The 72,089-nt window shown below is 38.0% G+C and overlaps 2 protein-coding genes across 4 annotated transcripts; both read right to left on the bottom strand.

The window, feature by feature from the left end:
- Positions 1 to 10,534: 10,534 nt before the first annotated feature.
- LOC306867350 (protein jagunal homolog 1-B-like) lies at positions 10,535 to 13,490 on the bottom strand. 3 transcript variants are annotated; one of them, XM_079412953.1, is made up of 3 exons: positions 13,413 to 13,490; positions 12,216 to 12,311; positions 10,535 to 11,840 (listed from the first exon to the last, which is right to left on the bottom strand). In XM_079412953.1, exons 2-3 carry the CDS (start codon positions 12,302 to 12,304, stop codon positions 11,378 to 11,380), a joined length of 552 nt encoding a protein of 183 aa, XP_079269079.1. In that variant the 5' UTR covers positions 12,305 to 12,311; positions 13,413 to 13,490; the 3' UTR covers positions 10,535 to 11,377. The 3 variants fall into 3 exon arrangements, with proteins under 3 accessions (XP_079269079.1, XP_079269081.1, XP_079269080.1); XM_079412955.1 differs by having other exon boundaries at positions 13,409 to 13,490; XM_079412954.1 differs by having other exon boundaries at positions 12,216 to 12,343; positions 13,424 to 13,437.
- Positions 12,593 to 33,392, bottom strand: LOC306867349 (uncharacterized protein). Its single transcript, XM_079412952.1, has 3 exons — positions 33,299 to 33,392; positions 17,260 to 17,566; positions 12,593 to 16,525 (listed from the first exon to the last, which is right to left on the bottom strand). The coding sequence occupies exons 2-3, from the start codon at positions 17,561 to 17,563 to the stop codon at positions 14,616 to 14,618; spliced, it is 2,214 nt and encodes a 737-aa protein (XP_079269078.1). The 5' UTR covers positions 17,564 to 17,566; positions 33,299 to 33,392; the 3' UTR covers positions 12,593 to 14,615.
- Between the last annotated feature and the right edge of the window lie 38,697 nt (positions 33,393 to 72,089).

The raw sequence follows: 72,089 nt of genomic DNA on the forward strand, positions 1-72,089 counted from the left end.
ATGTGGGGCTGTGTTTGACTGAGCCGTTTTAGGGGGCGTGCCAGAGACTTAACTTTGATAAAGAATATCTCTTTGGTTTTGAGACTTTAGTCTTTTCAACTTCGGGGATCATATCTATGCACAATCAGCTTGCAACACTCCAAAGAGAAAGGAAAACTTGAAATCGCATCATATGACCCCTTTAAAGTGAGAGAATTACCTTGCGCTAATCTACATTTGTGCGACTGCTGTGCATACGTGGCGCTTCAGATCAATGCCTCAGTGGTCAAACCGCGCTTGTCACGAATCCGGTTCATGAACTTCCATCCAATTGCCACCAGAGGTCGCCCTTCCATTACATTGACTTGCACATTTCACAGACTGTTGCATATCACGCTGGACTGCATTTCCCATCATCCATTGCACTGATTACACACAGCTGTAACCAATCACACACACACACACTATATTACACCCACTCGGATCCTTCTCAAACTGCCAAGTTTTGTTAAGCATTTATAGCTGATAGCTACTTTACGGAGCCTGTCCTGGTTTTCATGGTCTAGTCATAGGCAAGAATCTGAACACGGGAAAGCAGGCAAGGCAAGACTGTGTTTTTCGGATTACCCTTTTGTCTTGCCGTTCGCACTCTCTTTACCCCTGCCTGGACTACTGCTGTGTACCTGGATTATCTGTCTCTTGTGCCTCTCTGTACAAACATTGAAGCTTAGTTTAATTACTTTAAAAGCAGTGATTTTAATGTAGCGATTCGGTATCGAAAAAAAGTCGCGGAGCAGCGCTGACAAGATTATAAGCTCCTACATGTTTCTGTTTGCACAGCGCAATCTCTAATCTTTGTGTGCCAGTGATGTGTGGCACTGGGGAACTGGAGCCCTCTCTGGGCTGGACGGGGGAACGGGAGCCCTCTCTAGGCTAGACGAGGGAACGGGATCCCTCTCTGGGCTCTGGTCAGGGGCTAGAGCCCTCTCTGGGCTATGGTCAGGGGCTAGAGCCATCTCTCGACTCTTTTCAGGGGGTAGAGCCATCTCTCGACTCTGGTCTGGTCTAGACCTTGGAGCGGCCAGCGGGCTTGGCTTCGGATCAGCTGGAGGTTCTGGATGGAGGACTGGGACGGATCATGGGACTAGAGATGGAGGGAATGACATGGATTTTAACGCTGTTCGAAGCCCATTTACTGGCACGGGGGAGTACAGGAGGAGATGGGTGGCCACAGCCATTGGCCAGGCTTGTGGAGGGTCCCGGCATGGGGTGAGCTGGTGAGGCCCTGTAGTTTTCAGGAGAGGCTGGATGAGAATAGCACTTAACCTCTTCGACCTCTAATTCGGACACATTTAAATAGAGGGAAAGATTAATCAGCTCGATCAAAGGGAAATCACACGTGGGGAGATTGCAGCAGATCGTGTATTCATCCAGCCCCAGCTGAAAACAATCAAAGATAACACAAGTAAACACAACATGCAGTTTTTGAATGAAGTTTTTTATTATGAGGGGAAAACAAAATCCAAACCCACATGGCCCTGTGTAAAAAAGTGCTTGCCCCCTAAACCTAATAACTGGTTGGGCCACCCTTAGCAGCAACAACTGCAATCAAGCGTTTGCGATAACTTGCAATGAGTCTGTTACAGCGCTGTGGAGGAAATATGGCCCACTCATCTTGGCAGAATTGTTGTAATTCAGCCACATTGGAGGGTTTTCGAGCATGAACCGCCTTTTTAAGGTCATGCCACAGCATCTCAATAGAATTCAGGTCAGGACTTTGTCTAGGCCACTCCAAAGTCTTCATTTTGTTTTTCTTCAGCCATTCAGTGGAGGATTTGCTGGTGTGTTTTGGATCATTGTCCTGCTGCAGAACCCAAGTTCGCTTCAGCTTGAGGTCACGAACAGATGGCCGGAAATTGTCCTTCAGGATTTTTTGGTAGACAGCTGAATTCATGGTTCCATTTATTACAGCAAGTCTTCCAGGTCCTGAAGCAGCAAAACAGCCCCAGACCATCACATTACCACCACCATATTTTACTGTTGAGGAGTGACGACAGTGGAAGACGAGAGAGGACCAGGCCTGGACTTTATTTTGTGTGCGGCAGTCGTCCGTGAGGGGCTGCCGCTTTACTTTTGTGTTTATTTTATTTATTAAAGTCCTTAAATATTTGCCAGTTCCCGACTCCTTCTTCCCGTTCTACGATCGGGCAGCAGGGAGTAGCGGAGACCGCCGGTGGCTGTCCGAGACGGCGGTGGTGCTGGAGCGATGGAAGAACGGGTGGGACGGAAGGCTCGCTGCCGTGCTCCTGGGTCGAGGAGGGGTGGCTGCCATCCGAGAGGGAGCGGAGGAGTCGGCGCCATTCGCCAGGAAGCCGTAGCCTGCTGCCATCCGCCATGTTGGGGTTGAGCAGGGAATGGGGGACTCGCTGCCGGCAGCCCTCGACCGGAGGAGCCATCGCCGTCCGCCAGGAGGCGGAGGAGCGTCAGGCTGTCCACCAAAGATATCCAGTACCATCGCATGGCACCGCGAGTGAGAGCCTCTCAGCTGGTTGAGTACCAAGCAGCAGTGTGTCCAGGAACCGGACCGAATTTTTTTGTTTCCTCTCTCGTCTCTGTCTCTCCTCTTCCTTCCGTCTCCTTTTCTCTCGCCTCGTCTGTCCTTACCCCCAGGTACGCCGCAGCCGCCCTGACGGGCCCCCCGTAAAGCTTGGTAAAATCACATCCAGCACTCGCACCATCAGCACTGGAGCGCCTCAGGGCTGCGTACTCTCCCCACTGCTCTTCTCCCTCTACACCAACGACTGCACTTCTAAAGACCCCTCTGTCAAGCTCCTGAAGTTTGCAGACAACACCACACTGATCGGCCTCATCCAGGACGGTGACGAGTCTGCTTACAGACAGGAGGTTAAGGAGCTGGCTGCCTGGTGCAGTCTTAACAACCTGGAGCTTAACACGCTCAAAATTGAGGAGATGATTGTGGAATTCAGGAGAAACCCCCCTGCTCTCCCCCCACTCACCATTATGAACAGCACTGTGACTGCAGTGGAGTCATTCAGATTCCTGGGCACCACCATCTCCCAGGGCCTGAAGTGGGATATTCACATAGACGCCATTGTCAGAAAGGCCCAGCAGAGGTTGTACTTTCTTCGCCAGCTGAGGAAGTTCAACCTGCCACAGGAGCTGCTGAAACAGTTCTTCTCCGCCATCATTGAATCCATCCTCTGCACTTCAATAACTGTCTGGTTCAGCTCAGCTACCAAATCTGACCTCAGAAGACTACGGAGAGTAGTCCAGACTGCTGAGGGAATCATTGGTACAACCCTCCCCACTCTCCAAGAGCTATACTTATCCAGAGTGAGCAAAAGGGCTGGTAAAATCACTCTGGACCCCTCACATCCAGCACACTCCCTCTTTGAACTGTTACCATCTGGACACAGGAACAGTTTCTTCCCTCAGGCAATCCATCTCATGAACACTCCACAATAAATGTGGAACACACAACTATAATACATTATCCATTCACCACACTCACTTATTTTATTTTTATTTTCACATTTCTAATTTGCACGTACTTGGCCTGTACATACAAACCCGATTCCAAAAAAGTTGGGACACTGTACAAATTGTGAATAAAAACAGAATGCAATGATGTGGAAGTTTCAAATTTCAATATTTTATTCAGAATACAACATAGATGACATATCAAATGTTTAAACTGAGAAAATTTATAATTTTAAGGGAAAAATAAGTTTATTTTAAATTTCATGGCATCAACACATCTCAAAAAAGTTGGGACAAGGCCATGTTTACCACTGTGTGGCATCCCCTCTTCTTTTTATAACAGTCTGCAAACGTCTGGGGACTGAGGAGACAAGTTGCTCAAGTTTAGGAATAGGAATGTTGTCCCATTCTTGTCTAATACAGGCTTCTAGTTGCTCAACTGTCTTCGGTCTTCTTTGTCGCATCTTCCTCTTTATGATGCGCCAAATGTTTTCTATGGGTGAAAGATCTGGACTGCAGGCTGGCCATTTCAGTACCCGGATCCTCCTTCTACGCAGCCATGATGTTGTAATTGATGCAGTATGTGGTCTGGCATTGTCATGTTGGAAAATTCAAGGTCTTCCCTGAAAGAGACAACGTCTGGATGGGAGCATATGTTGTTCTAGAACTTGGATATACCTTTCAGCATTGATGGTGCCTTTCCAGATGTGTAAGCTGCCCATGCCACACGCACTCATGCAACCCCATACCATCAGAGATGCAGGCTTCTGAACTGAGCGCTGATAACAACTTGGGTTGTCCTTGTCCTCTTTAGTCCGGATGACATGGCGTCCCAATTTTCCAAAAAGAACTTCAAATTTTGATTCGTCTGACCACAGAACAGTTTTCCAATTTGCCACAGTCCATTTTAAATAAGCCTTGGCCCAGAGAAAACACCTGCGCTTCTGGATCATGTTTAGATATGGCTTCTTTTTTGACCTATAGACCGGCAATGGCGAATGGCACGGTGGATTGTGTTCACCGACAATGTTTTCTGGAAGTATTCCTGAGCCCATGTTGTGATTTCCATTACAGTAGCATTCCTGTATGTGATCCAGATTCTCTGAATCTTTGGATGATATTATGCACTGTAATGATAACTTTGATGATAACTTCAAACTTTTTGCAATTTTTCTCTGAGAAACTCCTTTCTGATATTGCTCCACTATCTTTCGCCGCAGCATTGGGGGAATTGGTGATCCTCTTGCCATCTTGACTTCTGAGAGACACTGCCACTCTGAGAGGCTCTTTTTATACACAATCATGTTGCCAATTGACCTAATAAGTTGCAAATTGGTCCTCCAGCTGTCCCTTAACTTTTCCGGCCTCTTATTGCTACCTGTCCCAACTTTTTTGGAATGTGTAGCTCTCATGAAATCCAAAATGAGCCAATATTTGTCATGACATTTCAAAATGTCTCACTTTCAACATTTGATATGATATCTATATTCTATTGTGAATAAAATATAAGTTTATGAGATTTGTAAATTATTGCATTCCTTTTTTATTCGTAATTTGTACAGTGTCCCAACTTTTTTGGAATCGGGTTTGTACATAGTTGTCTATATTATATATTGTGTTTTTGCTGCTTTGTACATTGCCTATTTGGATATTTGTATATTATTCTTTTATCTGTGTCATGTCCTGTTGCTGTCTTTCTGTTGCACTGTGGAGCTTCTGTCACTACAACAAATTCCTTGTATGTGTAAACATACTTGGCCAATAAAGCTCATTCTGATTCTGATAAATAAATACTTTTATCATATATGTAAAAAAGGGTTACTATTAAACCGTAACCATGAACAAATTAGCCATGGATTTACTACACTAACCATAGCTTAACCATGGTATTTGTACAACTAGGGGTGTGCGATATGACGATTTTTGATCGTGGACGATAAAAATGTCTCCACGATCTGCTTTTGAAGAAATATCGTAGTATCGTGCTACAGCACACATTATGTCAAATACAGTTCTGGTGCCTACGTCTCTATGTACTGTACAACACAACATATAGCAGTAGAGTTACTCTGACAGGACACTGCACTTATTCGCGATCGCAAAAGTACATTATTTGCACACAAGCCTTGCTGGTTAAATGTTTCATTCGCGCGCTGGTCTGACGTGCGCTTTTTCTGAGCGCATACACCTCAAGCACAGACACTAAAAAGCCTGTCTTACGGCGCCTGATTACTCAACTAACTTATCTTTTGCGCTAATACTGTCAAAACACACAAGGTTTACATACAAACTCAGTTGGTTATCTCTAAAATAAAAGTAAATAGTTAAGAGAGAAACAGATGCGTGCCTGTATATTAGATGCATGCAGCTCTTAAAGGGACAGGACACTAAACATGCTGTCGACTGTCATTAAAGGGATAGTTCACCCTAAAATTTAATTTCTGTCATTATTTACTCACTCACATGTTGTCCCAAACCTCTATTAATTTATTGTGCTGAACCCAAAATAAGATATTTTGAAGAATGAGGGTAACCAAACAGTTGCTGGTCTACACTGACTTTGATAGAAGGAAAGAAAAATCCTATGGAAGTCACTGTGGACCAGCAACTGTTTGGTTTTCCACCTTCTTCAAAATAGCATTTATGTTCAGCAGAAGAAATAAACTCATTCAGGTTTAAAACAACTTTTGAGTAAATGATGGTATAAAAATAAAACATTATGACAGAATTGACAGACAGATGACTTAGTTTTGGGGGGAACTATTCATTTAACGTTAACAAAAAAACAAAACGCAAAGAGAAAAATCACTCGCTATTCTTGACTGAAAAACTTTAATACAGTTGCTTTAGGAATCAGTCTATCTAGTGTTTTATTTTTATATTTGTTCATTCAATTTCATTGACTGCTCCTGCTAAATACACCTATTGTACCTGAAAATAAAGCACTGTTTGTTTTATTTGTATATTATGTGTATTTGTAATGTGTATCTTTGTTCTTATTTTTTAATAAGAAAGATAAAATGATGACAAAGATTTTTATCTTCGCCCACTTTGGCCTAAATATCTGCCATGTCTTTTTTTTTTTTTTTTTTGTTACCTTGAAAGGCTTTGTCTTTCTAGTTTGGCTGTAATGCTCAGACAACTTGTAAAACCAAAACAGTAAAACCAACATGACAAAGAATCATGATAAAATCGTGAATCGTGATATTTCTAAAAAAAATTGAGATATATTTTTCCCATATCGCCCACCCCTATGTACAACTGTGGTTATACAAATGGTAATCAATACACCAAAAAAAAAAGGTTAATTTTCATTTTGTTGGGGTAATTTTGTTGTGATCTGTGCTACTTGCACATTTCTTTGTTTGTCTTGCGAACATTTGCAGCATCTTTCTGTTTTTGCAGCACATTTCTTTATTTGTTTGTGTTGTGAGTACTTGCAGCGAGTTTCTGTTTTTGAAGCACGTTTCTTTATTTGGTTGTGCTGTGAGTATTTGCAGTGTGTTTATTTGTTTGTGTTGTACCTTTTTTGCAGTGCGTGTCAGCCACATACCGGATACGCTGTTTTCATTTAAATCAAAGCATAAACAAACGTAGAAGACGTATCCGTGCGGTGCGGCTGACACAGAACAGTGTACGCTGCTTGATTCCAGCAGATATTCTCCAAAATGGTGCTACGCTGATGCAGAGGAGACAAATTGTTGAATAAAGTGTTCTCGTCACTTCATTAAATTCAGATTGAACCACTGATGACAGATGGACTATTCTGACTATGTCTTTCATACTTTTCTGGGCCTTGAGTGTCATATACTTGGCAGTCAATGGAACAGTCACAAACCTTCCGGGTTTCATCCAAAATATCTTAAATTGTGTTCCAAAGACGAACAAAGCTTTTACGGGTTTGGAACGACATGGGGGTAAGTGAATAATGACAAAATTTTCATTTTGGGGTGGAGTAAACCTTTAAAGTAATAGCAGCCAAATATCCTAATAACCCAGTTGCTGTGATGTCTGTTAATCAAAGAACAAAAAAGAGGAAATCAATAACTTTCATAGCTTTAAGGATTAGTCTATATTTAATTTAGAGTTTGATAACTTGTTTCTATTTCTGCATGTTTACTACTTGCTGAAGCCCTTCTGAAGAACTAAGTCTGAAGCCCTTCAGCAAGTAGTAAATATAGCTAAAAAGTAGCTAAATATGACATTATAATGGGTTTATGTGAAGATTGTTTTAAGTTCACTTAAATTACTTGTTATTTTTTAAAGTGTAATAAATGTTAAAAATGACAGCTCTCAATTATACTGTAATGCTGAATGGCTATAGTCAATGGTTAAATAATGGGGGGGTTATAGAGACATCAGTAGTATTGGTATCAGTGATACTAGACTTCAGTCATTAAAAAAAGATGCCTTTAAACAAATATTAAAAATATACGGTCTTTGTGTTTGTGCATTCAATTTGAAGATTGAATGTGAAATTATAACAATGTGAAAGTATATTTTAAAATTTTAATGTTAGGTGGGATTAAGCACAATTAATCACGATTAATTTCAGAAAACAAAAAAAGTGCAATAAATAAATTTTTAATCGATTGACAGCACTAATATAATGTATTAGTAATTAATAAAATTATAAATTCAAATAAATAGAGAGAGAGATTTTTGTTGTAGTGATAGAGACTGCTGAAGGTCTGGATAGGGGGGTCACTGTATAAAAGTATAGATTAAAAAAAAAAAAAAAAAAACACCTGCCCACATCTATTTTTCTGAAAGTTAATCTGTAATAATCTCTTACCTGAAAGAAATATGAGCAGCAGCATGAAGTGATCCATCATCATCCCATTAATGATCCAGATCTGGTTCTCAGTAATGTCTGGTTATGACTTATATATTATCTCAGATGTTGAGTTTGACATGATATATTTGCATTTTCAAGGGGAAAAGGAGTTATGGACATGGTAATGCACAATGTTTTGCAAAAACCAAAAATGACAAGAAACATGTTGGGTCAGGCAGGTCATATAATTTTCCTACTTGGCAGACCTGACAAATGCACGTCTAGGCTTTAGCAACTAGTTTAAATAAAAGTGTAGTCGTAATTATGAAAATATAAGCTTTTTTAAATGGATAGTCCACCCCAAAATTAAAATTAAAATAATTTACTCAAACTCATGCCATCCCAGATCTTAATTACTTTATTTATTTAGAAGAAAACACCCTCCTCCTAAGGTCAGTCTACATCTGGGGATGGCATGAGAGTAAATTATTTACATTTTTTAGTGTTCTATCCCTTTATTAATAAAATAATAATAATAAAGAAAATACTTCAAGTCCAAATAAACACTGCATTGTGTAAAAGATTGGCGTGTCACACATTTAAAGATAAATTACTTTTTGTCCAAACTTTATTTTGTTATTCAAAGTGAGCCTTTTATTAGATGCAAATCGCTGTCATTCACGCATTTCAGATACACCATTGTGCAACAGGCAAATTAATGGCGCATATCTACACTGGTAACTCAAACTAATGGCCAAAAACCCAAATCCTAAAAAGCAGAAAACCATTATGCTAAAGAAACGCTTCTGCCTTTAAAGTATATTAATAGTTCTATTTAGTAGCCTGTATGTAGCTGTGCATGTGTTGGACAGGGCCGCTGCTGGCCAAATGGGTGCCCTAAGCAGAATTGTATTGTTGTGCCCCCTCCCCCAAATGTTAGCGATGTAAAAAACAACAAAAACAGCAACAACAAAAAACACCCACTATAGGGGTCAAAATAGAACTTTAATAAAATATAAAAGTATTAAAATGACAGTATTACAACTGTAGCTCTAGACAGTTATGGCTATTATTGTATTTATACAATTGTTATAGTCTTAAGCATTCAGAAATCACACAAAAGAAAATTTAGCAGTTTTACTACGATAAAACCATGGTTAAGTTTTGTAAGGGTTGTGATGTCCACATGTTTTGAAGTTAGAGGCTGAAGCATTTCTATCACGAAAACGTGGCCAAAAATGAAAGATTAAGTGAATATTTGAATTAGCCTAAATGTTAGGTCAGTTTTAAAGGACTTGATCATTCTGTAAGTGTATTACCAGGCCTTTGGCTCCCTTTACAGGCATTTGTAACAATATGTAATGTAAATATCTAAATTGTTTATTTTGTATTACATTAAGTATTTTAACAGTGTTTTTCAATGAAACCATATAATTATAATTAACCAATCATTATTGCCTCATAGTTTTTATATAATGCATTTTAAGTAATTTTAAAGGCAGTTGTTGGCTTAGATCTGTTTTTATAACCACAAAAAAATATTATCTTAATACTTCTTTGTATTTGAAGTAACAAAACCATGGTTAATTTGTGGTTACCATCCATGGATACAAGAACCATGATTTTTGGTTTTATTCTTAATAAAACCATTTTATTCGTAGTAAAACCATTTTGTAAGGGAACATGGAAACTCAGAGAAGATGCGTTGTTGGTGGTTAAATTACTACCGACATTAAAACACGTTATTAATGTCAACAGCCAAAAAAGTTTCACAGGATTATAAATGTAGGCTACCTAAAAGTGGTCCACGGGCTTCATCTTTTTTTCTTTTCTCGGCGCCGGATTGCTTATGTCTTTTCACGTGCATAGCTGTCCATCAATTATGATGATTTGCTTTCAGCTGCAAACATGAGGTGCGAGCGGTCGCGAGCGCGTATTCGGGAATGCTGCGTCATGTGTGATTAGCCTACTGTATTGGTCTCAAACTCAATTCCTGGAGGGCCGCAGCTCTGCACAGTTTAGCTCCAACCCTAATCAAGCTCTTCAGGATCTCTACAAACTTCCAAGCAGGAGTGATTTGGAGCTGGTTGGAGCTAAACTGTGCAGAGCTGCGGCCCTCCAGGAATTGAGTTTGAGACCAGTGGCTTACTGCATCTGCGTTCACCGTAAAATGCATTTTTTATAATTATATATATGTTCATGTTTAGATTTTTCATTTATGTATATATACATGTTAATTTTAATACTAATATAGAACGAAAGGTTTTTTTTTTTTTTGAGCAACTGGTATGGTCAAAGGTTAATCTGTGTAAGCTAATAAAGCTTGGAACCCGTGCATCCTTGAGAGTATGGAGGATATGCACTTACCAAGAAATCTCCACATATACTCTACTGCCTTGTTGGCTACTCGTGTACTGGGCACTTGTCTACTGGCGAGACCTAAACAGTTTTGAACTACTGTGTAATACAGTTTTAATATCTTAAAACTCACATTTTTATGAGTTTCTTCTTTGCACTATTTTCTTGAAATGAATACACTACAATGTTAAGAAGTGTCTTAATGATTCTGCTAAATAACTGACAACATCTATACAGTTACAGATTGGCTTCTTATAAGATAACATCAAGCAAACACACATGGCAAAACCTGATGTCAGCCCTTAAAGGGAGTGCTACATGTTATTACAACCTCAAACAAAAGCATGTTGATTTCAGTCTATTTATTCAAAACGGACAAAAAATTATTTCTGATAATTTTATTGAAAGCTGATTAGTGGAAAAGAGCAGAATATCTGGCATACACTGTTTTAGTAAATGGACTTTTACTGTGGCTCGTCACACATTGTCTGGTTCCTCATCATTGAGGTTACATTTCCCAGATGTGCTTAGATCCCAATGAATCCCCTATGAATACAACTTGAGGCGTTAAACAGCATGTTGAATTGTGGTGGAAACAGAGAGAGATCCTTTAACGAATCTGATGTCCTCATGGGATCAAATGACTTAATCAGGTAAAATTACTTAAGTCATATAAAAACATGTGATCGAAGAGCCCTCAGGAAGACAAATAAGCAGTTGACAATCTATTATTCTCCAGCAGTCTCTTATTTCTTCTTCTTTTTATCTTGTGTGTTGGTGAACCATGTTGGTGAACCAGGCATCCAGCAGCTTTTTGCTATAGTAGATCTGCCAGCCATGCACTTGAAGTGAAATAATCAAAACTAAGTACATTATAGAGACAGCAGAAAAACCAAAGATGAACGTATAAGCTTTGCCGTGTCGATAAAGCTGCTGAGCCGCAGGGAACATCTCCATCCCTCCATAAATTATAGGACTGACACAAAAAAGGCCGACGCTGATCATTGAGATGACCAGGTAACTGATGTTATTTTTTGGCATAGCCATGAAACTGAAGACCGTAGGCATGATGCTCAGAAGATACGGGTATTCCCATCTGTACGGAGAGGCCACCACTTTATGGGATACCAAGTTCAGCTGACTGACCACCACCTGTGCTGCTACAAGCAACCAGACCACTGCATGAGCGATGTTCAACTTCTTGATCTCAGATTTCAGGGCCACACTGAGGGGATTGAGAAGGGACAATTCAACAGGATCAGAATTACTGAGTTTTTAAAAGTATTTTTAGGGGGTTGTTCCCCATGTATACCGCCCCCCCCCCCCCCCATCCTCTTACTGGATAACATGTTAATGATCATACTAGTTTACTTTAATTTATCATTGATTCTTTTTCATTTATTTTAAAGAATTTCACAACTTGGTTTTGTACTACAAGTGCATCGTCACATTTTTCAAATGATTTTCTTTGTATTCGTTTTTATCATTGAAAGTGTACGTACTGTACAACTGAAATAAGCGGTATTGCTCAAGGCACACTCTAAATACAAGACACAAATATTATGAATCATATTTTTTCCATTAAAATCAACACACATACCTCATCTGATAGTGTGATGCCACGTGCTCGCGGTGCTGATAGTCACTTCCGTCTGTTCCTGTAGCGCGCGGTCCTGATCGTGATGCCATGGCAACCCTCCACCGTAGACAACCAGAGGTAAAAGTAAGCTCAAATTTACCTCACTTCTTCAGTGTATAAGCTTATATGAGGCAAACACTCGCATTATGGTTTAACAAGCGTATAAGATACAAATTATCGAATACGTTATAGACCGTGGGAAGCAAGTAAATTTAAGTTAATTAACAAATACAAACAAAACATCAACAGATTACAAATAAATACAAATTAATAGAACCAACAATTCCCTGCTGAAAAAAAAAACAATAGAACTCTATAGAAAATGTAATAATGGGAATTGTATTGGTTTTAATGGAAACGATTCTGTATGGATTCTATTGGTGGGATGTTAAATCCTATTGGAAAAATGCCCAAAACACAATACAAAAAGGAATTTTGTAATGGTTTTACTTGAAAAAGCTAATGGTTTATAATGGAAACCATTGGAATTTTTTTTTTTAGCAGGAACAGTCACTGCCATGTAAAATAACAACTGTGATATCACAAAAAATTATTTAACAGAGCTATACTGGAGGATATAAAATATATTTGTGCACAAAGTAATTCACCACAGATTACAAATTATTTCCACCGTGATACTTTGCAATATATGTTGCTTTTGACCAAGTTGCACAAATTAATACATCTCAATAGCGTATAATAACAATGCATGCAAATAATGTCGAACAATCTTATAAGCTTCCGTAAATACTCCATTCTGTCTAAAATACTGACTTCATCAAAACTATACCAAGCTAAATTGTAAAGTCTCCATTTCGGAAATTGAAGTTGTCTACTGTTTATCCTCTTTTTTTTTTTTTTTTTTTATGTTTAACTGTAGTTTTTGTTTGTTCACGACCTTGTACTGAACTGTAAAACAGCTGGTTGATACTATATTCACCCAACTTTTAGTTAGTTAATTATTACTTTACAATAATATAAATATGACAATGCAATTTTTATTCTAATGTGCAATTAATTATCACAACTCAATGCTAACGCTTCCTACCGGTATAGTAACAATATGATTTCTACGTGCACGTTCATTATCGGTGTTACAAATAAGAAGACGTGCATCATTATATATCATACTTATTAACACCCATACTTTATACCTACCTTATTTCAACATGAACCAGCAAGCAACTTCACACACATACAGCAGAAACGTGAGCAAAAGTAGCTCTTCTTCTACATGTGCGTTCGCGTGGACATAATGCAATATTGCCCTCACTGGCGCGGAGTGGGAACAATAAATTAGAAAAGGATGTTTGGATGAACATACTTGGTTATTAAATTATGCATTATGTTAATAAAATAATTTTTAAATCATTATTAATCATTTGACATTGCTGAGGTTTCCAGAAATTACACACTATTTAAAAGCAGCAGCTCAGTGTCTGGCTAAGTGTAAAACATCCAAACCATAAAGATTGAAAGCAGGGGGTTGTGGAATTCCCTAATTACAAATCCACACAATTTTAGACGATTCAATTTATTAAAAAACAATAATTACATTAAATCTTTACTCCATATTTGTTTAACAGTTTAGCACCATTGCCAAAAATAACAAAGAATAAATTCCCCTTTTTTTGTGTCCAACCATCTCTTTGCACATATACAAATTTAGTCATTCAGTAGTAAAACTAAAAATAAATTACAGAGGTTCCTACGACTATTTGAATTTAACTTAGAGTGTCCATATGGCCTTATCAACTTGTATATACTGATATTGTACTTATTAACAATTATTCAGTACCCTTGAGTTTGTTTTGATAAACAATGATCTGATCTGCTCAAACCAGTTGGGTGTGAAAGAACCTAAATGTGAGGTTCAAGACATTTCAGATATGTATTTTACTGACGTTTTTAGTAAGATCACTGAAAAGCAAAATCTAAAAAACATAACACTTATGTGATCACACACTTTCTTGAAATTCATTGAGATGGCACAATGAGAATCTAAGACAGCAGAAAAATAGTGCATATCCAACAATTTGAACATTCTTCATTATGTCAATATCACATCATTTTGCATCGATATGTAGTCAGTGTGACCCCATCTATATACAATCAATATACTGTCAAACAATAGGAAATATGCTAATAAATAATGTCATAAGAGTTCTAACAAAGTGCTAACCATATGGATGAACATATCATGTCAGATGCTGTAAGACTGTTTCAAATTATGTGTATGCATAAAACACACAAACATACTTTTCTATTCAATCTTAACAAGTGCCTCTGTACTGACGGCACACACAGTTTACTTTAGAAAAATGTAGCACTAATTTTATATGAGTGACTTTTTTCACAAATTCACATAGGATATAACAAATATCCAGAGAATGATGAGTGGACATATGGACCTGCATAAAGTCCTGCAGCTTGGTCTGATGGTAACTGGATATGAACAGTGTCTCCAACTTGTAAGGGCAGCACTGCACTTCCTGATGCCTGATCCAGGTAACTTTTTTTGTATTCATCATATGTATACATAACTGGCTCATTGTTCCTGTACAATGCCACCCATACGTTGTTTCCTTTGCAATTAACATGGTAGACAAAGTAGTAAATTCCAGGTATTTTGCAAGTGAAGATGCCAGTTTGAGAGTTGTAATTCTGGTTGCCATTATATAAAATCTTGTTGAAGATAACAGGTTGCCCAACTGGAGGAAATGGTGTTGTCAGCTGAGCTGTAAAAGCAGGCATGTCTATGCCATTCCTACCAATAATGGCTCCTCCAGGCTTTTCTTTCTTATAACCACCTTTTGCCCCATCTAGCCCAGGACCTGTCTCAGGAAGGATTTGCCCAAAAAATTGAGATTGAGCAGGAGGTCCTGGTAGGCCAGGGGGGCCAGGAGGACCAGGTATTCCAGGTTGACCTGGGGGCCCACCAGGTCCAGGTATACCAGGTGGCCCTAATGGACCTGGAAACCCAGGTTTTCCCTCACCTGGCATTCCAGGTTTCCCTGGTGGTCCATATTCCCCTTTTGGGCCTGGTAGACCAGGTGGGCCTATTGGTCCTGTCGGACCCATTAATCCTGGGATTCCCATGGGCCCTGGATGACCTTTCTCTCCTGGGAATCCAACTTCTCCTTTTGCTCCAGGCTTTCCAGGGGCTCCAGGTAGGCCAGGTAAACCTTTATGTCCATTTTCACCTTTAGGTCCTATGGGACCTGGTAAGCCTCTAGGTCCTGGTTGCCCCAATTCTCCTGGGAATCCTGGCTTGCCTGGAAGTCCTGGAGGCCCGGGTTCACCGTTTGGACCAAGGTGGCCCTTAGGTCCTATTGCACCACCCTCTCCTTTTGGACCAGGGAAACCAATGCCTCCAGGTGGTCCCAAGTGACCTGGAGGGCCTGGAAGGCCACTTGTACCTGGTGGTCCAATCATTCCAGGAAGACCACCATGACCCTTTTCACCTTTTGGGCCTTGGGGGCCAGGCAAACCACCATGCCCTTTTTCACCTTTAGGGCCAAGATATCCAGGTTTGCCAAAACCAGGTAAGCCTGGGTTGCCAGGTAAACCAGAGGGACCTGGCTCACCCCTTCCACCTGGAAGACCTGGTTTCCCTGGCAAGCCATCCAAACCAGGTTTGCCAAAGCCTGGTAGTCCGTGTGACCCTGGTGGCCCTCTCTCCCCTGGGACTCCAGCCAATCCTGGTTCTCCAGGTGCACCAGGTTTACCTTGGCCTCCAGGAGCCCCAGGTAGTCCATTCAGTCCTGGTTTGCCAACTCCTGGAAGTCCTACTTGTCCTGGTGGTCCTGGAGGTCCAGGTGGTCCCTTTACTCCTGGCAGTCCTGGGAGGCCATTCCCATTCTCACCTTTTTGCCCTGAGACACCAGGGATCCCAGGGAAGCCCTTCTGTCCAGGTTCTCCACGAGGTCCAAGTTGTCCTGGAAGTCCTTGTGCACCTGGTTTTGACACACCTGGTAAGCCATGTGGCCCAGGAAGACCTGGAGGTCCTGGCATTCCTATTGGCCCTTCACCACCAATTGGTCCCAAATCACCCTTCGGTCCTGGTAAACCTATAACTCCAGGTTTTCCTGGTAAACCTGGCATTCCTGGCTTTCCAAATCCGGGGAGTCCTGGTGGACCCTGAGGACCAGGTCTACCTGTAGGTCCTGGCATACCATGACCAGGAAGTCCTGGAGGGCCCTGAGGCCCTGGAAGTCCCATTGGACCAGGCTCACCAGGAGGACCTTTCTCTCCTCTTGGAATGGTTTCACCTAAAAAATATGTGAGAGTCATGGTCACAGTAACGTCCACACTTGTTCATAAACTACACATTATTTGCATATCTAAAATGAATGGATAAAAAGCTAATTAATGTATTTCTAGATTCTTGGACAAAAATGTATTCGATATGAATCAATTGTATTAATTTAACCTATTGAGTGAATACAACAGAGCTAAAATGAGATTAAATAAAAATGAGCAAAGAATAAACCACACAAACACACAAAACACTCTCCCAAACCTCATTAAAATCTGGTGGCAGGTGTTTTCAAGAGTTTAACCTATCAGAAAGATTAAAAATGCATTCTATCAGCTAGCTTTTGTCAACATTGCAGCTTTATGCACAAAGTGTACTTCGGCCATCCACATTCTGCGACAGTCTGCGCACTGTCCATGTGATGCTATTTTCATTATCAGAAGTGTCTGAAGATATATGCACACACTGTCTATGTCCAGCCCAATTTTTGTGATCGTGTGAACGGTCCATGTACAGAAGCACAGGCGTGAACTGAATGTTGACATATAATGAGTCTACTAGGTGGTACTGCACGTGTCGAACTCGTCCATCCGCGCTCATCTGTGGTTGAGTATACTTTGAAAGCTGTGCGAAAGACGGAATGCGGAAAGTTAAGCACACCCAGGCATTTACCTTTCATTTTAAATGATCCTGTGGAGTGAATTTTGCAAGCAAAGTAATTATTAAGGAATTTGCTAAATAACAAACCTTTTCCTACAATTGGTTTACCCATGTGCATGGGTATCTGTGGACGTTCTTTTGCATACTGTGGAAGCAAAGGCATCTCATTTCCATACGGTAAGTGTGGCGTTTCCTTTCCATGGTAATGGTGTTGGATTATTTGTTGGGGTATCCCCTCATTGCCATGTGACAGAAGAGGTAAATGTGGCAGAGGCTGGTGCTGTTGGGGCAGTGGCTTGTGTCCATAAAATGCCCCTGCATGGATATGATGTAGCAGACAGAGGTGCTCCACCAGTACAAACAAGCGGGCGGAGAGGAGAGGCTCAGCCATGTCCTGTGAAATGAAACACAGGAAAGAAGGTTAGTTGTCTTGGAAAAAGACAGGAAACCTAGCAGTACCCTTACACCAAAGTGTAGTGAAAGTAGTTCTGTGCCTTACACATTGTTTTAGAGAAGACAGGGTAACGAGTTGACACCCATAAGGACATTGTCCATTCCTTGACTGACCAATCAACTATCGGTTCTCATTGCTAAATAATTTTATTGATTCTAGAGTGCTTAAAATGCCAATACACCCTATCGTCAATGCTTAATTCAGGAACATTTCTGTTAATACACGGCTGTATAATAGTGTTAAGAATAAAATAAAATAAAAATGCCTTTTCAGAAAATCATTGTTTGCAACAAAAAGAACCATGAATAAGGAATGTTACACCATTTTCTAATGCTAATAGCCTTCAAATCAACAAGGAACAGAGCAAGGTTTAGTGAACTTGTTTATACACTGAACAAAATTATAAACGCAACACTTTTGTTTCTTCCCCCATTTTTCATGAGCTGAAATCAAAGATCTAAGACTTTTTCTATGTACACAAAAGGCCTATTTCTCTCAAATATTGTTCACAAATCTGTCTAAATCTGTGTTAGTGAGCACTTCTCCTTTGCCGAGATAATCCATCCACCTCACAGGTGTGGCATATCAAGATGCTGATTAGACAGCATGATTATTGAACAGGTGTGCCTTAGGCTGGCCACAATAAAAGGCCACTCTAAAATGTGCAGTTTTACTGTATTGGGGGGGTCTGGGGGGGTCCGAAAACCAGTCAGTATCTGGTGTGACCACCATTTGCCTCACGCAGTGCAGCACATCTCCTTCGCATAGAGTTGATCAGGATGTTGATTGTGGCCTGTGGAATGTTGGTCCACTCCTCTTCAATGGCTGTGCGAAGTTGCTGGATATTGGCAGGAACTGGAACACACTGTCTTATACGCCAATCCAGAGCATCCCAAACATTCTCAATGGGTGACATGTCTGGTGAGTATGCTGGCCATGCAAGAACTGGGATGTTTTCAGCTTCCAGGAATTGTATACAGATCCTTGCAACATGGGGCCGTGCATTATCATGCTGCAACATGAGGTGATGGTCGTGGATAAATGGCAGAACAATGGGCCTCAGGATATCATCACGGTATCTCTGTGCATTCAAAATGCCATCAATAAAATGCACCTGTGTTCGTTGTCCATAACATACGCCTACCCATACCATAACCCCACCGCCACCATGGGTCACTTGATCCACAACGCTGACATCAGCAAACCGCTCACCCACACAACGCCATACACGCTGTCTGCCATCTGCTCTGTACAGTGAAAACCGGGGTTCATCTGTGAAGAGAACACCTCTCCAAAGTGCTAGACACCATCGAATGTGAGCATTTGCACCACTCAAGTCGGTTACGACGACGAACTGCAGTCAGGTCGAGACCCCGATGAGGACTACGAGCATGCAGATGAGCTTCCCTGAGACGGTTTCTGACAGTTTGTGCATAAATTCTTTGGTTATGCAAACCGATTGTTGCAGCAGCTGTCCAGGTTGCTGGTCTCAGACGATCTTGGAGGTGAAGATGCTGGATGTGGAGGTCCTGGGCTGGTGTGGTTACACGTGGTCTGCGGTTGTGAGGCCGGTTGGATGTACTGCCAAATTCTCTGAAATGCCTTTGGAGACGCCTTATGGTAGAGAAATGAACATTCAATTCACGGGCAACAGCTCTGGTGGACATGCCTGCAGTCAGCATGCCAATTGCACGCTCCCTCAAAACTTGTGACATCTGTGGCATTGTGCTGTGATAAAACTGTACATTTTAGAGTGGCCTTTTATTGTGGCCAGCCTAAGGCACATCTGTGCAATAATCATGCTGTCTAATCAGCCTCTTGATATTCCACACCTGTGAAGTGGATGGATTATCTCGGCAAAGGAGAAGTGCTCACTAACACAGATTTAGACAGATTTGTGAAAAATGTTTTGAGAGAAATAGGCCTTTAGTGTACATAGAAAAAGTCAGCTCATGAAAAATAGGAGCAAAAACAAAAGTGTTGTGTTTATAATTTTGGTCAGTGTATATATATATATATATATATATATATACACACATATATATATTATTATTATTACTTATAGCATCTATCCTACTTCTAGCTGCTATTGACTGGTCAGCAGACGTTTCCAAACAACTAGTAGGTGTTGTTAACGTAACAAAATTGGACAGTAATTTATTCATCTGTTTCAAATCAAGTTATGGAAGAACAAGCTTCTTTTTTTTTTGCAGCTGTTTTTGAATAAATGGTATTTTTGAACTGGCGTGGATATCTAAAGATATGTGTTTTTATAGTAAATAAAGTTTCATAACAATCGTTTATTTCTGAAAACAAGGAAAATTGTATTATTCATGACATGACCCCTTTACAATGGACTTCCAACTCAATCTTTTTCCTGAATCTTTTTCCAAGTTATTTTATTGTCATCTGCATTATACAGTATTTAATATGTTGCCCTTTCAAAGTCCGCATTGTCCCTTCAATTCACAGCAGAACAAGGAAAATCAAAAAAATTTGTAATCGAATAAATCATGAAAAAAACATCACCATGTACCAAAACATAATTTATAAATATTAGTTCTGATTGTTAAATTATTATTATTATTATTAAAAGGGATTGCCAAATGTTTATTAGTCTAGTCAGTGACAGAAGAAATTACCCCCAATATTCAAATCAGCATCAAATTAACCACGAGAACCTTCTAACAGTATATTCACTATATTACTTTTACTTAGAACAACGAGACATAAATATATTCATTTACTGATGACTTGAAATATCCATTTTCAGGTGTAGATAGCATCTTTTCATAATGACCAACTGATTGAACGTTATCCCATATTTTATGCAAAAAGCTCAGTGTAAAAAACAAAAAAAAATGCACATTGAAGTTAATAAATCAATTACGCATTAAAAATAGTGAGTTGTTTGCATTAACATAGACCTACTACACAAGTAATACATTTGTAATACTTAAACATGACCATTAGAGGTCAGTAACTGCTCACATATGAATACTGTTTGGAAGTTTGTGTGTGGATCAAGGGGTCGTAACTACACATACACCAAGTTGGTGTATGTGTAGTTACGACCCCTTGATCCACACAGTTGGTGTCACCAACTGACTGCAAATAATCCTGAGCAAACTGCCTTTGAAATCAATGGGAAAGCTAACAGTTTGCTTTCTCCAAAACAGAAGAAAAGGCAAGCTGTTAGCATTGTATTGTATATAGCATTGAATTCAGTGTTTTGTGGATCATACATAAACCTTAAAAATGATCACCAGATAATACCAAAATTTAGAATAAAAAAAATGTAGACTGACACCACGTGATCTTTACGAAACCTTACACTGCAAGTAACACAAATGCAAAAACAAGTTCAAACATTATCATGCCGTCTAATTTTGCTTATTCTCTCTTCTCTTGAGAGCCTCTCAGGTCTGTCCTGAAATTGTAACGAATGAGAAACCCAGCCACTCAGTTACAAAGTGTTGGCTTTTTAGCACCCAGCCGACAGCTGTGCTAAAATCCAAAATGTGAGCCTAAACCAAAGCCGACTCCAGAATGGAGGGGGCATCCTGCTTTGATTGAGCACGGAAAAATCTTAAAAGCTGGAATGCTTTTTAGGGAGTCAGTTTTTGATTCTAATACATGCAGACATATTGGGATCAGTGTGTGGGTGGGATGCCAGAGCTTTGATTTCCTTTTGTGAGCTACTGTAAACAGAGATCTTGACTGATCTAGCATGAATAGAACAAAAAGACAAAGTAGCACATGAACCATTTTTCTTGGGATGCTGCCAGCCAGGTTGACTGTGCCTCCAAAATACTTTCCACCTTTTTCACATCCCTAAACCTACTCCAGTATCATCTGTTCAAACCTTATTCTGTATTCAGTTCATCTAAGGGAGAGCGAAGACTTTTTTTAAGGTATTAATATATGCATTTAAATAATAATAACAATAATAATAATGATGAAAAAAATACATTATCATGAATGACCATTCACAGAAAGAAAGAAAAAACAGTGATTAGTGATTATTTACAATTTTTTTATTTTTATTAAAATTATAAATAATTTATTTATTCAATAGTTATTTTAAGGTGCATTCTTAGACTACATCACATCCCTTGACATTCAGTCATTCGTTAGTTCCCTCATTCATTGGGCGCTGAACACAAACCAAACATTTCATTCCTCAGGCCTCCCTAATTTATGACTCCACCCAGTGATTTGTTTTCAGAGGATCTTGTGTCATTCTTAGTGCTGACTATGTACAGTCTAGAACTCTCACGTTGGAAAAACAACTCTTTCTCTGTGTTCAACTAGACTGGCAAGCCAAAGTGAACGTCCAACCAATGTTCTATATCCAAAAATGTTGTGGACATCAAAACAGCCTCATTCCATTGGAACAATTCTTAATTACTGCTGGCCATGTCTGAAAAAATATTAAGTGATACAGAATACTATAATCAATAGTTCTTATTTACATGCATGGTACACACCCAGCATAAATCACCAAGGAGATGCCAAAACAATCTCAAGTGAAGCAGTTCAAGAGAGGTCATAGGGGAAAAAAACATGGCTCCTAAAAGCTTCCGTTCATTCTGAACCCAACAACTCACAACCTGGCCTGGTTGAATTTCCATTCTTCATTTATCAGATACACAAGGCTGATACAAGCTTCTCACGTTGTTCCCTCCAGCCTAAATTTGGATGTTCAAGCATGCCAGAAAAAAAAAAAAAAATCCTAGTACAGATTTTGGCGCTGAAGCTGAAGGTCAAACGAGAAATATGTTGACAGGCGAGGGTCAAAATCACAAGGACAAGCAACCAGCACAACAGCAACCCTACACATCCACTGCAATGAGCAGGAAGCAATGTTTTCCTCCGCTCTTTTGGCCAAAATTTATAACCGCAGCATTTGTCTGCTTGGTTTCATGCCACAGCTCTGTTTTCACCCTGCCCCGATTCTAATATAATCAAATTTCCATTCCTGCTTTTCTGACTGCTTCCAGATGTTTCACTTCAATTCACAATAAACAAATAAAGAAGAGCATGCGGGGTGTCAACCATATAATCACTGTTGGCATGATAAGGTTATATGCTCAGCCCTACTTTATTTTTGGAGCCTTTCTTTGATTTTTGCCAGTAGTGTCTATTTTTTTAAGCATTAATTATAATAATTTTATTTTTTTAAATAAAGCATAATTTGCCTAATTTGTTTCCAAATGCCATTTAGTTAGATTTGTCATGAAATTTAGACATTTTAAGTGTAACTTAAATTATTTGTGTCCAAAAATGTAACATAAATCGGGGGCTCGTCCGGGATCTGAACCCAGTACTTTTTGCATTGACACACTTTCATGGTTCCCATGTTTAAAAACAAAAAACAAAAAAAAACAGTGTAAACATAAATATATGAAAATATACCAGGTCTGGCAAATAAATGAATAATTTAATTAATAAAACTTTGTAAATCGTGAACATGTCTATAGTACATAACATTAATCTACTTGCCATGATCTACTGAATCGGCTTAAATATTGCTTATTGTAAAATATTGCTTATTGCTTAGTGTCTAACCCAAAAGCAAGCCAGCATGATCAAATTCATTGTTTGCAACTGCCGGTATGACTCACTGGGCAGTAAATGTTCCTAGCTAATACCGGAGGAGAAAAAAGCTGAACTGTCCATTAAGGCCCATTTCAATATCAAGATGGTTGACATATATTTGGAGAGAAAAGTATAAATAAGTTTAAACTGACATACGATTGGAAATCACTAATGATCCAGTAAATTACAAATGAATAGAAAGGCCATGGAAAAGTCATGTAAAATCATGGCAAAAGGGAACCCTGCACTTTTTCCCCAGGTTACTCAGGGGTTATAGTCAATGAAATTAAATTACCAGAAGAAACTTTGGATAAAAAACTTCTGCAACGTGCCAAGTGAAACCCAATGAGATGGAACGGAGACAAAAGAGGCTCCTTTTTTAAGTAGTACTGATAATTTTGCACAGATGCATTCCTGTAGTTCAAACTGTATATCATGGCAGAAGCAAAACAAAGGTCACGGGTTCGATTCCCAGGCAATGCATGAACTGATAAAATGTATACCCTGAATGCAATGTAAATTACTTTCGATAAAAGTGTCTCTAAATGAATAAATGGTTAAAAAAATAAGAAAGGGTCAGCTTATGGAATTGCTTTCCATAACGCTGACAAATGGATTCATGATGCAGTATTTTGGAGCTGCTGTTTCAGATTTGGCTACTGAATTTGAAGAACTTTACGGTTCTTTACAGTCAGCTTGACGGTGATAATGACGTGCCGACAGTAAACAGCATAACATGCCAAAAGACACACACCGCTCTGTGTTCCCACCCTACCAATTACTACAGCTCATGCTTTCTCTGGAAACGGGAAGAGTGAGAGAAAGTTTCAAGACATTTCTCCTATGAAACAGATGCCAGTACAATTCTCACACACAGATTCCAAGAACGTTTAACATCTATGGAACCTTTCAAATGCACAAAAGGTTCTACAGTTGGGCAAAAGTATTTAGTCAGCCACCAATTGTGCAAGTTCTCCCACTTAAAAAGATGAGAGAGGCCTGTAATTTTCATCAATTTTCATAGAATTTATTTGCAAATTATGGTGGAAAATAAGTATTTGGTCAATAACAAAAGTTAATCTCAATACTTTGTTATATACCCTTTGCTGGCAATGACAGAGGTCAAACGTTTTCTGTAAGTCTTCACAAGGTTTTCACACACTGTTGCTGGTATTTTGGCCCATTCCTCCATGCAGATCTCCTCTAGAGCAGTGATGTTTTGGGGCTATCGCTGGGCAACACGGACTTTCAACTCCCTCCAAAGATTTTCTATGGGGTTGAGATCTGGAGACTGGCTAGGCCACTCCAGGACCTTGAAATGCTTCTTACGAAGCCACTTCTTCATTGCCCAGGAGGTGTGTTTGGGATCATTGTCATGCTGAAAGACCCAGCCACGTTTCATCTTCAATGCCCTTGCTGATGGAAGGAGGTTTTCACTCAAAATCTCACGATACATGGCCCCATTCATTCTTTCCTTTACACGGATCAGTCGTCCTGGTCCCTTTGCAGAAAAACAGCCCCAAAGCATGATGTTTCCACCCCCATGCTTCACAGTAGGTATGGTGTTCTTTGGATGCAACTCAGCATTCTTTCTCCTCCAAACACGACGAGTTGAGTTTTTACCAAAAAGTTATATTTTGGTTTCATCTGACCATATGACATTCTCCCAATCCTCTTCTGGATCATCCAAATGCTCTCTAGCAAACTTCAGATTTGAGTCCCTGGCGGCGTAGTGCGTTACTGATGGTAGCCTTTGTTACTTTGGTCCCAGCTCTCTGCAGGTCATTCACTAGGTCCCCCCGTGTGGTTCTGGGATTTTTGCTCACCGTTCTTGTGATCATTTTGACCCCACGGGGTGAGATCTTGCGTGGAGCCAAAGATCGAGGGAGATTATCAGTGGTCTTGTATGTCTTCCATTTTCTAATAATTGCTCCCACAGTTGATTTCCTCACACCAAGCTGCTTGCCTATTGCAAATTCAGTCTTCCCAGCCTGGTGCAGGTCTACAATTTTGTTTCTGGTGTCCTTCGACAGCTCTTTGGTCTTGGCCATAGTGGAGTTTGGAGTGTGACTGTTTGAGGTTGTGGACAGGTGTCTTTTATATACTGATAACGAGTTCAAACAGGTGTCATTAATACAGGTAACGAGTGGAGGACAGAGGAGCCTCTTAAAGAAGAAGTTACTGGCTCTGTGAGAGCCAGAAATCTTGCTTGTTTGTAGGTGACCAAATACTTATTTTACAGAGGAATTTACCAATTAATTCATTAAAAATCCTACAATGTTATTTCCTGGATTCTTTCCCCCCATTCTGTCTCTCATAGTTGAAGTGTACCTATGATGAAAATTACAGGCCTCTCTCATCTTTTTAAGTGGGAGAACTTGCACAATTGGTGGCTGACTAAATACTTTTTTGCCCAACTGTATATAGTGGAACAAAGTTCTTTAGATTATTAAAATGTTCTTTAGACATAAAACTGGTTCTTTTAAGAACTGTTCACTGAACAGATCCTTAATGGCACAAAAAATGGTGCATCGCTGTGAAAAGCCCTTTCCAGAACCTTCACCCTCTCTTTTTCTTTCTGAGGAAATGAGCAGTCAGTCTCCACCTGAGACCATCTTTCAAAAAGCAGCTCAAGAAACACCTCTTCTGGAAGCAATTCATGACCAAAAAACACTCTGCATTTCTCCTCTTCTCTAGTTTGCTTCCTAGTTGTCAAATAAACCTTTGTCAAATTTTATAAGTCGCTTTGGATAAAAGCATCTGGTAAATGCACAAATGTAAATGTTTTGGAATTCAGTGTGGTGGCGTTCTTGCTGGTGTGATATTGCTGGAATACACTGAGGTTGAGCTGCAGTTATTCCACAGGACAGTGGAATGCAAAATCAGCTGACAGAACGGACCGTGAGCCAGACCTGCTGTAAAACACATTCTCTCACTCGCTCAGTAACTCACACACTCGCTTTTCTCTCTCAGGTTGAAGGGAAGTTTTTCATGTAACCATATGTTTTTGTCTATGGGGAATAAGATATTTTGGGCAGTATATAAACCATGATGAGGTAGCAGAAAGCCTTTCTGTCTCCTGTATAAAAATGGAATAGGTGTCATTTGTGCCTGAAAAGGTCAGGAAAAAATACTTAAATGTTTCAACTTTTTTATCATTTCATTTGGAAAGGTTATGGCTGACCTTTCAAGATAATCATCTCAGCCACTTGGTACTAAAACGTATTTTCATACAAGACGGACTCAGGTAGTATCTTTAAGAGTATTGTGTGCATTGTAATAAATAAAATATAAGATATATCTCCTATATATCAGTGATGTTTGGGTATCAATAATATGCTACTATAGGTTTTATTAATAACATGGTTAATAGGTGTTTGATTTTATATATTCCATTTTCATTTTAGCCTTTTAATGTCTATATAGTTATTATTAATTTTATTTACTTATTGGCATTTTATTATACAGTGGAGATCAAAATTAGAGAACAATCTACAATTTCCTAAATTTCAAGGTCACTGTTTAGTCTTATTTGAACTTATCTTAACAGGAGTAGAAGGGCAGTTTTTTTTACGCATATTTCATAAATGAATCGTATTCTGAAGCACAGTATAAAAAACTTAAATTAGATATTTGAAAAAGAACTTACAGACACCTCCAAGTTATTGATTATTGGTGTTACTCTGGCACCTGGTGCTAATTTCTTTAATAATAATAATAATAATAATTCATTACACTTATATAGTGCTTTTCTAGGCATTCAAAGCATTTTACATTGTGAGTGGGGGATCTCCTCATTCACCACCAGTGTGCAGCATCCAGCTGTTCGACGTGATGGCAGCCATAGTGCTCCAGAACGCCCACCACACACCAGCATATCGGTGGAGAGTGATGAAGCAAATCATGGTGGCCATGACAGTCAGAGGCCAATGGGCAAATTTGGCCAGGATGCTGAGGTCACACCTCTACTCTTTTCAAAAGACATTCTGGTATTTTTAATGACCACAGAGAATCAGGACCTCGGTTTAATGTCTCATCCGAAGAACAGTGCTTTTTGACAGTATGGTGTCCCTGTCACTACACTGGGGCGCTAGGACCCACACAGACCACAGGGTAAACACCCCCTGCTGGCTTCACTAACACCTCTTCCAACAGCAACCTAGTTTTCCAAGGAGGTCTCCCATCCAGGTACTGACCAGGCTCAACCCTGCTTAGCTTTAGTGGGCAACCAGTCTTGGGCTGCAGGGCCAGATATGGCTGTGGCTTTAATTATATGACAAACCCTATTTAACTGGCAGCATTCCTCAAATTTTCATTGAAACTGCAAGATGGCAGGCCGCTCTTAGGTGACTGAAACCTTGTGACCAGTGTTGGGTAAGTTACTCTAAAAAAGTAATTAATTACTAGTTATAATTACATCTTCAACAGTGTAATTAGATTACCATACAAATTGCTCTCCCCAAAAAGTATTTAACCCTCTATTGCATAGCGTTGCCATATGGCAACAATTACTTTATCTTAATTTTCTAAAAAGCTGTGATATAAAAATCTATGTTTTTACAGTTAGTTGTGAAAAGGGGGCTTTTTCTTTGAAGGAAATACAATTTATGAAGTCACATGACCAGGATATCCTGTTTGCCAGTCCTTTTTGCTCATGGACATTGACATGCAAACATCACTGTCTGAGGCCCCCGAAAATTGCCTTTTATTCAGAAGTTTGGACAAATTTCATCAAATAAAAAATTGAAATCACTATCTGGGGTAAGTAAACTTTATTTTTTTAACATTAAATTCAGTTTTGATTTAATATATTTTTTGTAATATGCTAAAATACATTTGTTGCCATATGGCAACTATATGCAAATATGGAAACGCCCTGGTGCATTCAACCTAATGGAGTCCCATTGACTTACATAGCATGAAACTACTCTGAGACTATGTTTACAACTTTTGCTTATATTTTAAAGGTAAAAACATTATAATTTTTTATATTTTGTGATTTAAGCTATTTTGTAGGTTATCTGTAACATATTAAAAAAAAAAAAAAAAAGTAAAGTCGTGACGTATTGTCAAGTATGGTGACCCATACTCGAAATTGGTGCTCTGTGTTTAACCCATCCAAGTGCACACACACAGCAGTGAGTAGTGAACAAATGCACACACACACACACACACACACCGTGAACACACACCCGGAGCAGTGGGCAGCCATGCTGCGGCGCCCGGGGAGCAGTTGGGGGTTCGGTGCCTTGCTCAAGGGCACCTCAGTCGTGGTGTTGAGGGTGGAGAGAGCGCTGGACATTCCCTCCCCCCACCTACAATTCCTGCCGGCCGGGGGCTCGAACTCGCAACCTTTCGATTACGAGTCCGACTCTCTAACCATTAGGCCACGACTTCCCCTAATTCCCACGACTCCCTTATTATGACCCTGGTAAATGCGTGGCTGCTTTACAGAAGAGACTGCCAGTCCCAGACTTCAAAATTCAAGTGGCCTCATGCTTGTGCATGGAGAGCAAGGTGAGCAACAAGAGGAAGGGGAGACCTTCACAAGCTGTTGTGGTGAGGAAAAATAAAAGAGGGCCCCAAAGCTTTGTCCCGCCAGATCCTGTCCGCAGAGACCACACAGACCACTGGCCCTTGCATGCATCTGAGAAGGGCAGATGCAAAATGCCAGGATGCAAGGGCATTGTGAGAAGCAAGTGCTCCAAGTGTGCAGTTTTCCTCTGCTTCACTGCAGAGAGGAACTGCTTTGTTGACTTTCACAAGGCATGAAGAAAATGAAATGAAACAGCAAAAAATGACTGAATGAAATGAAACGAATGAATAGTGCATTTCAGTGAGACAAGTTCAGGTTCCTGGTTATTATTACCAGATATTTCAGATAACTGTTGAAATTATATAATGTTTTACTGTATAAATGTTTGTTTAAACATTTCACTAAGTATGAGATGGATTTGTTGAAATAAAATGAGTTTTTTTTTTTAAAAAGTGATTTTATGGTACTTTCCACAATTGCATATTGTTGCCATATGGCAACAATTTACCAACGACCCCCCTTTAAACTTTTTTTTAGATTTTTTTTTATATATCTGTTATTTAGCTCATTTTAAGTAATTAAAAACATTATTAAAACAACTTATTACTTACTTTCTAAATCCTATATCAACATACAAGTAATCCCTTACTTTACTTTTTCAAGGGAAAAGTAATTAAATTACAGTAACTAATTACTTAGTAACTAGTTACACCCAACACTACCTGTGACAGCCAATTGTCCTGATGAAGGCCAATAGCTGCCATAGCAAGAGAAGTTGGTCATTCCAAATCTGATTTCTAGAATATTGCAGCTTTACTATGACACATTTAAGTCCCCCAAAAAGGCTGGTTGTCCATAAGCCAAATGCATGAGAATACAGGATGGGGAAACAGTTCAACACTGCAGCTGGAATTGCTTGCCAATACAGTGATGAACAGGGTAAGGATTTGTCTCGGCACATTTAAGAGAAGTCAGACTGAAAACGCATGTGTATAATAAAATGAAACATACATAATATTTCCAAATAAAATTATATATTTATATAATGATATTATTTCAGTTAGCATTTGTTTCAAGTAACCTTTCTTGTTTTCTATATTTTCTCAAAAATAAAAAAGACTGGTATAATTTAATTTTGCTTCACACACTGTACATATTTAGCTGTTTTGTTTTTTTTACAGATGTTTTTGTTGTAATTTTGGTTAAAACGTAAATTAAACAAAAAAAATAAAAAGATAAAATCAAAATTAAACATTTGTTTGCTCTCAAAGGGCACTGAATCCTGGCAATGGGTTACTACACTCCATTTCTATGTTAAAAAAACAAATATGCACCAATGAAATCTCTGCAGTTCTTCATATGCATTCAATTTCCCAATCTCTAATTATTGTCTGAATACTTTATCAGCACTAATAGATGGCCTCAGTTGGCTCTCATTGTTCCAGCTGGACACTGATGCTGCTGATTTATATGACTGCAAACACAGGCCAGGACCTGAGGTACGCAGGTGCATTTGTGAGCGTACGTGTCAGATTCCAAGCCCACGTCCTCTAGTTCTGGACGCGCTCAGAAGTGAGTGGCTTTCAGCCTTCCCGCCATCCCTATACCTTGATTCTGTGATAGAGCTCTGGGATTTTACACAGAAATTCCAAGTAATAAATGCATACATTTTTGATCAGCCCTGGCTCTTGTCAGCCTTTCAGATATCTGGCGTCTTTGAAACCGAATCTAAGTGGCGAGCCAAACCTCTCTTTAAACAGAGGATCGTTGGTCCGCCACATTTTGGTGTTCTCGTTTCAGTACGATGCTGATTTGACATGAGAAACTATACTGCCAGGGAAGACCTGTAATTCTATAGTCTACGATGAGGAGAGTTGTACGGTACACAGCGTTCGGCCTTCAGATAGAGGTCAGGACAATAGCTGCATTCATGATCCAAACTACAGTACGTGCTATTAAATAAAAAAATAATACGTGTCACACAACATTACTAGGGAATGAAGCAAGCCAATCCACCCAGAATCACCTTCCTTCAATTTTCTATGTTTTCTATTTGTGTAAGAGTGCATGGCTTTCATTCGGATCAAAAACACAGTTATAAAACACCAATCTGTTAATAGCTGGAGGGAACTGAAGGAACATTCACAGGTCAGGCTGCATCTGTGACTGTTTAATGAATCAAGCTACTCAGGAAAGATCCAAATAATGGAAGAAAGAGAGACAGCAGTTGCCAGGTTCATAAGGTTGTTGCATGGAGATAAAAGATGCTGCACAGCAAAACAACTCAGAGAACAGAGAACTAGTTCTAATTTTGAACTGGGTCCATTTGATTTCAAAATGGAAAACAACAACAACAACAACAAAACACCAGAAATGAATGGGTCTAATGATTTATTCACTGAAAGAATCAGAATAGTTTAGAACGATTCTTCTCTGTAATTCAGAACGTATTGAATTGTAAATGATGCTTTTATTTTAAAAAAATTAAATTAAAATGAAATAAAAATCAACATTTAATAATACAATTTTGCTTAATAATTTTGTTTTTAATAATAAAATAATAATAATAATTCACAACAGAAATTTCCATAATTCCGTTTTTTTTTTTTTTTTTTTTTTAAATACCCTAGGTTTTTCCAGGCCTTGAAATTACAATTTTAAAATATTTAATAAAAAATATGTAACACTAATTTACCAAAATACTGTACAATAACAAAGTATAGTTTTTGTATATAGATTAAAAACATAGATTTTTGATGAAAAAAAAATGACAAAAATGTGTATATATAATGTTTCATATATTATTAAATACTAACCTTTTTCGCAGTTTTAAGGTATTTAATATAACAGTTATGTAAATTATCTTTACGTGTGTGTGTGTGTGTGTGTGTGTGTGTGTGTGTGTGTACGTGTGGGGGTTATTTTTTTTAATGTCCAAATACTAAAAGGATCAGTAATGAAATCATTAAGGATTACAGTATGAAACGGAATCATTACTTTTCTTAATATTATAAGAAGCAAACACAACTTGTTGAAATTAGCTCCAAAGAAGAGTTTGAAGAATATCAATACAGTGCTGTAATAATTATTATTAATAATACTCATTATTACAAACACAAGTCCTTCTGATACGAAAACCTCCCCAAAATGTCTCTGGTTGTATTGCATTGAAAATGTAATAAATTTAGTTGTCAGTGTCAGGCCCAAAGTGGAAAGACATGCATTTTTTCAATCCATCTGGACTAGAGAAATTGATCAAGAGGGAAAAAGAAAGAAGAGGGTATGCCAAGCACCACAGTTTTGCCTCAGAGCTGTTCATGTGCCAAAATATCCAGCCCTGAACGCTGAAGGAAGCTGGGAAAATCACGCACAGCCGTCCTCTGGCTCACAGTGATGCCCAGTGCCAGGAAAATCAAAGTGAAACTAAAGCTAATGTGGCTGGAGAAATATACAAAGCGAGCTGGATAAAGACCCTTGCACAACAGCAGCAGGTGTGGCAAGCAGCAGGGTATGAATCAGCATATCCAAAAATTGTTTCCAGCATTGGACAGTCATTTGAGTATGTTATCAGTTATCAGATATATATCATATATATATATATATATATATATAATTCTCATTTATTTTCAAATGCACTGATAACATACTTAAATGACTGTCCAATGCTGGAAACAATTTTATATTTATTTATATATTTTTATAAAATAACTATAATAACTAATGATCTGGTTTCACAACCTTTTGAATATTGAATTTCCATTCATTTTACCAAACGTTTTTTGAGACTGGAAAAATAATGTTATGTATTCACAAGGAACACATGCTGATAAAACATTATACACCCAAGGATAACTAGGGGGGAAAAGTCAAATGAAGTGTCCATAATTCATCATATTTTATTAAATACCTCAACTTTAAACTTTTTTTCAGGCCTGGAAATCACAATTTGTTTTCGTGTAGTATATTTATTTAGTATACAGTTAGGACCAGTTATTGTTCAAATATTATAAGGATCAGTAATGAAATCATTAAGGAACTGGAGCTGGAATTGGAATATGAAACAATAATAATAATTTGAAAGTACTACAACCTATATTGAAATAAATTATCTCTAAAACATTTGAGGAGCATCGAAATATTTCAGACTCTTGCGGGGGTTGGGTGGGGGAATCACAATAGAATTACCATAATTTTTAAATATTTTATTAAATAAAATATATTTTTTTCAGGCCTGGAAATTACATTTTAAAAATATCTTAATATTTACATGTGTTTTCAAATAATGGTAATCCTGAAAGTACGTACACCTACCCCACAATATAGGCAAAAAAAAAGAAAGAAAGAAAGAAAAAGAAAGAAAGAAACAGGCTGCTTCATCAAGGAACATGATCAGACAAGAACTCGCATGATGTTCCTTTGCATGTACACTCCTATTCAGATCAATATCAATACTTAAAGCAATATTTCAAGTCCCTCATCATTTCTTTTTTCCTCCTGCAGCACGCGTTATATATGTACAGCAGAACAGCACTCACCTCTCTCTCTCTCCTGGCCTCTCTCTGTCTCTGTCTTCGCTTTATCTCTCTCTGAGTGAGAAGTGAGGGAAGAAGATCCAGAAGACAGAAGGAGAAATGTAAAGGCTTCAGGCAGCATAGTTTCCACTTTTATGGGCAGGTAGGAGGGGCAAGGCAACTCTTCAAAGGAGGTGGGCAGAAGGAAAAGAAAGAAAGGGAGAGAGAGAGAAAAGCGATCACGTAAACCTCCACCCAGGGCACTGATGCAGTAGCTGTTAGGTTCCGTTGTGACACTTACCCACAGTAGCCTACATTTAATTATTCAAGCCATTTAAAAAGTTTGAAAAACTGCAAATTAAAATAACTTGACAAACAAGGATTGTTATTGACATTTAATTTAAGCTGACTTGTGTCAGTTTGTTTACTAAAATAATTTACTAAATAACAGTATTATAAATATTTACAAAAATATTTACAATATATAAAAAAAACTGACTAAAACCTGCATTATACTGTAACTTTAGAAGCTACAAAATGCTAATTCTGTCATCATTTACTTACCTACAAGCTGTATGAGTTTCTTTCTTCTGTTGAACACAAAAGACAATGTCAAACAGTTGCAGGTAGCCATTGACTTTAGTATTTTTCCCATTCTATAGAAGTCAATGGCTACCAGTAACTGTTCAATTCTATACAACAGACAGTTGTATGTAGAACTTTTTAAAAAAAGGATTGTCTCTTAATTTGTCGATAATATTTTTCCACTTACACATCTCCACACAAGTAGTGTTATTTTGAATGAATCTGGTGTTTTGAACAAATCATTTGAGTAAATGATTCAACGACTCACCCTTACACTCTGAATGAATTAGTCGGTGCCAAAATCAAGTACTAAGTACTATGTTTGAATTTTAACTTATTTCATGACTGTTAAAAAAGTATGTTCCATATAGTATGAACAAAGTTGGGAATTAACGGAATGCTTGTAACTACGACTTTAAAATACAAAATATGAGTATTTGTATTTCATTACAGTTATATTTTAAATGGATGGTCATCAAATTACAGGTATATCTGAAAAGCATTTTAAATTACCAAAGTAATTTACTTTGAATTTTAATGTCATTTATTTCATTTAAACATTAATGTAAACTGCAATTGGTGATTTTCTGACTCTGATACTCTGCAAAAACAATTGAGGGACTCGTGCACAACTATTACAAAAGGTGAAGACATTCACTGATGCTCAGGAAGGAAGGTCTTAACTTTTGAAGAGGATGACGTGGATTTTGTTTTTTTAATCCTGTTTCCCAGAAGACAAAATTAGCACAATTTCATTATTGTGTGAAATTGTGAAAAGCTGATGTTGTTAAATAAATATATATGCGCAGAGGAAAACCAAGTGCTATGTTTTGGTCATTTTTCTCTAGAGGACCTTATGTGTTACACACCTTATTATAAGTTACAAAACTTGTGTAATGTAACAAAATATATGACTTTTTAAATCTGTAGTGAAATGATTTGTGATTTGGGAGGCACCTTATGAATTCGGACATACGGCATACTGTTTTTCGCATCTAAAGTGATGTATTTAATTTAAAATGCAACGAGTGTTTATAAACAAATTGGTTCAGATTTGAATGATTCATGACTTTAATTCGAACTAACATACCATATTTCTGCCATATAAAGATATGACAGAAATAGAAAGATAAATACACTATTACGAATCAGTCATTGATTTTTTTATTTTTGGCTCCTGAATGAATCTGTATTTTAAATAATTCGTTTGCATGACTGGCGACTCACTCATAAAAACAGTCCCTTGTCGCCACCTACTGGTGTAGCTAAAGATGTCACCTAACGAAGTCTCATTACAAAATCCCCACATCCCTATGTTTGATTATACTAATCTAAACATTATTGTTGCCTATATGTGCGTGCATGTTAATGCATGATCAGAGCTCCTGCTGTGCGGTGAAATGACTTTAATCCGTGAGACTTGCAGTTGAATCCAGTGACTCACACTAGCAGGTGAATGTAAACCTCCTGTTATTCCTCTGTTCTTGTGCTGTTGGACAGTGTCAACGGAATGCTATAAGGGCGTCTGGACTATTTCTGCCACACAGCGGAAAAAGCTAACTTTTTAAGAGGTCAGGGACAATTTGTGCTGCAAGAAATCTTGACATTTGTTCAAAAACAACTCAAAAATGTTTGACTGAAATTAAGCTTATTTATTTATCATTGCAAGAGTTAGACTGCTGTTCATCCTGGTCGTATTTTCCCTTCCATTCCTGAGACAAGAGAACACCGTCAAACATCAAACCATGTGTTTTCCAAAGCATGGCAAAAATCTTATTTTTGGCAAAACATAGTGCCAGATTTACAAGCAACAACATTCCTTTTAAACGGTTTATGCTATTGTGTTTTGGAATGTTGCCTTGTATGGCGGGATATTATTCTGTGTTGCCGTACACCGCCATACACAGCCAAACACCCACCACATTTAATCGTGTTGTTTGGATTCACAATGGCATAAACGACGCAGTCTTGCACAGTGCTTCCATTAATACTCAAATTAACAAGTCATGAATAATTCTTATTTGGTGGAACCATTTTATACTGACGTACAGTAAGGGTAGACCACATTCTCAAAATCCATAGAGACCACTGGCAATACGACAAAACATGAAAAAAGTTTAACAGATAAATTATACATAGAAATCTGGAATTCAAGATATGATAGCTATGTAGCTACTTCTGCAATTTGTATATAAACTCTTTCCCGCACAGAATGTTGATGACACATTTAGTCTGTAACGATAATATTTTCCAATTACTCATCTCCATGCAAATACATTGTTTTGTACATGAAGGAATCTAGTGTTTGACATCTCATTTGACTGTGAAAAGATACGAGTAGTTGTGTAGTCTACCAATAATGCAAACTTTTTTCATGTTTCTGATTGTGCCTGTTGGATCTGAACAGATGTTCGCCTGCAATGGTACATTTATATATGAAAAAGAGTAGCTATTACATATCAAACCTGTAAAATGAAGGAACCGTTCCTAAGGAATCGTCTATGCAGGTGTTCAGGCATAGGCTGTTTATTAGAGTCTTGGAGGACCAGCTAGGAGCCTCTGCCACTCACTCATTCCCTTTCTGTTTTTTTATTTGTGATTCTTCATTTGTACACTTTTGACTACTTGAGGACTTGAACTTGAAAATAAACAGTTTTGTCTGTTTCAGTTATCACATGAGCTGGAATATAGACCTGCTCGTTTCCTTGATCTATTATCAAGTGGATTTATAGCATCCTTCAATAAAAACTGGTTTAAGCTATGATGAAAGAATAGAAATAATGACAGTATTGGGTACAGTGATTCTTTATAACATGAGTGTGTGTGTGTGTGTGTGTCACATGTAATCAACAAAATATTATAATCTATCATTTGAAAGAATTTAAAAAGAAAAAAAAAATTGCATAAAATAATCCTAGATGAAGAATGACCCATCTATAGCCCCCGCTGTCAACCAATAATAATGCATCTTTACAATTTGGCTGACCTACTGTACAGACACATTCAGTTTGCTTGTAAGTACATTTTATAAATGAAATCCGATTCCTGACCCTGCATGGAGGCACATATTAGTCATATTTCAAACACAGTCTCTTTCAGCTCAAGGGTTAACGGTTAAACAAATACATAAAACCAGACAGGAATAGTGCTCAGGAAACCTGTTTAAAACAATGTAAAGTGTAAATTATCTATATTTTAGTAATAAAGTAATAGGATAGGCATTAAGATTGTAATAATTTTCAATGGCTTACTCCCACTATTTTACATTTTATCTGCATTATGAAAAGAATTACTCAATGTGGTAACCCAAAAAATCATGTTGTTTTCTGTATAGAGTCTCATTTCTGTTGAAAGGCTGTCGGTGTGAAAGCACAATGTGAGCCTGCTGTTGTAGCTACGCTGCAGGCCTGACTTTGGATACAGTGCAGCTGTGGAAATATTTGAGGTCATTTCCTAGTTCTAATTCTCGCAATTCTTGCTTTCTCAGCGAAAACACAGCACCTGAAGAAAGTCCATAAAACAGGCTCAGATAAAAACACCATGACACACTCAGCTGGCTTTTCTGAAATATTGAGCCATATGTCTGAGACGGCAATGGACTTTTCCAAGTCTGCAAGGCATTTGAATCTTTTCAAATCGACTGTGAGAGTCACTCGTTCAAGACTTGGAGAAGTAAACAGACAGCTATGAATGAGTAAGCTTAGCAGAAGAACAGCTGCTAGCAACAACACACTATTACTCTAAACAGTTTTTTTTTCCCCATACAGTTTTTTCCCACTATTTCACTGCTTTGTTGTTTTTTTCACGCTAGGACAGACTACATGACAATGGAAAGAAATACTTTTTTTTCTGTATTCAACAAATGATCAAGGTTTGGTTAGTTAGCGTGGTCCAGTTAGCTTTTAAAGGGCTCATCGGATGCCCATTTTGCACAATTTGATATGATTCTATAGGGTCTTAATGAAAAGTCTATAACATACTTTGGTTAAAATTTCTCAATGGTAGTGTAAAAAACATATTTTTTACCCTGTCAAAATCAGCTCTGTTTTCAGCGAGCTGTTTTCTAGTCCAAGCTGCTTTAAAAGCTAATGACTCTGCTGCTAATGACCCCACCCCTCTCTTCCGTGGAGTGACGAGCACTACTGTTTACTTTAGCCGCGAAACTGGCTAACTAGCACATTATTAGGAAAGGCGATTTGCAAAGATTCATTAAAAAACCCTTATACTCACTTCTTCTTTAGACGAAGCTGAATCACGAATGATTCGCACGAACATAGAAGCATTTAGGCAGACCGGGGATCGGTGCATTCCCTTCAAAATGAAAGTAACGTTAATCCTCTGCATCTTCAGCGGCTCAGATGTCAGGAGTAAATTACAACTGCTATGTTCATTATTACATTCAACAACAAAAAACCTCAATCGCTTAATTGGAGACATCGCTGCACCGGAGCTGACACAATGGCGGACAGCTTTCAGCTCACTCATGGCGGGTCTAAGGTAAGACGGCCCACCAATCAACTATCATGGTGGGGGGGGGGCCCTGTACAGAACTACGTCATTCTGACAGGAATCTCAGAACAGCCTGATTTGAGAAAGGGGATTTTAAAATCTGGATCTGTACACACACTTCCAACACACATTTATGTTCAAACAACTTGTAAAGTGAATTTTGCATCCGATGACCCCTTTAACCACTGGTCTCAAACTCAATTCCTGGAGGGCCACAGCTCTGCAGAGTTTAGCTCCAACCCTAATCAAACACACCTGATCCAGCTAATCAAGGTCTTCAGGATCACTAGAAACTTCCAAGCAGGTGTGATTTGGAGCTAAACTGTGCAGACTTGTGGCCCTCCAGGAATTGAGTTTGAGACCAGTGCCTTTAACAGAGGGAGCACTTAAAAATATTGCTGCATTAGCATTAGCATCCTCAATTTATAAGGACATCTCCATTTTCCATTTTCTGTCCTCGGCTGGAGCTCTTGAGTCTCTTGAAATGTCCCCGTTTTACAGTACGTCCAAAGCAACATGCAAATACACTGTAAAAGTCCGACCAAAACAGCCAACTGCAATCATGTAGTGATTATTTTCACCAACAGATGGCGCTGCGAGCTACATTGATTGTTGGTAAATACATTTAGAAAATGTTTGTTTTCGTAAGTTTTCATCATATGTTTTCATATTTACTGTTTTATTATTATATTTTTTTTTGTACAGTCATAATTTTGTTGTAACTGTTTTGATCTGCTTGCTATTTGCAGTTACCATTTGCTGTTTTTCATAGTGTGATTGAGTAATTGTATTAAAACTGGGTCAGTTTGGTCCTCAAACATCATTATAATTATTAATTATAGTATATAATATACTTATATAGTATATTAATTATAGTATAATTATAGTATATAGCTAAACTAATGCCTCTATAGCACACTCAGGCTAGCATGCTAATGTCTTGCTATATGAAGCCAAATGCGTCACCCCTTTGCAATTCTGCAATCCACCACTTTTTATTTTAATCCAGTATATATTTCACAATTAACAGCATAATGTTTGAAAATTATACTGCCAAAGCAAAAGAGAATGACAAAGTAGGCTGAAATGGTAGCATTGCATGACAAAGTGAGCAAAAGATGTAAAACAGGTCTCGCTTTGTGAATGTGAAAAACTCATTTAGGCTTAATGTAACAAAGACAAGCTTTCATGCAGGTTTCCCTAAATAGCCCCAAGTCTGCAATTCTCCGAAGGCTAGTATTCGTTTTGTGGTGTTTGCGATCACGGTCAGCCTCTGGTTTATGTCCCAGCAGAGGGTAAATCATGTGGAACATATTCAGGGGGTAATTTTAGTTTGAAAGGATGTGCCTGTCATCACCCACTTATACGCGACTCACGCTATATGCTTATGATGTCATAGCAATGATTGACGGCTCTAAAAATCATACCGTGGACTACTGAACAAACATGACAGCATCGGTTCTTGATTTGGGAAAATAAATCAAATGCAAGATTTGATAGTAATTACGTTTAAAACATTTATATTTTACTTTTTTTTTTCGTAGATTTTTGTGCTATATTCTAAATCTTGTAAAATAATTTAAGTGTGAAGAAAATCAGTTATGAGTTACTATAAAATATTAAATAGTGTAGAAAATTAAATATCACAAGAAAAACTAAAACTAAATAAATCAAACTGAAAAAAAAAATAAAGCTACATAGAAATACTAAAAATTAAAAAAATCACAAAATTAAAATTAAAAATTAAACACATGAATACTATATATTATATATAATTAGCTTTCTATATACTGTATGTATAATATATATATTTACCCACTATATTATGTATATTATTATCTACAACACACACACTTATAAATATTATACACAAACTCAAATACATGCATACATAAAGTGTGTTGTCATTGTTAAAAATATTAAATAAAATATACTACAAGTCCTATAGTACTAACATTGCTCAAATTTTAATAAAATAAAATCTAAAAAGTATTAAAAGTAATAAATAAAATGCTAAAACAAGTAAATAAAAAGTAAATCAAACCATTAATAAGTACTACATATATATTATGTATTAATATATTAGTATAGAAATAATACTACTTCACTATGCAAACACATTTAGTTTTTAAGTTACATTTAAGTTTGTTATTTGATTTACTTTTTGAGGAACAAAAGTTGTACTCCATGCAACGCGAAAGACCGTGAATAATCACATTCTCATGGCAGACGGATTAGGTTGTTATTTTTTTGTTCACTAATTCGGGTTCCAAAATGCTCCTCCGAGACGAGCAATGTTGCGGGTGGATGATTTATGTTAGCAAAGCCTTAAGAACAATTCCAGTCTCGAATACAAAACGACACCCCAACTCTCCTGAACACAAAACATGATGAGCAAACCTATTCTTCTCCTCTCTGGGAAGTGATTAATCTCAGAAGGAGTTTAGACAGTGAAGCAATCTTTTATAAAACCAAATACCGCACATCCAAAGAAGTTTCCACTCAATCCAGTTTGTAGAGCAAGCGGCGCATTCTTGCAGTGAAAAGACAGCCAGTAAACCACTAGGGGAGTCTTGGACAAGACCGTCTGTGATGGAACAGGATCAGGGTCAGTTTGGGTTCGTCTGGGTTGGGCTGCACCTGACCGAACCTTCTTTTTAAAAACACTGTTTTATTTCTCATTGTGGTAGAGCAAATAAAGCTGCATCAGTTGACTATTGAAATTAAAATTGTATTATGTAATATTGAAAGCTAGTGGTTTAAATGGATACTGCAGTTTAAATGGATACGCAACAGGAACAGTCGCAGTTGACAACAGAAAGCAACGAGCTTTACACATTGTAAACTGATTAATTGTTTTATCTGCGTTTTAATATGCCATCTTTGATCCAGTTAGTTTGCTGGCTCCCCATGGCTACAATATGCTGTTTTCTCCAACAACTGGCAACCCGGGGTGTCAAAACACTATTGGATAAACTGGCAGTGGGCGGAGTCACACAGACCAAAACAAAAACAGACATTTTGACATGGAATGCTCATTTTCAAAGTAGAAAACTGGCTTTTATTTTCATTTTTATTACAGAGTATTATTAAACACAATGTGCTGGAAATGACATTGTGGCAGGATTTTTTATTGATGAAAAATAATCAAACAGAATTCTTCCATATATTCTTCCAAATCATCTCCTGATGGATTTTGTTAGACCAAATTAAACTAATGAGTGTGAAAAGTGTGTTGCAAACGAGTTTATATTCTAAAAGTCTCATAGTTGAACAATTACCCATCAATTATGGTTATGCTCAACTGTTAGGTTGGCATGAAATGAAAATTCAAATTTGATCTTCCGGTAAAAATGACAGACTTCTCTCTGGTGACATTTGCAGGACTTCTTCAATCAAGTTCACTTAAAGCTGCAGTCTGTAAGTTTTCCCTCTTTGTCGCCATCTCTGTTGAAAACCTGGTATTGCAGCCAGGTGCGGAATTATCTTTATTATGTGGGCTGTACTCTGGCACGGCTTCAGCACGGATGAATCTAATGTTTTGAGTTGAATGTGTAGCTGTCAGTCACCACACCGGTGTGAATCAAACACGTAGTAATCCTACATCTTGGAATGTATGACCCAAATCAGAATTTTCACCAGATATTGTCATCTGAACAAGTAACAAATCTGCCACGTTTGTTCAGACCAACTGAGGAAAAAAGCATTACCATAAATCGCGCTACCAACGGTGATTAAATCTAACAATCGGTTAGCTCATATAACATCAAACCTTGCAAATTATTATTATTGTTATATTTTATTCTCAAATTATTAATGTTAACAACATCAGCATTGTGTGACTATGAGTATAGTGTGTATTAGCGTGTCGATTTCAATTTCTGTACAGTCTAATCTAATTGTCATACCATTCAAATTTCATATTAAGAAATTATTTTAACCTCAAAAGCAAACTATGCTCCCTTCGAAATTGTTCGAATTTTTTCACAAATCTTGCGTAATTCCAAGCTATCTGTAATCAGAAACACGTTTAAAACTGGAATATAATTTAATTTCATTCACGTGTTTCATAAACACATAATCCTTTCTGAATCACAATCCACCATCAAAATAATAAATTTAATTATTCTAGCTGCTGTGAGAAAAGGCTATTAATGAGCCGCCACCTGCAGCATCCTCACATGCGATAGCCTACTAGCCGGGGAAACTTCTTTATGTTTACAGACGTGACGTAGTGACACAGTGCCATGCTCGAATTTCCCGCAAAAACCTACCCGTGCCACTCAAATTAAAAAACATTATTATAAGCTTACCGTTGTGAATCGGGCTAAAGTAAGGCGATAGTTTTGAACACTGGCTGGTTATGTACTTGCTCAAAAATTGATTTCGGATAAATTTTAAACAAAAAAAGTTACGGACTGCAGCTTTAGGTTCCGCCCCTGCAAACTTTTGTTTATATGCCTATATACACATCTCAACAACCAATCAAATACCGATTCATAGAACCACACCCTACATTTTTTTGTTGTCAATAAGATGTACATCACAAAACAGAAGAAAATATCTGTCACGACTTCCACTTCGCTGTAACTTTAATTGGCTAGAAACCTTTCCATGTGTCTGCGATTGCTATAAAATATATATTTTTTCAATCAGATGACTGGAAAAGTCACAGAATAACTTCTCAAAAAATACATTAGGCCCGTAACAAGTCCTTACGAAGCAAGTTGCAAAGCAAAATTTGCAATTGAGGTATGACTGTAACTTATGTAGGACCGAACATGATAGTCTCTTTGAGTAATGCTAACCATGAACTTAGTTTTGCTATAAATGCTGTAAATGATTATTCTAAAATCCCATACGAAATTCCCCAAGAAAGCATCCGGATTTCACAGCTGTATTAAACAGATGAAGCAGCAGCTTTGGAGAACATTGAATTATGTTCAGACGTCATCAAACTGCAAAAATGTAATACTTCCACACAACCACCCAGTATGAAATTACTGTTTCAAATACGTCTCTTCTGAGATCGAAGACCTGTCTGACGGCACAAAAACTCCATAATTTACAGGTCAAATAAATCACAGAGGCATTCACACATTCTGAAATCCTATAAATGCTCCCTTCCAGACGTCCACAACAAACATTAACGTGTCGGCGACAGGCCGTGTTTTTGTGAAAATGAGCCTAACTGCTTTCACAACATCCTTGTTTATTCTCCATCGACCTGTCCAGCCTCTGAATTACTCAGAGTAATAAAAGTCGTCACCACAGACCATTTCTGCTGAACTCATGAGCCAGTGCATGTGATGATAGACACGGAGGGTTTAAAAACATTGCGAGAGTGTTCAATTCATTAGCCACTGGAACGCCCTCGCTGTGGTGAATGAGGTTAGGACCGGTTGCAGGAAAGAATAAAACGGCATTTAAATCAAAGGAAACAGACTATAATCTTGCTATCAGTGGCAAACCGCAAACCTGTGAGGCCTCGCACATACTTTGAGACAGCCTCCGGCCACAAGTAGAGACATTAAAGTGATAGTTCACCTAAAAATGACAATTTTGTTATCATTTACTCTCCCTTTGTCATTCAAAACCTGTGTAACGTAATAATAAAAAACATATGTAATTTAAAGCAAATAGTTTAATTTAGCTCAAAGGGAATCATTTATGATTTTATAGGAAATTTGAACAGAATCACTGTTTTACAGCTGATCACTGAACGAGCCGTATAACAAACTCTGCACTGGATATTAAAATCCAAAATATAGTGAAAACACTTTAATAGCACAGTAACAAGATCGGTAGGTTAAGACATTAACTTGTGAGCACAAAACACAAGATACTTCTCTTTTCATGATAAATAAGATTTTATTTATACAAACCTAAGACAAACTAATCTAACACATGAACGCAAGCATTCACACATTCACACATTGCAGAAAGAGAGAAAGTGAGGAAAGGAGGAGTTTAAGAGAATGGAAATGTGAAATCCCAAGTTTTCAGCAATATGTTCAATTGCATAGACCTGAACAACCATCAATCACTTATTTAACCCTCGCTTTGAGTTTCTCAATGAGGCTAAAATTTATATTAAATACACCGATTCAGTCAGAACCTGGAGGTGTTACTTGCTTGCTTTGCCTGTGTTAAGGGGTTCCTTCGTGTCGTCGTTGTAGACGGGGGTTCCCCGAAGTGTCTGATTGGTTGAGAGTTCAGTAGTCTTTGAAGTGATGTCTTAGGCATTGGCTGAGGATGCGGAGTTGGTCTGGTTGAAGTTTGAAGCGAGTTCAGTCGGAGCTGGACTTTGCAGCTAACTTACATTAGAACATGAAACTCCACGGAAAGAAAAGAAACTACAGTAAAAGAATAAGAATAAAAGAATGTAATGAGACTAGGTTGGTTTTCTTCTCATTGTGGTAGCAGCACGCTCAAAGAGCAGTGTCAAAACACGGTGGCAAAAGAGAAGAGAAGGAGAAAGGAGAGGACCAAGAGGTTGTAAGAGAGCATTTTTAAGAAGAAGAGAGAGTTTGATGGTGTCCTGAGTTTTTCAACTTGGCTTCTGGACACATCCCCTCTGGTGTCTTGACCAATTAGATTGGCTATTATCTTAGCTAGGGGTGTTCCTTCCATCAAAAATCAGCAGCATGATTTCTATAAGACTATGATGCATTTGTCAAAGAATTGATTGGAAGAAACATTTAAAGCATGATTTTTCACACTCATACATACCAAACACGCATCTGAATCCTTCAGCTATTCAATAGTGATTAAGAAAAAACATACATAATATTTGATTAAAACATGATAATCTAATGTGTGGGTTACAAACATAATGTAGGTTATTTCTATGCAGAGAAATAACTCCTAGGTCCTTTTAAGATGATTTTTAGTACATATGAACAGATTGTCTCTAGTGTGTAGTTCTATGGATAATACGAGGCATGTTCTGTGACGACCAGAGAGAGGTTAAAAGGTCTCCTAAGGAATTCAAGTCTTTGTCTTGTATGGGGGAAGACCTGCAACTTTTACAACTTTTATTACTTGCAACAAATTTGACAGTCTACTTCCTGAACTGGAATTATCAATATGGGCTTGCTGGTTAGTTTGCTTGCTTCAGACTAGTTGGAGCTAGGAATCTGATTTACAACGTCCTGTTTCCTTGGGCCTCTCTGTGGGATTCCAGCTCCTCATGTTTCAATGTTCTGATGCATCTTAAATTTGTCTGATTCAGTCTCTGATATCCTACACCTGTATGACTTACTAAGGAACATAGAAGAAGATGTTTTCACTTTTTTGTTAATAAAATGACAAAACAACTTTGGACCCCATTGACTTTTATTGCATGGACAAAAAAACATACATATTTTTCAAAAATATTTTGTATATGGACATTTTGGTCCTTCCATCAGGATTTTTGCATAAAGTGTCAGTTTACCCAAAAATTACAATTCTGTCATTATTTGCCATTCCAAACTTTTGAGAAATTATACAATAATACAATGGTAATTAATGGTGACCAAAACAGTTTGGTTACCAACATTTCTCAAAATGTAATTTTGTGTTCTGCAGAATGAAGAAATTTGAAAAAAACAAACAGGTTTGGAACGACATGAGGGTGAATAAATGATGATAGAATTTCATTTTTGGGTGAACTGTCTCTTTAATGTTGCCTCTGTGCCAGTTTTTGCAAAGACGTAAATTTCCACATTTGCTGGAGCTACTTCACATTTTGTAGTTAATTGACAGATTGACCGGTTAAACAGGTATGGCTCTGTAAAATGAATGTTTGTGCAGTAATTTGCGAAAGAAAATAAGCTTAAAAACATATGCTTGCACAGCCTTTTTCTACTCATGTAAATATTCCAGTGCAACTGCTTCTGGAGTCATTTAATTTTTAGCTGTATTATACATATATCACTTTTTTTTTAAGTACCGAGGTTTTTGGACATGTACCATTCTAAATATTATAGTATATGAATATAGTAATCTATTGTGGTACTATGGTATATACAGTATCAGTTACCACCTGATTTCATCACTGTATCGTAATACCACCAAATGCATCAATCCAGATTTTAGAACATGCCAAATGTTGTGTGTAACGTTACTGTTGGAATTGACTGTGTCTTGTTCCTGGGCAATGGGACGTTTAAAATTATGCTTATTTACAGAGGGAGAGTATTAAAACTGTTTTTGTTCAAAACCTCGCTGAACCAAACTTTGCCAATTTTCTTGTCAGACATGCTTCAATGGCTTTTGTCGGGAGCAAATTTTGGCCTGTTCCCCTCTGCTGTCATCCAATGCATAGGGCTCTGCTTGTAATCCAAAACATGAAAACTTTTGGAAACTACTGGTGACACATAATGGATTTTTAGAAAAGGTTCTCAATGGGCCATTATAAAAGTGAGTTGTAGCTTTCTTAGCATGAGGCCACATGGAGAAAACATGTAATCCTAAATAAAAATGTAAGCTTGTTCGTACCTTATGTATCATGTATATATGCTGTATCCATTCAACTCAGAAGTCGGATGAGTCCAGATATCAATTATACAGTAGCTGCAAATTGAAATTGTGAATTGAAAATGCGCCGAGTGGAAATGTGAATTTTGCAAAAATTGTCATTTATTGTTATATACTGTAGTTTGAGGTGGTTTTTCAGGCAATTCGAAAAAAGGAATATTTCACAAAATTGCAATGGAAAGGGTTTTTTTTTCGCATTTACAGGTCACATTACAAGTTGTTGCTGTTCAGAATAACTAACTATAGTAACTCGGAATTAGTACAAATTATTATAGTACAAATGGAACACACTAATAGAGTACATTAGTGCCCGCCCACTTTTTTTTAGCAAGCTGTTTTTGGTATTTAAGTAGTTTTTCCCATAGCGATTTGTAAAAAGTCTTCGTTAAAGCGTTATAAGCCGTGAACCAAGCCAACCACCTGAGCGATGAATCACAACAGTACAAATTTTGATTTGAAGCAAAAAAAACTTGAATATTGGACAAAAAAAATAAGGTTCTTAACAGCTTGAATGAGGCAAAGACAGTTTAAGTTTATTGCAAAATATGGATATATAATTTCAAATATTTAAATGTTTTGAGAGTGTGTGGGGAGATCAATTACATTGGTTAAATCATTTGCAGAGCTTCATAGGAGTGGGCGGAGCTTAGCGCTCCTTTTGATGCGATTTGCTCGCTGCAACTTTCTGATTGGTGGAATTTGGGCAATGTAGTTTCTCACCAGGGATTCTGCTGTTAAACATGATTATTTAAAACGTAAGTTAAACACAATATCAACTGATGGCTTCAACAAAGCATATACAATCGATTAACCTCGTAGCTCACAGTGGGTCTGTCTTTAAAGGTTTATAAGTTCATGTTGCTAAGCTAACATGACACCCTAATAAGCACAATTCCGCTTTCAATTCCAGTTAACTAATTTTTATTAAATATATTTATAATCAACATTTAGCTTTGTTCACCACCTTGGGTAGATTTGTTTCACTGAGCTCAGCACAGTGCTGCCTTCAAATGTGGCCAAAAAGGTATCTTAGAAGTTAGCATAGTGCAACTACACTCCCTATGTAGACAGCTCACCAGGTTTTGAAACAGAACCTATTTATGAGAGTGCATATTTGTCTTTACATATTTTTTTAGCATATTTTCAGAGACTCTAGAAGGCAGTCTTGATATCTTTATGAGGTCACGGAATCATTCAAACAGACCAGTTTACCTCAACATTCACCCACCAGAAAATTATAGCTTTCTGTAGGTTTCTGTAGCACGTATCGGTTACAAAACATGACTCGTAGTAGAATAAATGTCAACATTCCAGTAGTTTATTTCATCAAGGATTGGAAGTTTGTGAAACAGAAGACATTTTCACTCAAGAAGAAACATTTGCGGTTTCATTGTAGCACCTGCGGGCCCTTCAAGTTGGTAAGTTAATGATAAAAGCAGACAAGGGCAGAGGGAGTGCAGGCGAAGTCAGCTGTATATGATGAATGTGAGAAGAAATGAAAAATTATCTGGAAGATGCTGTGCTGCATCCAGCCGAAGAAATACAACCAAAGCCGCAACTCGGCTCGCAGTGAATGTATGGGGGTCGAGACGAGTCTATTACCGAAATGTACTCCCCTTTGGGCCTTTATATTTGAGATGGAGTGGCAGTTTTACGGCGGAAAGTCAACACAGATGGTGTTACGAGAGTTGAGGGCAGCATCATTCAGGTCAGCTGACAGGAGAAGACGAGGAAGGGAGCTATGCAAGGACAAAGATAAAGGCATGAGGTCAGGTTGTCGGTTAGATGTGCTTGATCAAAGCTTATTTATTTGATTTGAGGGTTAAATTATTAATCGTCAGTGTCACGTGTAAAAACAACAGCATCTGTTGATATGCTTAGAAACTCCCTCAGGCATAAAGAAACTCTTTTTTAAAGGGGTCATTGGATGCCCATTTTCCACAAGTTCATATGATTCTTTAGGGTCTTAATGAAAAGTCTATAACATACTTTGGTTAAAATTTCTCAATGGTAGTGTAAAAAACACTTTTGTACCTTGTCAAAATCAGCTCTGCAGACATCAGCCTATTCTGTTGCATGTTGCTTTAAATGCTAATGAACTCTGCTCACCCCGCCCCTCTCTTCTGTGGGATGAAGAGTCGTGCCCGGAGAGACGGTTTACTTTAGCCGCGAAAATTGCTAACTAGCATGTTATTATGAAAGGCGATTGCAAAGATTCATAAAAAAAAACAACAACCTTATACTCACTTCTGCTGTAAGTGAAGCTGAATTATGAATGGTTTGCACAAACAGACGCATTTAGGTAGATAGGGGAGCATTCCCTTCACAAACAAAAGTAATCCTCTGTGTCTTCAGCTGCTCAGATGTCGGAAGTAAATGACGACTATGCTCATTATTACATCCAACAAAAAAACATCTCAATCGCTATGGAGACATTCTTGTCTACTCCTGCTCCGGCGTCGAAACAATGGTGGACTGATGACAGCTCGCTAAGGGCGGGTCTAAGGTAAGACGCTAGTGTCAATCAACTATCGTGGGAGTGGGCTTCATCCGTGTGACATCACATAGACAAGAAGCTGAGAAAGGCCCGATTTGAAAAAGGGGATTTTATTTATAGGGATTAAATAAAAACCACTCTGTGGATTTTTATCATTATAGGGTAGATGTGTACACACACTGCCAACACACATTTATGTTCAAACAACATGTAAAAGTGAATTTAGCATCCGATGACCCCATTAAAAGGGATAGTTGACTCAAAAATCACCCTCATTTTAGCACCATCATGTTATCTTTAGAGTAGTCCACATGACTTATCCAAAAGCCAAAAACAAACAAAAAAAGAACAAAACAAAACAAAAAACAAAACGCACACAAAAAAAATGACAAAACAAAACAAACAAAACACAAAAACACAAAATGAAACAATACACTACACAACACAAAACAAAAACACAGAACACAAAGTCAAAACACTAAATAAAAAATTAAATAAGAAATATTTCTAGATATTTAGCAGAAGAATTATCATACAAGGAAAGTCTGGCATATTGGCATTATCAACCCTCAAAAATGAAAAAGCACCGAAATTTTATTTTAGAGTAGTCCACATGACTTGTCTAAAAGCAAACAAACAAACAAACAAACAAATAAACAAATGGCCAAACAAAAAAACAGAACAAAATAAGACAAACAAAAACAAAACAGAAAAACACTAAACAACAAAAAACTAACAAAAACAAAACGGAAACAAAAAAACACAACAGAAGAAAAATCTACAAAACAAAAACAAAATGCTAAAAAATAATAATAATTAAAAAAAAATAATAAAATACAACTAAATCAAATATGTAGTTGCATTAAACTATCTAGGGTCATAGACCTATAGTTTGAGACCCATAAAGTAGAAAGATATTCTTTGCACAAGCCAACTCAATAACCTCAGATTAATTAATATCATTTGACACCTAATTTATATAAATTATAATCATAATATACTCTTATAATAGCTAATAGCTCTGAATGATGCACAAGCCTGAAGGTTAAATCTATACTTCAGAGCACTGCTTGCCTTGGGCAATATATTAGTTCCTCTGATTTGTGTGCTAAGGAAATAATTCATGGCAAATATCATGGGAACGTTGCCTTCATGTGATAATTACAGTATTTATGCCAGACTACCATGGTATCCGTCAGGACGTTTCTCTATTAAATGCCTCTTATTTGTTTGGCTAGAACATGTAGCTCGTTTCTTATTTCGTTGTGGTCTGGAAGCTGCAGCAGTGTGGGGTTATTTTGACTGGAGCCTCTTGTTCGTTTAAATCAAATGAATATTTGGAGGTGTTTGCCTCAGAACCCCATGAGGTCAACAGTCTCTGAGTCATTTTTTGTGACTGTCTGGCCAAATGTCCTGAAATCATTTTGACCAACAGATCAAAATGTACAGACAGTCACTTTTAAAGCGGGAAGATATCATCTCCACTTTCCAGTTATGTTGTTTTTTTCCTAAGCATGTGTCTATGGTAATGAAGAAGCACAGCCACAACATTTCTGAATACAATAGGTTCTGAACTACAAGTGCTTCAGCCAAAATCCTTACGGAAAAAGATTTAAATTTGCAGTAAGAAGGATGAGGGAGGTCCTGAATAAGCATAGTTGGTTTTTTTGTTAGTTTGTTTTCTTTTTCTTCTTATATTATATTTGATTTCAAATAAAATGTTTTCTATTCATCAAAGAATCTTAACGAAATTGTCACAGTTTGCACAAAAATATTAAATGATTAATTTAATTAATAATAATTAATCATGTAAAATATTTAAAATACATATATTTCAGTTTTTGAGATAAAAACGCATGGACAAAACATTAAAAACATCAAAACAATTCACAAACCCCAAACATTTGAATCATATATTATATTATATTATATGTCTTTAAATGTTCTATTTAGTCTATTCTCTTTGGTCCTTAATAAATAAAATTAAATTAAATTAAAAGAATTGCTGGTGCTAGAGGCACAGAAATTCATAACTTAACTTGAGCCTTAGCCTACCTCATCAGCAAGGATGGCGTTTTCCAGCGCTGAACATGAGTTACAGCCGCAGCCCTTTAATCAGCCTGTAGCTTGCAAATGACCCTGTAAGCACACCTAAAACATAAGGCCCATCTGGAAACTTTCAACAGACCAAATCAACCGAACCTACAATATCAAAGGTCAAAATATCTATGACGCCACAGACCTGTAAACCTCTGCGATGCATTCTTTTTAAACACGTCTCCTTTGTGAAAAGAATTTATCGTGGGTGGAAATGAAAACAAACTGCATCTGGATGAAGAACGTACTGCAGTAGAATTAACAAAGAGACTTTTATTAGAGAAAAGTAGGGTACAGATTTGACCATCTACCAACACCTATAGCGATCACCCAAAACACTGAGTTTACTGGAATATAAGTGCTCTGTTACATTGCTATTGGCCTTGACTCAACTCATTTGCTCATAATCGCAGGAACTGGCTGTTTCAAGTAGTTTAGTGACATGAGGATATGCTCAAATTAATGGTGAATTTCAACTGGCAACGACTTCACAGAGATTTATAAGTATTTTCTTACTTCATCTGAATATTGCTGAGACGCGAAACGTTTAAGTATTCAGGGCTCGGCGTGTTTACGAACCACAAGCAGGATCTTTATTCTCACGACATTCACAGACAATTTCAAAGATAAACACAAGCCTAACATTTCCTCAGCAAACAACCCACCAACTGCATACCGTCGCAGCTGACTAATAAAAACTGCGCGCAATTATTTCACTTGTATCGATTACGCAAACAAGCTCTGTTTGAATTGGACAGATACTGACACTGGACAGGGTTGTGTGTTTTTATAAACGTCAGTTTGTAAACCTCTGTTAAGTGTTGGCCTTTTCAGTAAATGCGAGTGTTTAATGGTCCTAACAGATGTTGCTTTGATACCGAACCAAAGTCCTGTCATATTGCCATGTAGCACTGAGTTCCGAATGCCGGCCCAAAACTTCAAGCGCTTTTGGTTCGGTATCACTGCCCGACTCCATCTGAACAAATACGACTCATCTCAGTCTCAGCTTGAGGATGTGTGTTTACACAAAATATGGAAATTAGAACACTAATGCTCATTTCGTGGCCGAGAAAGTGTGAGTGTGTTTATGTAGGATAGAAACAGAGAAATGGATGGTGAAAAGGGATCACTGAAGCAAGACATGACACACACATACTTTTCTGGGACTGTTTGCGTCCAAAACATGAAAGATGCCCCAGAAGCTGAATGTGAGCTGAGAGGAGTGCTGTTAGTTTTCTAAGAAAGCAACCTTGAGATTTTCGGCTAGTAAGTGATAAAACAGGTGAAAAAATCCTACAGACATGCATTAACCCCAGCCATGTCTAGAGACTCGATTATTATAGAGAATTGGGGGTGGTCTCTTGTGACTTGGTACAATAAGCAACTACCTAAAAACTGCCCAGAACACCCTAGCAACTGCATAAAAACGTGCTAAAAACCATGCAAAATATCCAAAAAATATAAAAATAATATATAAAATCTAAGATTTAAATAAAATGTTTAAATCTTATGTATATACATATACACACACTCACTGGCCACTTTATTAGGTACACCTTGCTAGTACCGGGCTGGACCCCTTTTGCCTTCAGAACTGCCTTAATTCTTCGTGGCATAGATTCAACAAGGTGTTGGAAACATTCCTCAGAGAGTTTGGTCCATATTGACATGCATCACGCAGTTGCTGCAGATTTGTCGGCTGCACATCCATGATGCGAATCTCCCGTTCCACCACATCCCAAAGGTGCTCTATTGGATTGAGATCTGGTGACTGTGGAGGCCATTTGAGTAAAGTGAACTCATTGTCATGTTCAAGAAACCAGTCTGAGATGATTTGAGCTTTGTGACATGGTGCTTTATCCTGCTGGAAGTAGCCATCAGAAGATGGGTACACTGTAGTCATAAAGGGATGGACATGGTCAGCAACAATACTCAGGTAGGCTGTGGCGTTTAAATGATGCTCAATTGGTACTAAGGGGCCCAAAGTGTGCCAAGAAAATATCCCCCACACCATTACACCACCACCACCAGCCTGAACCATTGAGACAAGGCTGGATGGATCCATGCTTTCATATTCTTTACGCCAAATTCTGAGCCTACCATCTGAATGTCGCAGCAGAAATAGACTCATCAGACCAGGCAACGTTTTTCCAATCTTCTATTGTCCAATTTTGGTGAGCCTGTGTGAATTGTAGCCTCCGTTTCCTGTTCTTAGCTGACCGGAGCGGCACCCGGTGTGGTCTTCTGCTGCTGTAGCCCATCTGCTTCAGGGTTCGACGTGTTGTGCGTTCAGAGATGGTATTCTGCATACCTTGGTTGTAACGAGTGGCTATTTGAGTTACTGTTGCCTTTCTATCATCTCTAACCAGTCTGTCCATTATCCTCTGACATCAACAAGGCATTTCGTCCACACAACTGCCGCTCACTGGATATTTTCTCTTTTTCGGACCATTCTCTGTAAACACTAGAGATGGTTGTGCGTGAAAATCCCAGTAGATCAGCAGTTTTTGAAATACTCAGACCAGCCCGTCTGGCACCAACAACCATTCCATGTTCAAAGTCACTTAAATCCCCTTTCTTCCCCATTCTGATGCTCGGTTTGAATTTCAGCAAGTCGTCTTCACCACATCTAGATGCCTAAATGCATTGAGTTGCTGCCATGTGATTGGCTGGTTAGCTATTTGTGTTACCAAGCAATTGAACAGGTGTACCTAATAAAGTGGCCGGTGAGTGTATATGTGTGTGTGTATATATATTAAATGTTTACAATACAAAATATACAGAATTTAAAAATGTCTATAAAATATACACAACAGAAAATATCTGATTCAAGAATAGGCATATTCTCACAGACAGATGTCATACAATGTGATTTTAGCTGAACTGTAAAGGCTGTCTGTGGTCTCCAGGAGGAAATGCTTTAGAATCAGACAGTATACGAAGCATGCGATGAATTCATTTTTTTCCCTCCACAACCTCTTAATGCAACATGTTTATCCTGGCAGTTTGAATGAAACAGAGTGTGTGTTTCTCTCAGACAGCCTCAACTATGAGATCACACTCAATGTAAGCGAAAGCAGACGCTCACAGACAATGTCAAATGCATTTTATTTCGAGTTCCCCTTTAAGACTTTGTGGAATGAAATAACGTCCTGATTATTCCGAAATGCTTAATGCTCGCTCTTTCAATCAAGCTGTGAACAATGTAAACACTGTTTGATTTGTTCTAAATCAGCAAACATACCAAAAGAGGAATTACAGTTTCCGATAGAAGCTAAATGGTGGTTAAGGCTCAGATTTTGGACAGCTGAAACATAGAGGGTCACAATCCGGACAAATCAAACCTCCAGCCACATCACTCAGCAGACTTGAAAGTACTCAAGGATCTTTGGTGGGCTTTCCAGACATGTCGTAGTCTGCCACAGATACAAATATTCCCTCGCCCCTATCAGCTCGCTAAAACATTAACGGCCTCTTCACTCTGTCACTTTCTGACGATGGTTTATTTTTGAATACCGAGGCCATGAGTGTCTCAGACAGCTCCACAAATATTCCAAACACATTGGACAAATACTCATACAGCTGCGTGCCAGTGTACACACCGTGCGGCTCCTTCCTATCTGTCAACCCTGGCAGGAGCGCTACACTGTAGGCTGGGAGATTTACGATAATCAAAGCTCGTCTGGGATGGGGAAGGCTCCCGTTGATGGAAGACGAGTCCCTAGGGTGTCGTAGAGCTTCCTAGGCAGAAGCTAACATCATCCGTTTTCCCTTCATAATTTCTCAGCAAGCTTCAGAAGAATATGGATTAATTCACACGATGGTGATCATTTGTTTACAGTGTTTAATAAGCCAGTGTGACAAACTGATTCCACGTTATTTTCACACAGACATTTATTTGGATTTGCCACTCTGTTTATAGAATTTAAAAGATTAGCATTGTTTAAACGACAGTTTTGCCAAATGAGATTCTCAAAATAGCAGTCAGTCATTTTTTGCTCATTAAACGATATTCACTTTTAAAAAATAAAATTTCCAAAAGGTTTTTTTTATTTAATTTTTTGCATTGATGCCATATAGATTAACAATTTTTGGTTCCCTAAAGCCTCTGAGTAAACAGTTCTTAAAATATCTGTTTTATTGAAGAACATCTGAAGAACCTTTAAACCCAATAAGGAACCTTTTGTGAAATGGAAATATTCCATGTATGTGAACCATCAATTCCAATAAAGAACCTTTATTTTTAAGAGTGTACCCAAACAAATGAAGACCATTTAGAAGAAATATTTGTTAATATTAGTTAAATATTTGTAAATAAAATTATGTTCAACCACGTGAAATGAACATATTAGTTATTAGACATATTATCATATATTGTCATGCAATTGGCCAAGTAGGTGGCATTGTTCCCAAATTTTGCAGGTACCCTCAGATTATGGTGCTAATTAAGTATACATAGTTTTGTTTCATTAGATCAAAGTATTGCTAAAATACAGTTTTTCATACAATTTTAGGTCAACATCGTTAACTTAATCTCATAATTTTTGAACAAAGATTAAAAAAAAATCTGTATGACTGTACATTCTGTGTGGCTTGGTCTAGTGAGTCAAGTGGAATAAATTTGAAATACAGTTATGAAAAACAGTGCATTTTGCAATAGTGACCACTGGAATGGGCGACTTAAGATATTGAATGTAATCAGCACGTGAAGAGTATAGCAACTATAGACCCATATCAAATCTTCCTTTCATAGGTAAGATTATTGAAAAGGTAGTTTTTAATCAGCTGAACAACTACTTAAAGTCAAATGGATACCTGGACAATTTTCAGTCTGGTTTCCGAGCACATCACAGCACAGAGACAGCACTCATTAAGATAATAAATGATATTCGCGTCAATTCTGATTCTGGCAAAATATCAGTGCTGGTACTACTAGATCTTAGTGCTGCGTTTGACACTGTCGATCATAACATACTTTTAGAGAGACTGGAAAACTGGGTCGGGCTTTCTGGGATGGCACTCAAATGGTTCAGGTCATACTTAGAAGGGAGAGGTTATTATGTGAGTATAGGAGAGCATAAGTCTAAGTGGACGGCCATGACATGTGGAGTCCCACAAGGCTCAATTCTTGCACCGCTCTTGTTTAACCTGTATATGCTCCCACTAAGTCAGATAATGAGGAAGAACCAAATTGCCTATCACAGCTATGCTGATGATACTCAGATTTACCTAGCCTTATCTCCAAATGACTACAGCCCCATTGACTCCCTCTGCCAATGCATTGATGAAATTAACAGTTGGATGTGCCAGAACTTTCTTCAGTTAAACAAGGAGAAAACTGAAGTCATTGCATTTGGAAACAAAGATGAAGTTCTCAAGGTGAATGCATACCTTGACTCTAGGGGTCAAACAACTAAAAATCAAGTCAGAAATCTTGGGGTGATTCTGGAGACAGACCTTAGTTTCAGTAGTCATGTCAAAGCAATAACTAAATCAGCATACTATCATCTCAAAAATATTGCAAGAATTAGATGTTTTGTCTCCAATCAAGACTTGGAGAAACTTGTTCATGCCTTTATCACCAGCAGGGTGGATTACTGTAATGGTCTCCTCACCGGCCTTCCCAAGAAGACCATTAGACAACTGCAGCTCATCCAGAACGCTGCTGCCAGGATTCTGACTAGAACCAGAAAATCTGAGCATATCACACCAGTCCTCAGGTCCTTACACTGGCTTCCAGTTACATTTAGGATTGATTTTAAAGTACTTTTACTCGTTTATAAGTCACTCAATGGCCTAGGACCTAAATATATTGCTGATATGCTCACTGAATATAAACCAAACAGACCACTCAGATCATTAGGATCGAGTCAGTTAGAAATACCAAGGGTTCACACAAAACAAGGGGAGTCTGCTTTTAGCTATTATGCGGCCCGCAGCTGGAACCAGCTTCCAGAAGAGATCAGATGTGCTAAAACATTAGCAACATTTAAATCAAGACTCAAAACTCATCTGTTTAACTGTGCATTTGAATGAGCACTGTGCTGTATGTCCGAACTGACTGCAATACATTTTATGTATAATCATTTTCTTTAAATTTATTTTAAATCATTTTCTATATCATTTTAAAATTCCTTGTTTTTATTATTCTTATTTCCATGTTTTTATTGATTTTAATGTCTATTTCACTTTCTTTTATGTAAAGCACTTTGAATTACCACTGTGTATGAAATGTGCTATATAAATAAACTTGCCTTGCCTTGCCTTGCCTATGAGAGTTCTATTTCTAAGACAAAGGGATCAACCAATGTTTGAACTGGTGGTGATGCTATAGCATTGCTACTAGAGATTCCAAAGTCAGTCAGATTATTATTCAAAACCACTACACTCAGGATGCCGAATTTGATAATTTTCCTCTGTACAGTTCATATAATTGACATGCAATATGAAAACAAGAAAAGTAAGGCAGTAATTGGTAACCAAACATCCAGGCCATTAGGTGTCAGTATAATGTTCAAAAGCCACAGGTCTTATTGGGACGAATACGAGCCAGCTAAACATAAGCTAAAAGTTAATAAGGGCAGTTTAGTAAAATAATAAGCTACTGGTTCCAGCTGAAATAGTTAAAATGTAAAAAGGAGAACTACTGGTTCTTTAGACATCCATAACCCAGTGCATCATGGGAGCTCACCTCAAGAGCACCAGTGCAGCGTCATCCGAAAGGACACGACCACAACTATTGTTATCAAGTCCTTAGTTTACTTCTGATACTAGGGTGATAAAGACTGCAGGGTTTGCAGATGATGCTTATTGAGTGTTCATGATCCAAAAGCCACTGAGGAACAATGTTTAATACAAACTAGTTTGTGTACCTCTAAAAGGCCAAGTGTTAGAATGTTTAGTCTGATGGCGGGTTTCAGTGCCTGGTATGTTACAATACATTTTTCCGGAATAACAGGGTAGCAAATAATCCACAACACAACAAAATGCACCTCATGAATGTTCAGGCTTAGGATGTGAAGAATGCAGGGTCTCCAAGTTCCTCAGCTGGACCAGTGACCCCCATCACCCTCTTCCTTCGCTGAACAGAGTGTGTACTTAGACACTGTCCAAATGTTTAGTCTCATGTGCTTTATTCTACTGCCTTCCCTACAAATTGTTGCCAGTGCACATTTGAGACTTCGTTCAACACTCCTGGTTCTCCCTTCCTCATGAAACCACTCTCTTCCTGAAAGCATTCCTCTAGGAGTAGTAAAACAAATGATTTCAGGCCTTTCCTGCTGCCTCGCTGTTAGGCCTTATATGCAAGCAAGCATAGATGAACATGATTTACTTACAATTTAAATGGATAATTCACTCAAAAATGTTGTCATCATTTACTGTACTCACCCTCAGGTTGTTCCAATTCTGCATTATTTTCTTTCTTTAGGAAAACCCACAATGAGACGTTTGGGAGAATGTCAGTGCTGCTCTTTTCCAACCAAAAAAAGCACAATTAAAGTGATCCATATAAGTCTTCTGAAGCCATACGATAGCTGAGAACCAACATGAGACGAAAAGGTGAGTAAATGACGACAAAACGTTTATTTATACCAAATTCCTTTAAATAATTATAGCACTTAAACTGAACAGTGCATTCAATAAATATTATAAATGAAATATAATGATTTGTAATGGTGAGGAACATATAAACATTATTTCACATGTTCTCTATGGAGTATGTCATCATAAATGTGTTAGCAGGAGTGCTAGCTTCGTAACTCCCTCAGCATAAAAACAGATCTTATCTTGAAAAAGCAGATCTTTTTGTTGACATATCAGTAGGCTTGTTTCCTGTCATATAAATACTGGAGTAATAAATGTCCTGCAGGCTTACAATCTCCACTATAAAAGCCTATTTTGATTTAAAGCAAAAATAAAACTCACGCATGAGCAGCAATCAGAAGAATGTTTTTCGTCGGTGGACTAGCCTGGATTTAAAGAGATAAGTTAAGTTTCTGTTATTATACTCACCCTAATGTTGTTCCAAACCTGTATTACCATTTTTTCGTCAGTGGAACACAAAAGAAGATTTTTTGAAGAATTTCAAGAGTTCAGTGTAATGAAAGTGGAAAGTGGACTTGTTCCAAATTAACAAAAAAAAGCACCATAAAGTGGTCCAAGCAACTTTTGCACCATATATTTAAGTCTCAAGTAATCATTCAACACTTTTCTACGAGGAAACTAAACAGTTGCCAGTAGCCATAGTATGGAAGTCAATGGCTACTAGCAACTGTTTGGTTACCAGCATTCTTCTAAATATCCTCTTTTGTGTACAACAGACAGGTTTGGAACAGCTTGAGAGTGCGTAAATGATGAGAGCTTCCATTTTTGGGTGAACTATCACTTTAAGATTGCATGATTCAACTCACTAACTCATTGATCTGGTCACATCTGGAGAGGAACATCAGTGAAAAGGATTCATTTTTGGGGTAAACTACTCTTTTAACGTTGCCTCAATGTAACACCAGCAGTGTTTGGCTAGACTGAAACCATCAGAATTCCATTCCAGTGGAATATTGCTTAGATTTGGGGGGAGACTTTAGAAGACCATCAAATAACGCTGTCAGACAGCTTCTTAAAACCAGGGCTTTCATTTCTGGGATTGTATCAGGACTGACAGGGGCATCAGGCTGGTTTTGCATTTCGCTTACTCATAGAACCAGCTATGCATGCTTCACGCTGCCTGACCAGACTTCACGCGACTGCCACCACATTCTGAAGTTAAGCCCCTTCGTCCTGCTAATACACTTTTATGAGATTTTTCTTGGCTTCGTGAGATGAGCATAGATCGTCTCCAAACCAAACCAACAAACAAGAACATGGGGAGACTGGCAGGCTTTTGCAGTGGTATGACTGGGCTAAAGTAACTGTCTCTGCTAGGGCACTGGCAAATCTGACATCTTTAATGATGGCGCAGATTTAAATGAATCTTTTAAGTGAACAAATCAAGGATTAACGTCAAGTAAAGTGAACAGACAAACTCCAAAATGGAGGGAAAAAATATATATAAATGCTTTGTTATTATGTTTCTGATGATTAACACTTTCTGGAGATTTCTTTGTAGACTTGTACAATTTTAGACTTGTTTTTTTTAATCAGTTGAGAATGATTCAGTGACTCACTCCAAAAAAGACTCAATGTCGTCACCCCCTACTGGTAAAACAATGTAATCTACAGAAAGAGTCTCACAATCATATCTCTGAATGAATCAAAATACACAATGAAGACTCAGTTCTGATGTGTTTTTAGGCCAACCCAGAATTTTGAATTACCCTGGTTCCCTCAACAAAAAGCCAAAAGGATTTCACTTTATTTTTAATTATTGCAGAATGTAAGCTCTGTGACCTTTAAGGTTTATGAATCTTACATATTTTAAGATATTAAATATTTTTTTTTTTATTAATTCTGGAGCCATACAATCAGAAGTAGTAAAAAGCTAATATTAGGTTGATAGACTACGACACGGTACTTCAATGCCATCTACAACTCTTCACAGTCTTTACTTAAAATCTACAAATTAGAAAGTTTTAGTTAGAATCGTTTATAAGAGCACGATTATAAACACAGGCTGTAAAAAAAGGACTAGCGAGTAGACATTTAGTGTCTTCTGTAGCAACAAAATGTCAACCTCTGTTGTCCCATTTAGTGATTTATTGGCAACTGCCTTTTTCAAGAAAGCAAAAGTTTTAAAACATAAATCATGAATGGGGTATTACTGATGTATTTTATGTTGTAGAATAAAATGTGAATGTTTTTTTGAGACCACAGACCTTAGGCATTTATCTAAAAACCATATCTAAAACCCCACTGATATGGCAGAAATAGCGTAGCATGTTAATATGCTATTATTAACTCAGCCACAGTTAAAAACCCATCACTACACTGAACTTTAGGCAATATGCCTAGACAGGGAAAAATAGGTCTATTTCACATTTTTAAGAGGCCTCTAAAAACAAACGGCAGAATGGTAAAATGGAAGAGAGGGAAAATATGCACATCCCAAAAATAGGTAAATGTCTACTAATATAACACAATAACATATATGTGTTGCTTCCCAAAAACGTAGTTACTCAAAATACATGGATTTTGAAAAATGCTTTTGCTACCTGGTGCTAACAGGGCAACGCTACCAAGCTAAACCTTGGCTGAATTATCAGAACTTTACACAGGTGCCATCTGGCGCAGCACTGACCTCTAGTGCCTGCAGTGGGGTTGGATAACTGGTTTGGATAACTAACATGTGAATTTGAAATCCTTGAACACAATGACTACAATTAAAGGATCAGTGTGTGCGTGAGTGTGATCAAAGTTGGGGTTGTTCTAATACACCTATCTGTCTTGCTAGTCAAAACAAAGGAAAATGCTTTATTTGAGCTGGAAGTAAATCACAGTCCATGGCTGATTAATCAAGGACTGACCCTGAGCTAGTAGCCTCCATAATAAAGGAGTTAGTTTTAATGGTGCAATGGATTTTAAATGAGATCAGTGGTATCCATTGGACAGGACGACACCCGGATTTCTGAGGGCCTACCATTTTCTGCACTGACTGTCTGAGGACTCACCGCTAATACTAGGAAAACAGAAGCTAATCTCTTACACCAACATATGTGGCTTCCAGCTCAACACATTTATCATCATAATAATAGGCTTTCATGAGGTCCTAGCATGCTAACAGCACCCTGAACTAGCTTGGCCTGATAAATGAAGTACTGTTGCAGACCAAAACAGACCGTTAAAGATATGAAAGTATGTGGTTGATCGCAATCACACGATTCCTCCATTTATTTCTCTTTGTCATTGAGCTAAATATGTTCCAGGTTCAACTGACTATGAGCTAAAATTACACGAATAAAAAGCAAACATAAGGTCCTTCAGCTCACTAAGCACAATACTGGCCATGTTTTAAGAACGTATTTGTTTGGTCAGATATTCCTCAGGTTCAGTACTAGGATAATATGAAACCCACCAGTCCAAGTAATGAACAAGGCAAAAATCGAGAGCAAACCGTTAAACCGTTAATCTTTCTCACAATTCCTTGCACCATGTCTGCTCAGCTATGAGCGGTAAACAGGTATTTGACAGAGTCATTTACACCTTAAGATACAAACTGGACTACCAAAAAAACTAAACAAAAAAATTTTGGATATGCAAAAAATCCTGATTTTTGTTGCCCGTCTTGTCGCTACTGCCAAAACAACACACTATTACGCACCAAGCTTGTACTGTATGTCTGGAATGACAACTTGTATTTGATATAAATGACTATGACGTACCAACCTGAGAACTACAGCTGCGGTGGAGCCTTGGTTGCAGTATTTCAGGAAAGATGTCAGAGAAATATTCTAATAACTTCTTATGAGGTTAAGCAAAGATTTAAACAATGAAACCTGGGTAAAAACACAAGAGATAGGTCACATTCACAGCAGTGATATATACTACCTTCATGCATATAGAACAGTAACATCACTCTTAGATTAATTTTAAACTTGGATATTCAAAAAGATATGTTATGCAATTTTATTAATTTAAATTTACTTGAAGGGTTACTCCACCCCAAAATTAAAATTTTGTCATTAATCACTTACCCCCATGTCGTTCCAAACCCGTGAAAGCTTTGTTCATCTTTGGAACACAATTTAAGATATTTTGGATGAAAACCGGGAGGCGTGTGACTGTCCCACTGACTGCCAAGTAAATAACACTGTCAAGGCCCAGAAAAGTATGAAAGGCATCATCAAAATAGTCCATCTGTCATCAATGGTTCAATCTGAACTTTATGAAGTGACGAGAATACTTTTTGTACGCAAAGAAAATAAAAATAACTTTATTCAACAATCTCAACCATGAGGTCACCTGTGTCACAATTGAGTTTGCTTTTGATTGAGACGTTGGTCAGAAAGATACCTTGCAAAGACTACTGAACCATGTTGGTTATATTCATGTGATTTAATGCCAGTGTGTTCCCACTGTCCTGTCTCTCTATAAAGGCCTTTGGGGAGTCTGGACACAGGAAACCGCTTGTTGGTACAGCTGGGCAGCTTTTGCAGGCATCATTCACTTAAATATTTAAGAATCCTATCTTGGTCTGTCATGCAGAGACTGTCTAATGTCTGTCTGTAAGAAGCAGACGAAGTGTGATTCCACATTCTATCCTCTTAAAGGTAAAGTACATCCATTTAATATAAAGGGATAGTTTACCCAAACATTTCAATTCTGTCATTAATTACTCATCATTCCATAAGACTGATGATTGTGTTCATCTTGGGAACACAAATTAAGATATTTTTGATGAAATCTGAGAGCTTGCTGACTCTCCATAGACAGCAATGCAATTGACATATTCAAGGCCCAGAAAGGTAGTAAGGACATCGTTAAAATAGTCATCTTAGCAATACTTTGATCTAATGAAACAAAACTATGTATACTTAATTAGCACCATAATCTGAGGGTACCTGCAAAATTTGGGAACAATGCCACCTACTTGGCCAATTGCATGACAATATATGATAATATGTCTAATCACTAATATGTTCATTTCACGTGGTTGAACATAATTTTATTTACAAATATTTAACTAATATTAACAAATATTTCTTCTAAATGGTCTTCATTTGTTTGGGTACACTCTTAAAAATAAAGGTTCTTTATTGGAATTGATGGTTCACATACATGGAATATTTCCATTTCACAAAAGGTTCCTTATTGGGTTTAAAGGTTCTTCAGATGTTCTTCAATAAAACAGATATTTTAAGAACTGTTTACTCTTTAGGGAACCAAAAATTGTTAATCTATATGGCATCAATGCAAAAAATTAAATTTATTTTTTAAAAGTGTATATCGTTTAATGAGCAAAAAATGACTGACTGCTATTTTGAGAATCTCAAATAGTCATTTGATACTCAAATATCAAATAGTGATATCAGTTGTGGATTATTGTGATGTTTTTCTCAGATGTTTGGACTCTCATTTTGACGGCACCCATTCACTGCAGAGGATCCATTGTTGAGGAAATGATATAATGCTAAATTTCTCCAAATCTGTGCTGAAGAAGAAACAAACTCAGCTACATCTTAGATGGCCTGAGGGTGAGTCATTCCTAAACAAATCTTCATTTTTGGGTGAACCATTCCTCTAAAGTAAACACTACCAGTGAATGATATTCAAAATCTTCTGAAGCAATATGATAGGTTTATGTGAGAAAAAAAAAAGACAGATTCAAAGGTTTAATCGATCAAAAGTGTTATGAAAGTGGATTACAAAGTTTAATTTTGGTACATACTAATGAAATACAAACATGTCTTTACTCCAAAACACTGAAATACAGTCTGAAACCAGTTAGGGTCTGGAAAACATTAGTGTTGAGAAATCTTAAACAAAATTTCCAAAATCAACTGTTTTGAAAGTGTACCCGGCTTCAACACCGTTTTTAAATGATCCAGCAGAAATCTGTTGATGCAAGCCCGGTAGAAGTTCCCTGCCATATGATATGTTAACCACATTTGGACTCTCACACAGTCTCTCATCCACCGTTTCCAAGCCAACAATAATGGGTGACTCTGGTTGAGTCAGCAAAGCGTTAATGTGTTTCCTCTACAGACCTTCCATGTTCCAACTGTTCATGTGTATGCAGGGCCGTCGCTAGTGGGGTGAAAGGTGGTGACGATTATAGGGGCCAACGGCTGGGGGGGGGGGGGCCCGGCGATCTCAACCGACTGGCTGAGGCCAGCCTAAAAAGACGCTCAGGACAGTTGATGGGTCACTGCTGTGCGTCGTCACGAAAGCTTATAATTTGCACGTGTTTTTAAGCTTTGCCAATTTAAACATTCAAAAGAGTTTAAAGCATTCAAACACAAGACGCGGAAAAGCTGAACTGAGTACTCGTGCGCCGTGTTTGGTGCACACGCAGAGAGCCGCGTCTCACGGACAGCAAGACCGAACCGAGCTCTCCTTCGCCTCATCCTTCACTTGAACGAACAAATACAAATCACAGTTTAAACATGCAAACAGAAAATGATGTGAAAGAGCCCAATTCAGCACCCGCGCGCGGTGTTCTATGCACACAGGGCGCACGAAGAGAGACGCGTCTCAAAGCGCTTAAACACCGAATTTGCCTCTTCTACAAATTTATGTCTAAATATCCATCTTGGAGAGTATCCTCGAAAAAACTGTCAGTTATGTCTTAAGTGAAAGTAAACAGTAGAGAAAGAAATCGGATGTGTATCATTATAATGGATGCGTTGTTTCTTAAAGAAACCGTGCCTAATTTACTAGCTGCTGTCGGTGTCCTTTCTATCAAAGTTATCGGACATTATCAAGATTAATTTTTTCTGACACAGTTTAACTCTGAGTTCTTGACATATTGTATTACCATTTTCTAAACTATAGCAAATAAACTGATAATGTGAGAAATGTTTAAGGTGTCTGAATAAATATTATTTTGACTGTATATTAATTTTTTTTTTACAGTAAAGACTATGCAGTGCTATTTTACATTTGATTATTCGGTTTCTGTACCTGGACACCTACAAACTTGAAAAAACTAAAACATTGTGTAAGCAGCACAAATAAATAATTAGAACGGACATACAAATTAAACGATTTCAAACAGGGCCCATTGGTACAACCTGCACCGGGGCCCCGCAAACCCCAGCTACGGCCCTGTGTTTATGTAGTCTGTGGTTAAAAAAAAACAAACAAAAAAACAACTCGCCACAAAATTATTTGTGTTAAATTACTCAGAAAGTGACTCAGATAGCACAAACCAAGGGGGCCTCAAACCTGATGAAAGCGGTCTCATTGCATGCTTATGGTTTACATTTGAATCATTATTAGTAGTGTGTGCTAAGACAAGTTACTATCACTATTTTTAAAAAACCCCTTTGTGCATCAAATGCACAAAAAAAAGGTCAGATTTACAATTTTTACAAGGGTTACGTTAAAATGTCTGAAAAAGTCTCATGGTGTCCATAAAGTGGACATTATTCAGTCCTATAATTGATAGCTGCTAGAGACTGCCTATTAGCATCACACTTGATGAATTAATTCCTTTAAGTGGGCTATATAATTGAAGTAATGCAGGAATAGTAACAGACAAGCCAACAGTTTACATTTAAGGACTCGGGAGGTAAGCAACCACAAGAATTAAATTAGCATTGTACTAACAACTACTCAGAGCAACTAATCAATAACATACATTAGCAATGGCCTGACAATCACTCTGAAAACCATAGAAAACACCTGGAACATTATCAACCACTAAGAAACCACAGAGAACGCAATTACCTTGCTAGCTAAAAGAAACCATGAGAGATTGTCTTATTGCTAAGAGATGCGAGGGTCTGTAGTACTTACCATTGGAAAAACAGTAACAGCTAACTTGGATCATGTGAGGCAATCATACAAAGGCCTCTGGTCTCTTTCCCTGCGTACCATCAAAGTCGCAGTGTTAGCATTAGCTGTTTGGCTAAAATTTCCACTGGCTTTAGAAAAAATGCAGCAACCAAATAGCAATGCGCTAACAACCATCGATTCAGAACGTAATTAATCACAGAGTAATGCACTGGCAACCAGCCAGAACACCCTAGCAACACCCACAAAACAACCTAGAACACCCCATCAAGCAAATAGAAACATGCTATCAACCAACAAAAACACTTTAGCAATGTCCATGCAGCCACCCAGAACAGAAAATATATTTTTTTAAAAACATTGTTAATTGAAATACAGTCCCCTCCAAAAGTATTGGAACAGTAAAGACAAAATTGCTCTGTTGGCTGTGGAGTCAAGACATTTGCAAATATAATTAAAAGATGAATATGAGACAAAACTACAGAATGTCACATTTTATTATTGGGTGATTCAACACATATATGTTTTACCAGCTAAGAAGTTCAGCACTTTTAGAGTTTCATCCCTCTATCTGATGTGAGCATAAGTATTGGAGCAGTTGCCTCACAGGTCTTTCTAAGTGATCAGCTGAGTCCTGTTGCATTAATTCTTCAGATATTAAAAGCAGGGAATGTGTTGTATCAGTTATATCCATTACTTCTGTATTCTGAATCTTGCATGCGATGATGACACACACAAACCAGGATGAAGATGAGGGAGCTGACTTTGAGAGAAAAGCAAGAAATTTGGATGCTAAAAGAAAAGAGGAAGTCAATTAGAGCTCTAACAAAAACAAAGGGCACGGAGAAATCAACAGTTTGGAAACCACCAGTGACACCAGCAACAACCTGATCGCCTGAGAAAACAACAGTAGTTGATGACAGACAAATCATAAATGCTGTGAAGATGAACCATAAAAGACGTGTCTGTAAAATCACCAACAACTTCCAGAAAGCTGGGGTGATGCTCTGACAATCTAATGTCCACAGAATTACAGATGCTACACAGCCAGATGCAAACCTCTGACCAGCACCAAAAATAGAAAGGCAGAGTTTGCAAAAAAGCACAAAGGTGAGCCAGAAGAGTTTTGGAACTGTGTTTATGGACCGATGAGACAAAGATGAACCTTTATCTAAGTGACGGGAAAGCAACAATTAAGGGAAAAAAGGGAACTGCAATGATCCCAAGCAGCCTCATCTGTAAAGCATGGTGGAGGTGGTGTCATGGCATGGGCATGCATGGCTGCTTCTGGAACAGGCCCTCTTAACTTTACTGATGACTTAATGTATGATGACTGTAGCAGAATGAATTTGGAAGGGTGCGAAACCATGTTGGCTACCAATAATTCAAGAATGCCACCAGATTCATTGGGAAGTGCTTCATATTGCATCAGGACAATGACCCAAAACACCCTGCCAGTCCAGTCAAGGAATTTATAAGGGCAAAGAAATGGAAAGTCTTAGATTGCCCAAGTCAATCTCCAGATTTAAATCCAATTGAACATGTATTTCACCAGCTGCAGAGGAGAGTAAAGGCAGAAACTCCTCAAAACAAGCAACAATTGGAATTGGCTGCATTAAAGGCTGGGAAAAGCATTTCAAAGGATGAGACCAAGAGTCTGGTGATTGTGCGCAAGGGATCTGCAACTAAATAATAGTTTTTAATCTTTTATACCTGCCTTAAGTTCAACTGTCCCAATACTTATGCTCACATCAATGAGTGGGATGAACTCTAAAAGTGCTGTTCTTTTTATTTGGTAAAACGTGTATGTGTTGAAACAGCTAATAATAAAATGTGACATTCTGTAGTTTTGTCTCATATTCATATTTTAATTATATTTGCAAATGTCTTGACTCCACAGCCAACAGAGCAATTTTGTCTTTACTGTTCCAATACTTATGGAGGGGACTGTATGTTAACATTTTCCAAATCTTAGCTGAAAAGGTACTTTGTCTGAAGTCCACATAGCTAAACCAACAGTTTGTAGACAAAAGCAGGACCCTGCTGGAAAATCCAGTTTAAGCATCTGTGCCCCAAAAACCAGCATGAACCCTCTGAACTGTTATGACAAGCTGTTTTTTGCTGTTCCAAGTTGGTCTACCAGCTAGAAATCAGCATGTTCCAAAACACAGCTATCACCTTAATCTGGATTTTCCAGTAGGACGGTATTTATCAATTAGACACTGGCGGTTTGAGCAGAATGGAAATTTATCTGCGAGAGTTGCATGTACAACCCAAACTCCGGAAATGTTGGGATGTTTTTTAAATTTGAATAAAATTAAAACTAAAAGACTTATAAAAATCCCACAAGCCAATATTTTATTCACAATAGAACATAGAGAACACAACAGATGTTTGTACATTTTAATTAAAGCAACTTATTAATTGGGCCAAGGCTCATTTAAAATGGACTGTTTCAAATTGTAAAAGTGGTTTATGGTCAGATGAGTCCAAATTTGACATTCTTGTTGGAAATCACGGACGCCGTGTCCTCCGGACTAAAGAGGAGGGAGACCTTATCAGTGTTCAGTTCATAAGCCAGCATCTCTGATGGGGGTACATATGCGCATACGGTATGGGCAGCTTGCATGTTTTGGAAGGCTATGAATGCTGAAAGGTACATAAAGGTTTTAGAGCAACATATGCTCCCCTCCAGATGACGTCTATTTCAGGGAAGGCCTTGTGTATTTCAGCAGGACAATGCAAAACCACATAATACAGCTATTACAACAGCATGGCTTCATAGTAGAAGAGTCCAGGTGCTGAACTGGCCTGCTTTCAGTCCAGATCTTTCACCTATAGAGAACATTTGGCACATCATTAAACGAAAAATACGTCAAAGACGACCACAAACTCTTCAGCAGGAAACCTACATCAGGCAAGAATGGGACCAAATTCCACACCAAAACTCCAGAAACTCATAACCTCGATGCCCAGACGTCTTCAAACTGTTTTGAAAATGCTACACACCATGGTAAACATGCCCCTGTCTCAACTATTTTGAGACCTGTAGCAGAAATGAGCTGATTTTTTGCATAAAATTGAAAGTTTTTCAGTTTAAACATTTATGTTATCTGTGTTCTACTGTGAATAAAATATTGGCTCATGTGATTTGAAATTCTTTTAGTTTTCATTTCATTCACATTTAAAAAACATCAACATTTCGGGTTGTAAAATGACCAGTTTTGGGTAGGTTACTTTGGAAATATAATAGTTTGCAGATTACAAGTTACCCTATTTAAAATGTAATAAGTAGTGCAACTATTCCAATTACTTTATTAAATGTAACTGATTATATTTGATTACTTTGAGTACATTTCAAATAAAAGTTTTCAACTGTTAATCATTTTCAAACATTTAGAGCAGGCAGGGTAAACCTTACCGTAGTGCTCAACACTGATTACTTTCAGACCTTTTAAATTCCTTCACTAGAATTAAGATTGTAATAATTTAATTTTAAAGCAGCCACCACAAAATCAGACTTTATCACCTCTTTTTACTTTGAGATCATTCTGAGGTTAAATACAGGTATTTTGCATAGCTGTGACAGGAAACACTGGCATCTAACAATGCCTTGGAAAAAAAAAAATATTTTATCTTAAAAAATAAAGTATATACGTACATCAACCCAAACAGGAAATAAAACAGTTAGCAAAGAAGCATGCGTCCTATTGTCCTAAACTCTTATTGGTGTCTCATTTTTGAGCAGTCAATGCAATTTGGGAAAGAAATCAATCAAATCTGTGTGTGTAAATATTCAGATGTAACCCCCTTTGGAATCGTTAACATTTTCCGTTAACATAACTGTTATTGAATTACACTTTTTTTTCTCAGTAACTGTAACAGATCACAGTTACATTTATTTTGTAATTAAATTATGTAATTTTGTCACGTTACTAGTTACTCCCCAACTCTGAATGACAACTCTCCAGTGTTCCTTCTACAGCACACAACCCAGATGGCTTTATAGAGGGTTGAAAAAAATGTTTATTCATCTCCACAGAAAAAAAAACTCAACATGTGGAGTAACAAAAAAAACTACATTAATGTGTGGTTACACCATTAGACAGAATTACATCCGATTTGTCCATAAATGATAAACTCAAAATATCCACTAGAGGGCACCAAACTACTCCCTCTAAGTCTAAAAGCCTAAATTACATCATTGCAAATTAAAAGGTTTTCAAAAAGACATTTGTCCTGAATGAGAGTAAGAACATATGAAGACAACTTCCTGAGCTGGAGGAATGAACTGATCAGGAACATTTCTGAGCAGATTCTTCACTACTTTTTCTTACCAGTGATTCTTTTCGAGCGGCGGAGGCCTCTGACATCACCCTCTGGCACTTCTGGGGCAGTGGTAGGTTTGGAGGTAGTCTGGGCTTTTAGGGTGGCAGGAGGTTTGGAGGGTTTTGTTGCAGGAGGAGCAGAAGTGGGTTTGGACGGTTTTGTCGCAGAAGGAGCAGAAGTGGGTTTGGAGGGTTTTGTCGCAGGAGGAGCAGAAGTGGGTTTGGAGGGTTTTGTCGCAGGAGGAGCGGAAGTGGGTTTAGAGGGTTTTGTCGCAGGAGGAGCAGAAGTGGGTTTGGAGGGTTTTGTCGCAGGAGGAGCGGAAGTGGGTTTGGAGGGTTTTGTCGCAGGAGGAGCAGAAGTGGGTTTGGAGGGTTTTGTCGCAGGAGGAGCGGAAGTAGGTTTGGAGGGTTTTGTCGCGGGAGCAGCAGAAGTGGGTTGGGAGGGTTTTGTCGCAGGAGAAGTGGGTGGGGGTTTGGAGGGTTTTGTCGCAGGAGGAGCGGAAGTGGGTTTGGAGGGTTTTGTCGCAGGAGGAGCAGAAGTGGGTTTGGATGGTTTTGTCGCAGGAGGAGCGGAAGTGGGTTTGGAGGGTTTTGTCGCAGGAGGAGCGGAAGTGGGTTTGGAGGGTTTTGTCGCAGGAGAAGCGGGTGGAGGTATGGAGGGTTTTGTCGCAGGAGGAGCGGAAGTGGGTATGGAGGGTTTTGTCGCAGGAGGAGCGGAAGTGGGTTTGGGAGCAGGAGCAGCAGAAGTGGATTTGGAGGGTTTGGGAGCAGGAGATTTTGAGGTTTTTAGCGCAGGAGGTGAGGCATGAGGTTTGGAGGCAGTCTGGGCTCTCAGGGTGGCAGTAGGTTTGGAGGTTTTTGGAGCAGCAGGAGCTTTGGAGGTTTT

This window comes from Barbus barbus (assembly GCF_936440315.1).
Source record: "Barbus barbus genome assembly, chromosome: 49".
In the NCBI taxonomy this organism is placed as follows: Eukaryota; Metazoa; Chordata; class Actinopteri; order Cypriniformes; family Cyprinidae; genus Barbus; species Barbus barbus.

Bases quoted from the DNA above. Each gene is read 5' to 3' on its own strand.
- LOC306867350 (XM_079412953.1), bottom strand. From the start codon at position 12,304: ATGGCATCACGATCAGGACCGCGCGCTACAGGAACAGACGGAAGTGAC. The intron at 11,841-12,215 runs GTATGTGTGTTG...CAATCCCCTCAG, and splicing joins GCATCACACTATCAGATGAG to TGTGGCCCTGAAATCTGAGA.
- LOC306867349 (XM_079412952.1), bottom strand. From the start codon at position 17,563: ATGGCTGAGCCTCTCCTCTCCGCCCGCTTGTTTGTACTGGTGGAGCAC. The intron at 16,526-17,259 runs GTTTGTTATTTA...CATATTTTTTAG, and splicing joins TAAACCAATTGTAGGAAAAG to GTGAAACCATTCCAAGAGGA.